Raw genomic sequence first — 72089 nt, 5'->3', positions numbered from 1 at the left:
TTATATCTCACTTGTATTCCTAAAAGATAGCTACAACCAAATTCAGTTTCCTGATACAGTTCCATCTGGCCCTAAGCAATTTGTTTCTTTGTTTGTTTTTGTGTTTATTAAATATTTCCCTTAGAAGCTGAAAAGTTACTTTAGTTGTAGAGTACGCAACTAAATACACATTAGCAGGAAAATCAGGTAACACACAGCTTCTGATAAAATTAACAATGTGGTACCAATAGTTCAGGCATGCTTAATGGTTTTTGACTGCCAGAAATCATATTCAGATCAGTTAAAACCTGGGTGTGTCTAGGGGCTCACCTTAATGAATATTCTTGTTTGAATCAGAAGCATTGTAGAAATGAAGACACAGCTGGTCACTGACTGAGACTGAGCTTACAATGTGCAGAGGCTTGAAACTGCACAAACTGCTTCACACAAACTGCTTCTGGTGAACAGTAGGCATTCCTGTATTCCAGGACATCCAACACAGAACCCAGAAAAATTCTAAAAATTCATAAGGTTTAGATGTCAAGACCGCAGCATCAGTTGCTTCATTCTAAGGTGGTGGTGGAAGACAAATCACAAGTGTCTCTTGTCTGCTTATCACACTTGCAAGAGAAATTTAAAATCATCAGTGAGTCTAACATTCTTAAACTACAAAATCCAGGTTTTTTCTGCCCGTATTGTTCTATGGCAAAAGATATGAAGGGCTTAAGGTTGAAGACCCTTGGTCAGAGCCCTAAACAAAAGTTGAAGAGCTGAAAAAATCCTTCAGACTTCCACTTTTTAACCAATATCCAGAGGTCAGGAAGAAGACAATATATATTTCTTGGCCCTACCTTGCTGTTCTCTTTAGTATCCTAAACACCACCACCTTCTCTTTATGAACAACATCTGACAAAGCATCTCTGCAAAGTTTGAAGTCTAAAGGGATACAATGAAATCTGAGGGAATTATAAATTATTTTCATGGTTCTTAATTATTGATAAAAGAAATAGATGTCTTAGCAGCTAGACATGTGCTAACCCAGTATTTTTATATATTTTTCCTCCCAGAACCACAAAATTATGACCACCACTTCACCACTACACTACACTACACTACACTACACTATACTACACTACACTACACTACCACCAATTACTGTAGAAAATGTATCACAGCCTCATCTCTCTAATTATAATCCATTCTCATTTATGTAGCCTGTGTAATTTCATTAAAAAGCATGTTTGTGGAGATGAGTGGTTATTATTTTTATTCCTCTCTTAATGAATACTGATTTCTTCCATGAACTTTACTATATATGCATAAATAATACTAACTGATTATTGAGTAAATCCTTAAATGGTATGGTGAATTCTGAACTGATATTCATTTCACTACCTGCAAAATTAATACAAAAATAAACTGCTAAGTGATGAAGACTTTAAAACAGAATTGCATATCACAAAAATAAAGTATTTTGGTCAGTGAAACTGTGTAACATGTATTGAATAGAGTTTCATTGATTAGTTAAATTCCAGTTAGGAAAAACACATATGATCACTTTTTTCCTAGAAGTAAACCACCATTCCTGTGGGTAAACTGCTTTTTTGATGGAATACAGCAAGAGAATATCACTGAGACACAACAGAGGAAAGGACACTGTCAGATAAACCAATACAACTTTCTATCATGCAGACCTGACACAGGAGTGGAGGGGTAAGTGAAATTCCCAACAGTCTTCAGATAATATTCCATTTACTGGGTGGTTTTTGTGATTATTTAATGTAGCTTCTATTCTTGCCTGTAAATTCCTGTTATATGAAAAGATTTTTTCACAGGTGTAAGTGAGAAGGAAAATAAGACTTTATATCCAATTACCTCATATATGCATCTTTTTAAATATACCCATTGATTAAATAAATAAATAAAACAAAAAAACACTATAAACTCAGCAAAATTCTTATTCAGATTGTGTTTAGGATTACCTCAATTTCAATCTTGTGAGATTGGACCAAAGATAATTATGCCTTAACATGAAAAAGAAAAAAAAAAATTAAATTAATATCTTTAGAACAAAGAAAGTCTTCACTCTCTCACTTGGTACATATTTACATTTAATTTTCATGCTTAAAGGACTTGTATTCCAATCTTCAAACTGAACTTTAATGCAAACAGAGGGTAAAGATCATCATCTTCATTAAGCATCAACCAGCAATCAAACAAATAAGAACATTTCAAAGTAGATTTCCCACCCTGCAGGGTTCCAGTGAAGGAAATAATAAAGTGAAATATGAAAAATAAAACTGTTCTTCAAGAAGAACAGATCTAATTAAAAGGAAGACCTAACAACTTCATGGATTAATTGGGAACCAACTGAGATAATTAGACCTCTGGGAATAAGATTACACCCATCATAAACCGCTTTTTTCACAACTACAGGTTAAGTGCTTAAAGCTTTAATTGGGGGCAGCACTAAGAGGAAAGTGGAACTTGCACAGAAGAATTAATATTTGGAGAAGCAATATCCTGAAGTGCTTTGGCATCGTTAAAAACCACATTATTATTTTTCCCCAAGTGCATGGGATTCTGGAGCCAAGTGGACAACAGTGGTTAGAATTTGTACCAATCAAAAAAATGCTCACACCATTATACTTTGACCTATAAACCACATGTAGCTACTCTGTACATTAGTAGTTCAAATACAGTCTCACCCTCTGAGATTAGTTTAAATGAGGTATTATTTTAACATATTGTTTCTGCAGTCAAACCATGTCTTTCAAGAGAAATATACCCTGAGAACACAACAATAAATTAGGAAAAAAAATAATAAAAAAAAATTCTAAAGAATGGGTAGACTGCTTCAAAGAACTGCTTCTCAGAATTGCTCCAAGCACTAATTTCAATTAAACCATTTGAAACTGAAACAATTTAATACCATAATACAAAAGTCATGGAAACTTTGGCATCCAGCTGACTAATTGTTTGTCCATTAAACCACTTTGAAAGCACACTGGGAAAATGCATGGGATTCTGGAGCCAAGTGGACAGAACACCACACAAAAAGGTGCTAGATCTCTGCTTTAATCCCCCTTCAGGGGTAGGAAAATACCTGCAGAAGAAAGAAATTCTGTATTTTCTAAAAGCTCCATATGTTACTTCCCTAATGATAATATTCAAGAAAAGGACAAGTTCTTTTCAATTACAAATTTTATTTGCTTGCAAAATAAATATTTCAACACTAAGTCATCATCTTTATTTTCTGATTAATATAAACTGATGAGAAGTTGAATTCTCTGACTGTTTTAATATAGGCCACAGCTATTTTTTCAATGTACTCCTATTTTTTCAGGACGTCTCAAGCCATTCACATTCACTTCCCTTTTTCAATCTTTGTCAAACTGTCTAGCTCCTGCTGTTAGGTTCTACCTGCATATTCAACCTGCAGTTATTCATTTAAGAATGATGAGTTTTTTGATGACTAGGAACTACCCTACAAGCCTAATACAGTTACAAGTTAACTCAGATAATAGGTATCTCAGGGAATTTCACCCACTACTATCTGTTTGAGGCAGTGCTTAGATGTGCCTTAGTTCTTGTTTCTTTTACCCTACCTCCTCTCTGTTGCTGCTACAGCTCAGGATCCTCTTTTTCTTCATTTTAAACTCCATCAAGTAATATGAATCTATGAGGTAGATGAATCAGGGGAGGAAGAAATTGTCCAATAACATTCCAGCATCAGATATGTGCAGATATGGGAAGATCTTTTGATCCCCTAGTTCTCCGATGAATCTTTTTGTGTCTGACCATGTCTATGCTTTGCGCTTTCAGCTGGTACACTTTGCAACTTTTCTTGTTCAAGATTTTTTCCTAGTTCCAAAAAAAGTCTCTCACTTCATCTTACTCAAACTATACCATGGAGTGATACATTAATTGTTGTAACTACAGATGTCAGTTTTAGTCAATGAAATTGTGTGTTAAGTTTAGTGTTACACCACAACTTCATAAGAACACAATAAACTCATTGCTTGAAAGTGTAATCTAATTTGTAACTTGGTGTGAGAAATAAACATACAATAATAAAATAAATCTCCTAGCAACCTTATCAAACACCATGTAATCTTGATCACTCAAAACACAGGAAAAAATCTCTAAAAAAAATTAAAATATTTATAAGTGCATTGCATTCAAAGCCAAGATTGTCAGTTGGTTCTATTTCTATATGCCTTCTGGATTCAGGCCCTAATGAACCAATAGCTATCAGCATGACTTTTGCTGAAATACTGTTACATTAATGAGTTTGGATCAGCTGCTCAAACAGTTTGGCTGAAAAAGATGTCTGGTCAGGAAATATATCGGGGGAGGTAAACATAAGTGTTAAGCTTCAGTCCCTTGAATTTGTTGATTGCAAACACAACGCCCAAAACCTTTTACCACATTCAGTTTGATTTGATACTATGCTGCATAAATAAGACTGTATAAAAATGTCTTATCTTTCATGTCAAAATAGTGAGAGAAATTCTTCTCTTTATTATAGAATTTATAACCCAAATGACATTCTATGTTACACCAGTGTAAACCACTGGTGAATTTGTCACTATCATATTGAAGTCAGCATTATTCAAATCTAAAAGTTACTCCCTCAGTTGTACTATGCCTCTACATTATCCTATCTGAGACTGACACAAACTCCAGTGGGGTCATATCCCTAGAATTAACATTATGGTGTGAAAAGGCAACAGGGATTTACATATGACATTGCTTAAATTAATTCTTTCTGTTGTTTTCAGTACAGTACTTCCCTGGAGCACCTTTAGTCATTCAATCCACATGGAATGAGAAAGCTTTCTGCTGTTAACCTATTAAAGAAACCAGAATATGAGTCACCAGGCATGTACCTTGACTTTAACGAAAATCTCCTCAAATAATGTTAATTATTAGGTTGTACCTGAATGAATTGCCCTTTGCACCTGTGAGAACAGAAAGAAACACCTAAAGCTGATGGCTCAGCACTATGTAGACTAAAAACTGTTTGGAAAAGGAGAGGAAAACCATGTCTATTATCTTTTCACCTGCACATTAATAAATGATGCCTTGAGAGAAAAAAAAATAAATAAAATTAAAAAAAATCAAAAAGTGCATTCAAGCCAATTTAATTGGATAACGTGAAACTGAAATTTCAAACATAGTATTTTGAAAATATTTTAGTGACACTTGTCCTATATAGGAAGCAGCTGTATTTCTCTAGTTTAGGTCAGACACCAGCATGTGGGATTTATTCAGCTCCTGGGTTGTATCATAAATTCCTTGAGGGAATTCACAATTCACCAAATGACGTATTGTTATTATCACCAAAAGTGAACCGTATTCAACAAAACAGTACTCAGTGGGCAGCAATTCTGCAGTGTATAATTGTAGTTGTCATTTCCTATCCTAAGATGAAATGTGCTTTCACTTTTCAACTTCAACAACAGCAACAAAAAAAAAAATCCCCAAAAAAACCACACTTCCCTCCACCTAAGAAACACCTTAGGAAAGACCTAAGGAGATCAGTTTTAAGATTTAAACAATTATTTATTTTGATGATTTGAGTAAACCCTACTTATATTCTTTCATTAGAACGTCTGAATTTTTCCTCCTTTCTAGAATTCCTCTGGGATCTGAGATTTTGCTTTTTCATTTGGTTGGGTTTTTTTTGTTTTGTTTGTTTATTTTCTTTTTGGTTTTGTTTTTGAGTATATGAAACTGCTACCAAATATAATTAACAGCTGCATCTACAATATAATTAAGGTCCTGTTTCTCTGTTAATTACTGTAACTACCTTGAGAAGAGCAAAAGAAAACCCCTACTCCTACTTTCTTCTTTATTTTTTTAGCAGTATAAAAGAGTGTGTAGACCTAGTTTATGAGTTATGTCATTTGATGCAGTATTTTCAGTATCTTTAGCTAGCTAAAATCCTCCATATTTCTCATCTAAAAACGTAAGGTTATGTTCTAGTTTAAGGTGTAACTTCAGAAAAAAATGTCTCACTTTGCAGACTTTGGAAGTCCTTGTAGATAGCTGGAATAGAGTCCTATACTTATGTCAGAACGAAGGGCAACAACCCTCATTCATAGCTAAGGAAGTTTAGATGTGTTTTCATATATGATACAACACTTTTACCGGTGTGACACAATTAGAGGGTCTCGCAGGAGACATTGAACAGGCAGTGATGAATCCTATTTTATTGCTGTATTATATATTCTGTATATTTAGAAAGCATTGATGATCCTGTAATTTTGAAAGCATTGATGATCGTGCCCATAAAACACCAGTGAACACAACATACATCTTTTTGAAAGCATTTATGCAGTGCTGAGGAAATAGGTGCTTGGCATTGCACCAGTAAAATGTGACCTAGTACATTTGTGTGGTGCTGTGCCATCTGACTTATTTTCTTGCATTAATATCAGCTCACAGATCCACATATCAGAATCCATTTCATTATTTTATTTATGTATATAATAGCTCAGTATGGAAGGAATTCTGCTACATTTCTCTTGATAGCAAAAAGTAGATGTACATTTCTGTGCTAGACGAGAAAGATGTGTGATAACAATCGTCCTGAGGATACAAAAAACACCCACAAGACAAAGATTCCCATTCTATCTCTTAAACTCCCTTCTTTTTTTCTTTACCATATGCCCATGAGATTTGTGAGAGGATAATTTACTCCTTGTACATGTCTTCTCACATGAAATTTTAAGCAACCTACTGAACTGTGTGGGGTTTTGTTGTTTCTTTTTGTTTTTCTAAAGAAGAGATGTTCCTTAAAACCTTTTGAAGGTACAGCTTTTTGCCCATAAAACTTTCAGCAGTGGCAGTTAGATTATGCATAGAAATATGAGAGATGGTATCTCTGACTACAAAATATGGATGTAAATCAAGTAGTCAGGTGCAGTTATCCCACTGACCTAGTTTGTAGGTAAGGAGCTCTGCATCTGTTCCTCCACCTTTCTAACAACATGCAACACAAACTGAGTACCATAGCAATGAAAAACACATATATGCAGTCTCAGAATAAATTTGTGTGTTTGTAGAAGAGTAAGTAGAGAACATCAAGTTGCTATTTGCTTGGATTCACTTTGTGTTAACACATACTCAAAATGACAGTAATTCTGGAGTTCCTTCCTGCATCTAACTGCAGATTTGAACTCTGAAGCCTTTCTAATTGGTCTTGCTTGTCACACTTAATTTGTTCTGATTTTATTTTAAACAATTATTAAATACAAATGAAAACACTAAAAGCTATTTTACTCCATTAGCCTTGTGCATTCCACTCTGGTATTCAGACCCTATATCAACAACTGCTGCAGCAATACTGTTTCTTTCAGGATAAAGACAAAACATGGCCTACATCCAACTTTTAATCAGCTGTACAGATGGGTTTATTTCACAAATGCACTAGGCTGCACAGATGGAAGTTCCTGAATGCCTGACAAGGTGTTAAAATGGTTACTGAGACTACAAAGGAACAAAAAAAAAAAAAAAAAAAGCAGCACTGGAAATTATAATTAGTAGAGTAGTAGAGTCCCTACTCTATCTCTTAAGGGCTTATTAGTTCAGAACTTAACTTTTGTCCTTCGTGTGTGGGAAACGGTTTACTGAAGGGAATACTTATCAGATTAGCTATGATAACTGTTTTCTATCCCTTAAGAATACATGCAGTCTTACGAATATCTAACTTAACTGTTATACCTGATATAGTATTCCCTGAAACCAGCCAAAAGCATGACATAACATTTTTCACCAGCCAAAAGCAGAACAAATGGAGCAGCTTTTTGTGCTCAGTGGCATACTGAGCTGCAGGTAAAAAAAAAAAAAAAGCAACAAGAACAGCAATGAACAAACACTAAAAAAACCAAAATAAGCAAATAAACAAAGACACAAATAAACAAAAAACCTGCAGATATCGGTGGAGGAAAATAGGAAAATAGGAAATAGGTGGAGGAAAATACATGCTTCATGGTGTTATACTTTTGAGCAGTGTTATTACAAACTCACAGATTTTATGCCTAAAAAAGTTAACTGAATTATCATACTTGAGTGAATAGGTTACAGCCTTCATCACCTCATGGAATACTATGCCAATTTACTGTCATAATGCCAAATTTTTAAGCTGTTTTGGAAATAAAACAATAATAAAAGAGGTCATGAATAGCTGTGACCATTACAGAGTCCTGTGATCTTGTTCACAAGAGCGGAGAGCTGCAAAGATAATGATATCTTTATGCTAAGGCCACCACCATTTTTTCCATCTTTAATGTGATATGTTTTGGGTCATTCATGGAAAAAATAAGTGCTTCTTAATATCTTCATAGAAACTGAGTTGGGGACAGTTGTGTATGGATGAATAAGGAACAGACTGTCCTAATACACTGGAAGCTGCACTGTAATTTTATGCAGAGCTTTGTGCTGAATATTTTATTCATAATATGCTCTTGGGAAGATCCCTGATATTTCAGTATTATGAATAAGAAATGTTTATTGTCCCTAATTCTAGTTTGTGTTCCATGCTAAAGACTTAGTTCAGTGAAGAGCAGGGTACATAAACATGCAAATGTGACACCATACAGACAGTAGATACCTTTCAATGGATCAGATGCAGATAAGGAAAAAAATGCTTTGCTAGATCCCAAAACATACAATGACTAAGAAAGACTAAGATTAGCGCTCATTTTAAAATGTAGCTTGGAATAGAAGAGAAAACAGCATTTAGATGTGGACATTAAATTCAAAAGAACCATGGTGTGAACAAGCATAATGAAATAAATATAAAACAAACAAAATAGGTTACACAGAGGAAAAAAAAAAAAATAGTTTGGAGAAAGCTGTAAAAGCCAACTTCATTCTAATTGTAAGCAAAGTAATACTTTAAGAATTTTATCTGTAGGAATTTAGATACAAACAAATAAGGCAGACATGAGTCGGAAGAAAATAATGTAACATAGATTCATGGGAAACAAATTCTACCAAACAAATATTAATATTTTTGACAAGATTTTTTTATGTACAACAATACATAACTAAATAAATAAATAAATAGTAGTTATTGACGTAAATAAATAAATAGGAATTGTTAAAATGCAAAGGTAAACACAGATTCATTATCAAGCAAATTTCTTTCTACTGGTGTCCATCAGGTCACAAATCCTGGCACTGTGATGTCAGATTTTTATACTTAACGAACAAATGGAAATGCTCGCAGAGCATGTTTATACAGCTGGGGAAATAGTAACATCCAGGAGGATTAGAGGACTGTTACAGAAAATCAGCTGAACATAAGCTCCAAATACAGGACTGTGTGTTGGTTTTGGCTGGGGTAGAGTTCACTTTCTCCACAGTAGCTAGTAGCGGGCTATGAATAAATGGTGTTTCTAATTCAAGGCAGGCTAGAGAGTTAATTCCTCATTTTGCTGTACATGATCACGTGACAATACTTAGGTTATATTCAAAATACTTATATAGGTATTGCAGATTTCCCTATTGAAATGTAACCATGCATTAGTTTTTTTTATTGCATGTAGGGATGACCATTACTAGAACATGACATTTATATCTACATCAGGAAGAAAAAATTTAGAGTGAGGTAGTTAAGAGAACAGTTTCCAGGTTCAAGAACTGTAGCTCTGAGAATCTCAAAAACCAAACAATAAACTTTGATTGTACTACAAATTTTCTGATAGGAGATGCTTTAGTCTAGCAGACACAAGAACACCGAGATTAAATTACTACAAAATTCAACATATCAAAATAAAAGCTATTAACATTATTTAGACAGTAAGTTTAATTACTAAAAGTTTAAAATGTTCAGAGAGATTCACTTTATTTGATTATTTTTAAAGTAAAAATATTTTCTTCTAAAGAAACATTTAAATTAAGGGGGCAATCAATAAGAGGAAGCCCTCCAGACTTTTTAACAGAGAATTGCACGTTAGTCTATCACATGGCTTCTCCTATCTCTATAAATGAGAAAAACTATGAAATAATATCATTGATATGTTAGCAATTTTATTTGTTGAAACACTGAACTAGATTAAACCTATATAATATCTGTGCACACAGCAGGATCTACATTCTTTAAGAGGTAATATTGACACACAGGTGTCATTCCATTCTTTAAACAAATTGAAGTTAACATTTTAGTCAATATATGTAGTGGCTTAATACTATTCTACAGAGTAATCTAATGAAATGCAATTTGAGTATTTGTTTCCAAGGTAGATTTCAGCATAAAAAAATTTAAATAAATTATATTGTGTAAATAATATGAAAATATTAAATAATTTTATAGAAATGCATTACTTCATTAAGGAGTACAAATGGTAGGTAAGTCTTATCACCAATAGATTCAAGATACAGCATTTCAAGACAAGATATTTTATCTTCATAGGGAATCAGATGTAAAGTTATACACCACGTAGATCAGCAAATACTAGGATGGAAGACTGTCAATGGAAATATCAGCAAACCACAAGTTTATGTTGTATGTCATTAGTATCCACCTCTACATTTAAAAGAAAATCACAAGGTAACGATGTGCTTGGTAAGGAGTAGTGATAGAGACTGGAGTGTAATTCTAATGTGCCATCACAAATAAGAAAGAAAATCAAGATGCAAATCATTGGAATTTGCTTATAATCTCATTAAATATTTCCCTATGTGTAAAAAACTATCCATTAGACTTTGTGACCTTTGCAAACTTCATTTTGAGTAATTAAATTTTGCCCAAGTCAGACATCCCCAAACCTAGATTTGTCTGATAGGACAATCAATTACTCTATAGACTGCCCAATGCCAGGTAGATGGTAATTATTTTTTTAAAAATAATAATAATAATAATAATTTCTAGACAATTCCTACCTTTAATGAAACATTTCTGCTTCTTACAGAAACATTACAAAAAATGGTTCAATGTCTTTAGAATTTAGAATGACAGAAGTCAGTGAAATGGAATTAAATTCAAATATAGTCTTAATTTAATAAAATTTTAGATGTCACATCTTAAGTCACTTAGTGTAAACTACTTACATGTCCTTAGCTGCTAGCATTTGGAGAAAAAACACACAGTTCCAGATGTAAATCACCACCTAACCTTTTAGAATTTATCTTCAGATCCACTTGTATCACTGCCCTGACTACAGAGGAGGTTTAAATGACTGTATCTGATATGAATCCAAGACTCAGTTCTCCAGCTTCACATTCTGTGATGTGAGATGGCTGCCTCGGTGAAAAAAGGGGTACCATTAAGGAAACAGGTCAGAGTGAATTTTATACTTTAAAGTTTATGCACTTTGTTGAAGTCTTAGAAAAGTCCTATAGACAGTATGACTTTTCATGCAGTGCAGGACTTTATATCACCAGAAGTCTGGATGTACAGGGAACAAGTACATGCACTGAAAGCTGGGTCTAGCAAACCAAATTGGGCAAAACACAGGAGACAGATGGAGAATCAGTCCCGTGCTCTTTCACGTCAAATTAAAAACTCACATCTTCCAACGCTGAATTTCCTTCTAGATAGCCATGAAATACCATGAATGGTATGGATGAAAGTCTGCAACTACTGAAAAAGAACTAGCATCACAGAGTACTTCAAATCTGACATTTATCCAAAAGACATCCATATGCACATCACAGTATTAAAGAGATGAAGTCTGAGAAACAAGTCCCTTGTTCCATGTTATTGTTAGTAAAAATTATAAGACATGGAAATTACTTTTTCATGAGCAATGCTATACTTCTGACACTTATTAGCTGGTAAACTATTAAAACATAAATAATCTATCTGAGGATTAGAAGAAGAAGAGCCATCTATCAAACATACCAACACAATATGCACTTAATTAAGAAACAAGCAAGCAAGTCCAAACTAAAAGAACTGTTCTGAGAAGTGCTTCAGTAGTATATGATGCTTAAACACAACTGAAACAGAGTTCTGCAAAACAAAAATGCATAAACAGCAAGAAAAAATAGAAAAAAATAACAATCAGGAGTCATTGGTATTAACAATGGCAGTAAAACCATGTAAATTTCATCATATTTAAACTTCTTACTGTGAAAATAAACCTTTTTCTTAAATAAGCATTCACTTGAATGTCAGTAAGTGAAATCTAGTTATCCAGTTATCCCTACAAAAAATAATTATTTATTTTAAACACAGCTATCAGAAGAATAGGTGGTTATGGTGGCTGACTTTAGCACAATAATTATGTTATTATGATAGTTATTCAAGAAAGAGAAAACCTGATCTTCCTGGTCTGTACTGAAACCCCAACTGACAGGACAGAATATAAATTCCTATAGAAATATCTTGCGAAATCAAGAATGCAGCATTCCTAGATGTGAAAATAAAGCAAATGATGCAGCCTAACAGTACAAACACAGACTGAAGTGAGAGAAGTCTCTGTGTCCAGTACCTACACTTAATGATGTTATCCAATTTTGTTCAAATGGAAAATGAAGAAAGAAATAAAATCTTGAAAGGATATCTCCCTTCTCTGTGACTATCCCAACAGAAGACAAAGGAGCCATGCTTTCTCTGGTACTGGCTTCTTTAGGACACAAAAATGTTTGGGTTTTTTTTATGTTAAATGTCACTTTCCTATCATTAACAGTGGGGAAATGGTCATTCACTGCATGTGTTGTTCTGCACCTGTCACTGAAATAGCTATATCCTCTAATGACAATTTTGTCCAACTCCCCCAGCATACATTGCTGAAGCGTGCTGCAATCAGTTACACATAGTGCTGGACACATGGTTTTCACCAGGACTCTGATAACAAATTATCCAGCTGAAACAAGTCTAGATGTGCAAGAAGACAACTATGCTGAGTAAATGAAGGAAAACAGGGAAACAGGACAAAATAATCTGGCATTAATTCTATTACTATACTATATTGGACATTGTACTGTTGAAAAACAGAAGCAGACTATTTGATACACAAAAGTCTTGTCACACAAATTAAAAGTTTTTAACTCATGGAAGTGAGCCTTTCACTTCATGGGAACAAACAGAAGACACATTTTGCTGTATTTTTTACACGTTTTTTTTCTCCTTTTTTTCCAAGTGGGTTCCACTGCATTTTATTTTGGTGAATACCTGATGTAGTTGTTATTACTTAACAGCTCCCTTTCATCCATAAACATAAATTAGCGTCATAAATTTGAAAGCAGAAAAAGGGATAAAAGCCTAATTTCTCTGAGAAAAAACTGTACTGGAGATTTTACTATCTGGTAATGGTTGATTATTGAAACTTTATTTTCATTGGTTATGAAAAATAATACCACTACATTCAGGAAAGTAGATTAAAAGCTATTAACTTCAATACCTTTTCAAACAAAATAATCTGTTGAAGTGATAATGGATTTTAAAGTATGTATTCTCATTACATTGTGTTTTACATCATTGTGGCTTCCCTGTTGGCCACGTGAATCTCTAAACCTGACATTGTTAATTACAATTATAATATGTGGTACATGAATACTTGATTAACTTCATACCACATTTAAGGCAGACCAAAAGCAATCGAAGAATTCTATCACCAAACTTAAAGGGAAGTCCAAAAATACTGCTTTCCATTTCATTCATTTGAAAATGAGCTGCATGAGATTTCCAGAGAAAAGCTACCATCTATTCAAGCCTTGAAAATTAAAGTTTAATTTGAAAGACGATCAGCTAATTCTACAGGCACAAGACAGGCACTAGAACTCGTCAAAAACTTATTGATGGGAAAGGTCTGAAGCTGTCGTGCTTTCACATGTATAACCCAATTTAGATTTTTAGTTACTTTTACTTGAAAAATTGGCTTCAACTCTCCACATGGCTTGAGGCATAGTTTCAATACTCCTTTTTTTGTGTCAAAAACACCTGTCTTTTTACTTTAGTGCCAGAAGGGCTTAGCATCTTGTCAGTGAAGTAACACAGCCTGCACATTTATAGGTGTCACTCACTTTGCCATCTGTTTTTTAGGATAACAGTCACCACTATCAGCCAGCCCCTTCAGAGGCTCTAACAATCCTTGTGGATTAAGGTTGAGATTTACAGTAAAGAACAGCTAGGGGTATCCCACCTCTTCAACTCATTCTATGTGTTCTTTAACCATAATTCTGTGAGTACCTCATCCTACATTAATGCAGCAATTATCCCTCATGCAACACTTTTTATCAGTAAAATCCTACCACTTTTTAAAAGTGTTACAGCAAATAACTGTGAAACAAATGTCTGCAATCTCTGCACACTGCCTACATATAAACACCAGTCCCTGTACCATGTCAAAAGCTACCCCACAAGCAGCTTACTCCTAATCTCAAGAGACAGAAGTAACCTCTCTAATAACAGTAAATTGCATTTCATTGATAAAGTTGTCAAACAGACAATTTGTCTAGAGAATTATAAATAAGTACATATAGCACAAAAATCAAGGCTTAATTTTTCTCTTAGTGACAAAAAGGGAGTTACTTTAAAGATTTTGGGGTTTAAATTTTCTTTCTCAGGAAGCACAATTTGTTAGTCCATAATTCTTATTAAAATAAATAATTAAAAACAAATAGTGCCTTGTTGTAGTTGCATGTAGTTTTTCTGTGCTAGGAATCCCTAAAGAAATTAAAACAGATAATGGACCAGCATATATTTCCAAAGTGTTTAAGGAATTTTTGCAGGAATGGGGAGTGAGACACAAGACAGGAATCCCCCACTCTCCAACAGGTCAAGCAATAGTAGAGAGAGCACACCAGTCACTCAAAAGAGTTTTGAAAAATCAATGGAAAAACAAAGTAAAGTTAACGCCACAAGAAAGATTATGCAAAGCCCTGTTCACTCTCAATTTTTTAAACTGTTCTATGGAAGATCAAAACCCCCCAGTGGTTAAGCATTTCTCCCCTCATGGCAAACACAAGCTCAAGGAACATCCACCAGTGCTGATGAGAGACCCTGAGAGTGGAAAAATTGAAGGTCCTTACAAATTAGTGACATGGGGAAGAGGATACGCTTGTGTATCAACACCCCTGGGTTTGCGGTGGGTCCCACAGAGGTGGGTAAAACCGTACATTGAAAAACATCCCACAAGACCCCCCGATATTTCAGTAGCAGAAGTTCAAAGAACAAACAGGTATTTGGGTGGAGAAGGAAATCCAGATTCTCCATTCTACCCTGACTTTCCACTGTTGAATTTGTTTATTGATGAATTTAGCTGACGGTTTTTGTTCTTTGTTTACCTGTATTTTAAGAAGAAACCATCCTCAGTATGACAGTTTTGTAGACATTTTCTCAGGATGGGGATTTTCGGGATGGCTGTCTTCTGTTTTCTGGACTGTTTTAGGGTTTTTTGCAATTGTTGTTGTTGTTTTGATTATGTTTTCTGTTTTGCAACGTTGGTGTGTTACCACCACCACCAAGTTAATTTCTCCTGCACCTCAGATAAATGCTGTGGAATTCCCAAATCCCAATACACCCCAAACCCCTTCCCCTTGGTTTGAAGAAGTAAAACCAAATTCCCTTCCTTCTTTTGGAAAAAATTAGGGGGAGATGTTGTAGTTGATAGCCTGAAATGTATCTTTTCCCATCTTTTAGTTGTGATTCTCCCCCCACCCCCAGCTTCTCTTTCTCCTGTTTACCTGGCGTCAAGTTCCCATGGTTACTGAAGTTTCTCTCCTCAGCCCCACGGCGAGAGGCCGGATAGAGTAAAGAGAGGACCCCGCTGGCATTTCCAGTTGCTTGAAGTTTCTTTAGCCCAGGAAAGCACGGGGTTGGGAGAAGAGAACCCTTCTTTCCAACACGGAAGTTTGTAACTTTTTCCTGTCCCAGAATGCCTCTGAGCTATGGAAGCTGAGAGGGCATGCTTACCTTGCCTTCCCTTTCTTTCCCCCCTGTGTTGCCAGGAAACCAAGCCCCCCCTCTCTCCCCCTCTGCCCCTCTGTACAGAATACTCCTACATCTTTGTGGGCATTTGAAGAAGTTAGTGTCTGTTATTTCTTATCTTGGCGTGTGTAACCTTGATTTGTAGAAAGTTTGTAAGATGTACTAACTGAGAAAAATAATTGGTTCCCTCTCTGATGTTCACTCCCTCCGAGAAACCCTGTTAAAAGAGACCCCCCCAGACCCCAAATCCTTTGTCTCTCGTCCTTTGGATTCCCCTTCACAGAAATAAACTGTGGAATGCAAACCAGAGAGAGAGTCCCCCCCTGATTTCTTTACTCGCTCTATAGACTTGGATTCTTGAAGAAAATCAGTGAACCCCACAAACATATGCTGGCTCGAAACTTGAGTGAAGAGAAACCTCATCACTGAGCTAGCCGGGCCACACTCGAGAAGATCGAGTCAGTGCCTCTGATCTACCAGTGCAGCTAAGAATTTTTCTATAGACATAAGGGACCAAAGTCAGAAAAGAGAATGGTTCTGATGCAGTGGTGACATCGCAATACTGCTGTGAGAAAATGTACAAGCTAATGGCTCTTAAGTTGGAGAAGTAGAAAGAAAAAGGTTTTCTCTTGGAATAGCATTTAAAGTGTGTTCAAATGCTTTCCTTAACTGGTAACTGAATAATCCTAAAATATGAGTTTCAAGTCCTCCAACAGGACCAAATGCAGAGGTAACATCAAGCAGGTACACTTGTGTGATCTGAAAGCTACATTCTTCCACAAACTATATGACCTTGATGATTCTTTGGCACATATACACTGTTTTATACTTCCTCTGATGTTAAGATATTAATTAAGAAGTATTTACATCACCTATGGCTTGTCCTTGGCCTGCAAGTAGTTCAATAACAAGGGATGGCCAAATGAATGCTACAAAAACATTTCTATGTTAAAATCCTGGCAAGGGCTTTCTAATTGTACTGTTTTGGTTGTTAAAAGCTTAATGTTTTCAGATCTGAAGGAACACAATGAAAGATTACAGAGGTAAATTTTCTGAATTAGCTGAATATCTTCCTTACAGTTATTTGAATGTACAAACCTGTCCAAATTACCTGGAATAACACACCCTCCTCTTTTTATAACACATGCATCATAATATACCATTCATTCCTTATTATCATTTTCATTACTTTCCTTAGAGTAGGACATGTGTAAGGGTGGACAATGATCAGTGAGACTGCCCTGAACAGCTATAAAGTTTCAGATGATTTCTCCTCCTTTCCTTTTATGAAGCAGGCAGGCAGATGCAGCTGCTAAGCCACATTTCTCCGTAGCTGAGCTGCCTGTCTGCCAAGCCAGTTAGTTAAAGAGTTTGAAAGCAACAGTAAACATGCTCATGTTGACAAAATGAATTTCTAAGCCAGAATGTACTGTATGACTGAGAAAAAAATATTTTATACTAAACCTGAGTGCAGACTAGAGCTATTTAACACCACATTTTAGAAAGTCTGAAGAGATAACTGCTCTCTCCCTTATTACATTGCAGTGATTTGCTTCAGTTTCCCAAATGAAACCTGCCTTCCGATGGGAGACAGCAGATGCTGTCCAATCTTTCCCTTCTACACTGAACTCATTGGGGTGGGTTCTTCCTCTATTCTTCTTCACACTAAATCTGCTGTGTTAGTTATTTATTGGTGAAGTCATGTCTCTGTCATAAAAGTATCATATTTTTAAAAGTAATGTAAACAATCTTGTTAACATGGTAATACCAGGACTCTGCAATTACTGTTGTCTGCATGGAGATATTTTTCTTTTGTCATTAGATGTTGGTTAAGTGGTGGTCTTGGCATTGAGTTGTAGCTGGCCATTGATTTTCCACTAGACCAAATTTTCTTTCCGTTTTTGAATTGAAAAAGAAGCTGCTTGAAATTCCTCAGCCAAGTCAGCTTGTTCACTACATTATGACATTTAAGTTGCGTGGGTGGAGGGGGTTGAGAATGGTACTGCCTTGCCATCCCTGTAAAACATTTAAGCCTCTCACAGAGCAGCACAGCAGTGTCAGCGCAGTGGTCTCATTACTGTGGAAATATTACATGTGGCCATTAGTCTTCTCCCTTCAATTAGTGACAGCCAGTTAAACTGTGCCCTCAGCCAGCTTTAGCTGTTGGCAGCATCGCCAAGTCAAACCTGTCTCCCACTTGAAAAGTAAACTGGGGAGACCTACTGTTCACCAGCCACACTTTTTGGAGGTGAAAAGGGAAACACGACAAGGTTATAGACTTGTTAGAAAATATGCAATTAAGTTACAGGTAAGCAAGTGGCACTGGAAGAGTTCAGAAGATCATCACAGTAGGTAGATGACACAGTGTTAAAATGATACAGCGTCTGGAGTGCCATTTCACAGAGTTCCTCTTGTTTTACGTTTTTTTCTTTTTGGCTAGTTTGTTTTCATAGGTGTGGGAGGAGTTGCATACAATAAGACAGATCTGAATTAAGGAGTATTGTCATGAGAGCTATTTTTTTTCAATTGGACATAGAAGAACATAATTGAAAGGTCAGCTAAAAAAGCAAGTCTCTCTTCTGCTGGAGAAATATTCAAATTGGACAAAAAGAGTATTCTCTAGCATGAGTGATATAGGAAATACAAAGCTGAAGCTCCTGTGATAAATCCTGTGGGGAAAATAGTCTACCAAAATAAATGGGCATAGCCTGACTGATGCTAAACAGAATCTTGTTTTATTGATAAAGAGATTTGGGTGCTATATCTGTAGAAAAGATCCCCATGGCAGCTGATACTGAGATATGATCAGACAGGATCAAAGTTTTCCTATGTGTTAAATCAACATGAGATTCTAGATAAAAAAAACTAAAAAACTTTAGAGTGTTTTAAATAATGGCTCAGAACAGTGTTTCTACCATCTTGAACACAGAATCAAAAAGCTTGAAGTCAGATAACAGTGAAAGCTTAATGTAATCTGTATACTTTGGCTCTGAATACACGGTTTGAATTTGTATTTGTGCTGAAATTATTTTACAGTTTTTCCACATGAAACCAAAAGCTCATGGCTGTTAAACACCTAAGTCCTCATAAACTCCATCACTGATTTTTTTGTTCCTTTTCTGAAAAATTCCTACATTCTTTTGATCAGTTCTCTCTAGATAAACTACTCCTATTAATCATAACTGGAATGCTGGAATGTATACAAGATATTAAGATCTATATTATGTAACAGTTCAAAGAATTAAATTACATTTTCAAAATATCTTTACAAAATGAAAATAAACTACATTTCTTTACAGCTTCAAAAACAACAATCCTAGTTCATCAAATCTGGCAAACCAGTTAACTGCTCTATCATGAAATACCATTTCCAAATAAGAATTCTTCAGGTTATCCTTTCGTGTGAAAATATTGTATGCAGTTTTTACTACTAAAGGTCAGGTAATAGTGTAGTTTAATTGAGTGACAAGCAGGGATCAACATACTGGAAGTAGTCTATCAAAAGACTTCTGCTAAATGACAGATGGCTGGCAAGTTGCAAGGAGCCCATTACTAAGATACTTATTAAAAAAAAAAAAAAAGGGAAAAAAAGAAAAAAAAGGAAAAAAAACAAACCCCTAACCAATAGAAAGAAAACATATGAGCAAGATCCAAGTATTAACATATCCATACTGGTCAGTCACCTGTGAGCATTTGACCTACTTCTGTGATGTCCTCCTACAGTGATACAAGCTTTTCTTCTTCTCAGCAGGTAGTAATCTTCCAGGAAGAACTGCTGAGAACTGCAGGTATCCCTACTTGCTGATCTCCCAAATTGTTTTTTGGTAATATGGACATTTCTGCAGTGTATGTAACTTTTGCTCTCTCTTAATTTTTGATTTTCTCCTGACAATCTAGAAACAATATAGGACAAGAGGAAATGGACTCAAGTTGTGCCAGGGGAAGTTAAGATTAAATATTAGGAAAAAAATTGTCATGGAAAGAGTTATCAAACATTGAAACTGGTTGAGTCATCCACCTTGGAGGTATTTAAAAGATAAGTAGCTGCAGCACTCAGGACTTGTTCTAGTGGTGGACTTGACAGTGCTGGGTTATTGTTTAGACTCAATGATTTTATAGGATTTTGCCAACCTAGATTATTCTATGATTCTATTATGAGGATTGAAAGAAGGTCAGCAGCTGGAATGGCAAGGTACTATGCACCTTTGATATGCAGCATGCTCAGCATTATTTTTGTATATTTTATAATCATATATTACAGGTCGATAGAAGCTTGAGAGAAGGACCCTTTTGAGTTTGATGTTTGATTTATTTTACCTTGCCTTGGGTATTTCCCACCAAACTACCTATGAAAAGTCAAGAAATCCATATTACCACAAACCTCAGGAATTCATTTGCCTACTTTCACTTCCAAAGTGTACTAATTTAAGTCTATTATAAGCAGCTGTTCCCAGCTGCCAATGTGCAGCTCTATTTTCAGCTGTATAGATGTATAAAAAAAATTATCCTACATATTTTAAAACAAAATACATAGGTTTTATATTCACAGTCTAATAAAGATCCCCAAAAATTAGTGACAGATGCTTCTCTGAAAATGTCCCTCTCTAAAAAATAACTTAATTATGTCTTTCTTTCTCTTTTCTCAAGTTTCTAACAGAAATGAGACTGAATTTCCTTCTGAATTTGTAACTCATGTACTAAAAAAGAAAAAAATCAAAGGCATCATAACATAACCCAGTTGCTTCTAACTAGATTTGTGGAGTAGGATGTTAAGAATATTAGAAAACTCATCCTCTGTCAAGATAATAATTTCATATTGCACCACTGTAGGTTGAACATAAAAGAACAATATAAGTTTCAGCCTCAAATACTCTCTGGGACTGATTAATACAATTATACACAGATTTGCGCTGCAACATATTTCCATCTAAAGTAAAAATGAAGTTTACAGTAACCCTAGACTCTGCACATATTAACACTTCATTGAATATTAATGAATTACTCTTTGTGACCAATTGCTATGGAAACAATATTTGTGTCAGAATTTATGATTACATTTACATCAAGGTAATGAATATTAACATAAAAATGTCTATCACAATGAAGTTAGTAAATCAGTTAAGACATATGTTAGTATTACTAATATATGCAGTATTACTAATTTAATGGTTTCATTACTGATTTTTCACAACTAGGTAACACTATTTTTTTCACGCTTATTTCTAACGATCACTAGAACTCAGTAATATTCTAGAATTTTACTTCTATAAACTGTATTTGGATTTGGTTAGGAATCAACACAATTCATATTAGTTACATCATATATGATTCATCTTTCTAATTTATCAGTTAAAAGCAGACTGATACTGAACATTTTTGCTGACTACATTTTTATATTACCAAGACTAAGACTGTGTAATAGTAGGTGGAAGTTTCATCATTGACTTGCTTTCTTCATTTTCCCTGCAATTATAAGCTTTTTATAACTGTTAATGTGATGTTTACTGAAGCAATTTGGAGGTCGAAAAGCTGCTGTCTTTGTACTTCCAATGCAGCCTTGGGAGAACAGATACTGCTATAAAATCTTCTCAGTACTTAATAAGCTGCACTGGTACTAAAAGTGTCATATGAGATTTCAGTTCCCATTGCTTGAATTACAGGATTGCTTAAATATTCTCCTAAAACATAGCCTGTCAAATAAGAGAAATAACAAAGTAAAACTTTAAATACAGTTTTTGGAAGGGGGAGGGGGGAAGGGTGTGTGTGCATGGGGCTAATGCATTTTAGACTTCTCTGTTGCTCTGTGAGGAAACCTGGATTAAATACTTGTGTTTTGTGAAGCCCAGGTAAGGTAAAGAGAGAAAAAATATTTTCTTCTAACTTTCTTTTTGCAAGAATAACACATAGTAGAGGCAAATATAAAAAAAGAGCAAATAGCTAAAAACACAAAGAAAAAATATTACCAGCAATAAAATGAATGACACCCTTTTTAATAATTATCTATTCATACTATAGACTATACCAACAAAGAGCTCTCAAATTTGACAAGAGTCATCAAGTATAGAAGCTTTTGTAAATCTCATGACATACTTAAGTTGTCGAGGTTATTTCAGTCAATTATATAGCTTTTCAAATGGGATCAATTCTGCGTCCACAGTAAAGTCAGGAGTAAATTTCACTACTATGAAGCAAATGGATATAATTAATTATGGTGTCAACCACTCTAGAAGAGGGCAACATGCCAGGAGAAGACTGAACAATGATGTGTTGTTTTTTACCTTTTTGCCGTAATTGCAATTGTTTCCTTGTGGTCAGTTTCGCCTCTTGCTTTCAAACAGATGTGTGATCTCCAGTACAATAAATCATTTTAAAAGCCACCAAATTCAGAAAATGCAATATATATTGCTATCGCTTTGCACTGTTGCTGCTGCAGCAGTGAGTTACTGTGAAACACCTACCACATGGAAAAGCATTCATGAGCTGTATTAACCAAGTATCCTTGTCCGAAACAAATTTACGATAACTATCTCTCTAATTTCACACCACTGCAACTTCATAATATTCTGAAACAGGAAAGCTTCATCTCCCGACTCGACAGAGCTGAGCTATTAGCCATGCATTAGAGGAGGGACTGGAAGTCCCACCAGCAACTTAATGCAGCCACTGTAGCCAGAGTCATGCACTCAATGAAGCAATACTTTTCCTTTTGCTGTCAATCTTCAGTACCAGAGCAGCAGGGTTTTATTTTATCTTTCCTTCTTTCCCATTTCACAAGGGTATTTAAAATTTGATCACAACAATGGTTCAGTTCATATGCATATTACAAACTGCTTTGGGGACTGCTCAGTGCAAAATGGGCGGATAATGTTACAGATTAACTTGACTTTGGAGTGTGAACTGTCAGCTATATCCTTTAGCTAGGGAAAAGATTTTAAACACTACCTGGAAAATTGGGAGGCCTAATCTTTCTGCTGTGCTAGCTTGCAGTATAATCTGAATAATGTGAATTTGCTTTCCATCTGACTGAGGCAGGCGTGCTGTTAAGTGATTTGAGCGATTTGCCTGGTATAATAACCAGTTTTTCTCTGTCTCTCTGGATGCCAGGAACTTCCTGAAAATCTTTGCCTATGGCTTGACACAGACTGCTGAGTAGCCACAAAACTGTTTGATAAAAGCACCAGTTTTATCCAGTATAAATCAATAGAATCCCGCTGCAATAGCTGTATTTGACTACAGCACTCAGCTGTTATCAAGTAGGGGACCTGTTCTGACTATTTTAACTTCAGAGTACATATATTTTTCCCAGCTGGTCTTCAGCACAGCAGGAATGGCTGTGATGTGTGCTCAGTGTTTTAGCCAAAGAACATTCAACATTCACAGTGCTCCACTGGCCTCGAGACAAAGATTAACCGAAAATGCATTTCAATGCAGATATCAAATTGTTTCACCAGAACACAGAATACGAAGTATGATTCTTCAAGTGTGAGCTCTTAAATCTGAACTGGAAAGATCTTCCAGTAATTTCATTTGTCCTTCGATGCAACTCTAGATTTCCAATAAACAAACCCTGGAATAAAAATTCACATCTAACACTAATAATTATACACATTCTTGAAATTAGTAAAATGTCTCCTACCACAAATATTCAAAACACCATTGACTTCACGTCTTCTGTGCCTTTTACTCATGAAACCAGTTTTTAGATAGAAAGTCAAAATACTTTTTTTGAGTAGATTCCTGACACAGTAAGAATAATTAACTTTATGCTGAAATTACTTCTGCAGAATAATCGTACATCTTTTCTAAACATCTACGCCACTTAACCTGTAAAAATTCCCTAGGTTAGATGTTTCTTATTTTGTTATTATATTGCTTTCTGTATCTTTCAATTTTTCACTTTATACCTTGCAATGGATGGAGATTTGCCCAAAGCACATATGATCCCAGTATGCTGGTCTATGGAAAGGACAGAGCATCTGGCAACAACAAGAACTTCTTTTTCTATTAAATTTCACTTGCAACAAGGGTATGATAGTATTTAATGAATTTTTGGTTTCACTGAAACTGATAAAACATTTGACCTTTATGTCAATGAAACCAGTTCTCCAATATAAGACAGTTCTCTACAATACAAGAATATTTATATTTTCCTATGGTATAAATGAGCTATAAGAATAATAATTATAAATATTTTTGAATTTAGTTAGCTATAAAACCATAAATCTTATTTAGTTTGATGGTCAAGAAAATTTATGTTTCCCATGCAACTTGGCATAATGAGGGTGGCTAGTATCCCTTTCCTTCCCAACTGGCCTTGGGAATATTATGAAAAAAACTTAAACATGATTCCAAACCTTGATTGGCACAGTTACTTTTCAAAATACTCCAATACTCTTCTGTATGGGCACCCCAGTGCTACAATTGATTTAATTATGATTCAAAGCTTTCTTTTTTATATATCTGCAAACTGAGGTTCATAGATTTACAACAATTTGTAGCCTGAAATAGCAAAAAAGAACGATAAGAAAATCCTCCAAGGGTTTCTGTCATTTAGTTGGGTGTAAAAAACTAAGAATGTGAGTACTTTGTATGGGGCTGTGCTTAACTAATAATGTCATAGGGATGTTCTTACAATGGGTAGCAGAGTATCACAAATCAGGAACTGGTTGGCAATTCAAGCATTCATCGTAAGTGAAGAAGTGATCAGACTCCAGACACAAATGTGCAGAGAAATCTCAAGTGCTTTTACAAAATATTTCTACTTTCTAAGCTGCTTTTCAGCTGACTTCTGAAATTCAGTTTGTATAATTTGAAACAATTTAATTTTCCATTCTGAACCAGGAAACTCAGAACTAACCAGACCATTAGTTTCTTTGACCTGAGTTCCTGTGAGAGACTTTACAAGTTATCCAAACTATCTTAACATGAAAAGTAAAAAGATAACACTCTTCATATCTGCCATATTTAAAGAAAGAAATAATGAGAGGAAAGGTAGAAGGGAGAGAAGAGGAAGAGAAATGTGCAAGGAAGTCTGCATGTCATTGTGACAGGCTGGAAACACAAGGGAAATCACCAACCAATCTATTGGACTCTTTGATCACTGAAGCTGAAAGACTGGTACATGAACTCTTCTCCCAGATCCTGGTCTGCACTGCACCCTACCTGCAATTTTGAGGACTCTTCTTTCCTTTCACCTCTGTCTACAAGATTAGGATCCCACAGTTGCCACAAGAGGAAAGGTACCATTACTGTTGTCACAGTCAATGCCTCGAGCTATGGAGCGGCTATGAGAGATTGGAAAGTTTTATGTCTCAAGACATTTTGGGGTGCATGTGTGTGGGGAAGGGGGCAGGTCAGACCTTCCTCTGTTGTGATGATGCCATGTCCTGCACTCCCCACCCCTTAGATCCTGTATCCCAGCCCTGTCATCATTGGCCTAGGCTGCCAATCACTGGCACAGCAAGAGGCAATGGTTCACACCCCAGCTCTGGAGCCCTGGTTAAGCCCCAGAGCTGCCAAGTGACCAGAAATCCCAGCTAGAGGAAGGGCCCAGGAAGCCCAAGGAGTATTTAAGGCCAAACATGTGGCAAAAATGTCTTGACTCTATCTCCTCTTGGAATTTCTAACAGCTGAGCACTAGTGACACCCAGGAGCTGGTAGCTATGTGTACCCTATTCTAAATCTTTTCTGTCTTTCTCTCCTTCTGTTCCTCCTAATTCCCTCTTCCTGGGTTTTTTGAGGAACTTAAAATTGAAAGGGCTTAGAGTTTGTGAAGTTGAATGAGCTAAGTTAATGCTCTGGAAGTTCTCTATACCTCTTGCAAAGTTATCTCATATTCTAGAGCTGCCAATAAAGTCTTATTTTGCTGTTCTGGCCTCTTGTTAGTATTTCTCCTCTGCTTCTAACTCAGAGTGCAGGAACAACCATAAGCCCTTTTAAAAGCCTCATCAAGTGAGTTTTTTGGAGCCTTACAGTGCTCAATGCTAAATTGTAAATAAAAGAAAGATAAGAAATGCCAATATAGCCAAACACAGTAAGAGCCAAAAGTGATCTGCTGCTTAGCCGCCTCAAGCGATTTGAAGTTGTCTCCTAAGCACACAAAACTAACTTATGCACACAGTTTTGGGAGATTTTTAAAAATGCTACAGGAGATTCAGCATGTTCAATACCACAAGCTGCTTACATTTAGCAATATTTTCCCTATTTCATCCAATTAGAAGCTCTTTCCAAATACCATTCTCAATTTTTAAAATAAATGACTTGTAGAAAATTGTAACTTATTCATTTAGATGAATAGATGTTAAGAAAAATATAGAAAAAATGTCTCAACAGTTTTCACAGACATATTCAGAACAGTTTTGCCATTGTCAGGATTCCTATGACAGTGAGCAAGGTAAACCCTCATGATTTTAAGCCGTTTTAAACTCAGTGATTGCCATCTAGACTTCATGCTTCAAAGCTGTGAATAAAGTTCATTCCTGCCTAAATTTTAAGAACATATATCTGAGCTTTCTTCTGCAGAAGCGGTTCAGTTTGTGCCTGTTTAGTGCACCACTTAGGTTCTATTGAGGTTCAAGTAATTACAGTAAGACATCTCCTTTAAACATAAATTGAATCTAACTAGAGCTAGACTAGAGATTTAACCTTTTTTTGATGCATGTATGGGACTGAGTTTCAAGCTATGTTAAAATGTCCTTGCTTCCAAACATGATTTGGTTTTACTGTAGTCAAAAATGATGCCTGTTGCATGCAGTAATTAGATGCCTATTAAGAAAGAAAATTAGAATTTATTTTCTTGTAACAGACATAAGCACACTAACATAGAATAAAAAGGTACGGTATATAAGCATATTTTCACGTTGTAAAAACATTAATAACACCTTGCAGTGCAGCTCAGCTTTAATGTATAAATAATAGCCTTAATTGGCAAAGATGCAGATGGAGTTGTGATGCAGTAGCACAAACAGGGTGCATAAAAAATGCACAAGTATTAAACTCTGCGAGATAAGAACTAAGGATGCAGAGTAGGCAAGAATGATGTCTGGTAAAACCAAAATAATCCTGCAGAGAAGGCAGGCAGAGTGTCTGATGGAACCAGAATAATCCTGCAGAATTTGCAAAACCAGAAGAAGCCCTCATCCCAAAAATAAATGCCAAGAGAAGCTGAGATCACCCAATTTTCTTTTGGGGAGGAGGCAGAGGAACACAGAACACTAGTGGTGTTTTACAGGGAGGGATGAAGAGGAATGAAGGTGACAAATTCTGTTATGGTCTTCCCTCTCAAATTGTTCCCTGGACTGATGGATTATAGCTTTCAGTATGAACTAAAATGGTATCACTTCAGTGGCATTGTATACTTGTAACTAATTTAAAATAAGCTTGTCAGGGATGATTGATAGTGATTAAGTGCTAACTACTAGCAATGTGTGCTGTTAACGAATCTAGTCAATACGGTCAAGAATCATTTTGAAGCTCGAAGCTAGCTGGTTTTGGAGTCTCTCCCATTATATTCCAATCAGACTTTTCTTTTAATTTTAAATATTTGGTACATAGAGAGCCACCTAAATTCAGTTGCAATATTAGGTTTATGTTAATAAATTTCCATGAGACTGAAACAAAATTTTCTAGATATTTAAAGATTCATCATTCTAAAGCAAGAAGCAACATGAAACATACAGTTTTTCAACCTGTGCTCTCACAGGGTGAAGTAGCCTTTAGGATGTTTCATGGGTTTGTAGTGTTTTCCTTCTCCTTTCTATACCAAGTGATACTAAACTAATTGCCTTGGAAATACATGAAAAGGGTAATACTAAAATAATAAAAATAGTAAAAACAAGTAAAATAAATAGAGCCTATTGCCCTAGTCTAAATGTGTACAGTACATGTGTGTGCACATGTGTACTTATATATGTCAGATATGGGGGGTATTAGGATTCATTTATTTGTCTGGGCCTGAGATGACTTCTCATTGTATGAAGAATCATGGTGGGATCTTGAAGTCACTGTATCTGCCCTTACACACCCATACACACCTTAAATTATTATCTATTTTGTACATACCCTGATGGTTTTTAATAGGAGAGCAAGACCTCCTCACAGCCCTGGTGTTGTCTTTCTAGATATCTCAGATATCATATACTTCTATGAGACAGACCTGCAATGAATTCTCTACAGAGGAAGAGCCTTAGCACATATTGAAGCATAGAAGAAGAACAAAGAAACCACACTAAACTCACCATATTTAAGGATTTTAGAAGTTTATACTCCACTTGCTCCATCAGCACACTTTTCAGTGTATAAAAAGAAGGAAAGGGAAAAAAAGAGATATAATCTCTGTACTTTCTCCTCATTCAGTGAAATAGTGTCTTATTTAATTCTCTATCATCAGATCAGATTATGGAAGTAGTGATGCTAATGGTGAAGTTATCTATCAGTGGGCTCATTAATTTTTGGTGGCTATTTCTCTTGACCTAATTTCTTTTCCCGCTTGAAATCTGTTTGAAATTTCATCTGACTACAATCAGGTTTACTGGTAATATTAATGACTGTGCTCTACCCATAAGGCACTAGAAGGGTAATTGACTCGAAAGATGAATTACAACATCTGCATTAACAGAATATAGAATTGTAGAGTGCAGTCTGGCTCTTTGTCCTTTGCTGCCCTCCTTTCCTTCTCTTTGAATCTGATCCTGACAATTAAGAGCTTTCTTTTTCGTTTATTTTTTTTGTGTTGTTGTTTTAAGAGAGACAGCCCTCTGAGACCGTTATTAACAACACACATTCCACGCTGTAGTTTATAATAGATGTTTGTTTGGGGAATGTCTCTTGAAACTTACTTAGTCTCTGGAAGAAATCGGAAACTGCTATGAAACAAAGAGCCCTTCGTGATATTCATGGGTGGATGATACAAACGTGATTTTTCAAAATTATTTCCTTTAAAAACAAACCCCCCTGCAAAAAAAAAGTGAGAAAGGAAGGAAAGAGGGAAATATCTACTCTTCTGGATAAAGAATATTTCCAGCTGTTCAGTGAATGAGAAACTATTATGAGAGAAAAAAAAATCATTAAAATTGTGTATGTTAGCCTACATTGAGGTCTGTCCTACTTACAAAAGTGGTTAAGCATGCAAAAATCAAGCACACAAAGAGACACTGAATGCAACTTGGGAACAAGAATGTGGCAAGAATCAGTGGCACTTTCAATGCAATGCTATGATGTTTGTGCCTGACATCTTTAACACAACACCAATAGATATAAATAAAACCTTCTACGACAACATGAAATTTTATTTTAAAAAAAATCAATACAGAAATATAATAACAAAGACATTTCAGCATTTTCTGTTACTGTGTAAAGAACAATTTAATACAAAAATAAGAGAAAATTCAAGAGAAAAATATTTTTGTTTTGAAAGGTTACATCTGTAAATGGTGTAATTTCTTCCTGCAAGATAATTTTCTAATAAATTCTTACTAGTACTTTAGTATTTACCTTCTTAATTGTTCATGCTTTCAGGTAGCATGTGGATATGAGGATTTGGGGGAAGGAGGCAGTGGGAAAGGTAATTTTTTATCCATAGCAGAACTGCTTCAAATATCTGTCTCACCATGTCTATCTTTGTAGAAAAACAGAGGATGAAAGAACTAAAACAGAGGATTTAAAAAAAAAGAAAAAAGAAAATACAGAAGCTACTTTCCTTGCACTGACTGAGGGAACCAGAAAATTGATTAGTCAGATAAATGAACCAAATTAGTCTGAAGGTTATTTAGTTTTTGAGACACAGACAACAGACTAGAAAGTCAGTTGAGCACCAGCATTATTATCCATAATGTCAATAAAAGTGAAACAGTTTTAACAGTCTTCTGTGTTGATTTCTTCACTTCAGCTCCTTCCTACCTTTTTGAATCATTTTCTGATACTTTTCTCAAACTGGTGTGAAAAGAGATCAAGAATTCTTTCTCTGTCTCTCATTTCTAACTCCTGAAGTGCTAACGTAGCTCTTGTTTTCAGCATTTTTTCCTGTTTCTATCTCTGACTTAAATCTTGCTTAAAATTATTAAAACCATCAAAGTTTTTAATAGTTATAAAAGCTTTCTCCTTGAAGACAAACACTTATGACTCAGTTACAATAATTATTATGGAAAGCATGTTTATCCCTATAGACTTAAGCTTTGGAATTACTTCTCTCAGCTCCCCCGCACCAGTAAAACTTTAGGGAATTATTACCACAATACTGCTACCCTGCCAAAAGAAAAAAAAGAAAGTTCTACTGGTCACAAATAAAACCCTTCAGAATACCTGCACTTGGACTTAGACATTCAAGAAACATGAGGATTTATTGTACTTCCGTTGACCTTAATTTCACCTCAGTCAGTATAAGCTCTTGGGTTAATCACTTCTTATGCTCGCCTCCTCAGAAGTCAGTATCACAAAACGTATGTGATAGCATCTGCTTCAGTTAAAGCTGAAAAATAGTTTCCATTATAGCTACCTGTTTTCAGACTCCCTGCTTATTGCTGCTTCAATAGCATTCTGTATAACTAGAAGCACTCAAAACCCCTTCCGTGCTATCCCAATTTTTATTCTGTAACACTATTTTGTTTTCTTGACAAAAGATGGGGAGATCATGGATAAAGCAGATACATTGTAGGTGGTGTCTAAAGTTCTACAATTAGCTCAGCAAGGAACAGCTTCACCCTTTCCTTTCAACGGTCAGCTTTATCAAGAATCACATGCAGTGAATATCCATTTTGCTGATGGCATACTGACAGAATTTCTGTTCTGAAGTTTTCCTCATTTTTTTAGGCATAACTTTGCTTGCTAACAGTGACATATTACTGCTGTGCTGTAGTTGGGTTCTTTACCCTTATATCAGAAAATCCCAGTTCTGTAACTTACTGAAAGGTTTCCAAGCTTCTAAGTCTTAGGAACAATTATGTGGTTTCTCCTCACTTTCAGATGTTTAGTGATGGAGATAATTAACAATTCAACAATTCATTCAAGGGATAACAACATAACATAAAACATTTTTAACTTTTACATCTCATTTTAAGACACTAGAAGAGAGGTAAAAGTGGATTAAAAACACACTCAAATGTAGTGTGAAAAAGTATTTGAGGTCTGGCCTCCATTTTCTCAATGACTCAAAAGTCTGTACTAAAATCGAAGCATGGTTCAATGTACCTATGTTTTCACAGAGATTCATGTGTCCTTCACTCTGGTACCATGCTCTTTCAGGAAGAAATACTTTAAAGCTTAATTAGGCTTCACCAATTACTCATAGACTAAGATGGGATTCTTCCTTTTACCTTCCTTTTAGGAATGTGTCAATTCTTCAAAACAATTATAAAGTCTTTCAAATCTAGAAAGCTTTAGGACATGAATAGAAATTAAAAGATATCCCTAATGGAGTTCAAAACTTCCTAAGTAATATTTTTCTTTCCCTGTTTTGCTTTTTAGTACGTTCCTGCATTCCAAGAGGAAAAGAGGAGAAATATATTTTATACTTGTTACAGCAAGTTATTATTACTCTACCAGTACCACATAATCTCAGTGGTGGAAGGACTGAAAGTTCAGGAATCTCTTTTCTATCTTCATTTGTTTATTTTCTGGTATCTATATGAAGGATCAATACAAGTGGATACTTCCCTAAAGCTGAATAAAATTGAGATTCTCCCCCAGTTTAAAATGCCATTGTAAAACTTTGCTCTGGTCTTAAACAATTTTTTTTTGAGAATTGGAGGTCTTGTTGTGTCTCTCAAGGTGGCAATTAAACTGCATGCAGAAAATAGTAGTTATAATTACTTTTGAAAGAGAAATAGAGGAATATTGAAGGAAAAGGAATTACATGCAAGAAAGAACCCATTTAAACTTTCAACTGCAACATAAATGGGGCATCTTCTTGAAGTCTGCCCCTCCCCTTATCAACCACAGTTAGTAATATTAAACATGAATTAACAACTACACTTCAGCTCAGTCAGATGGAAATGGTATTGAAAACAGCAGAAAAAAATGTATGCTAATACTGACTTCAGTACAACTTTACATTTAAGTCTAAAGCTTCCAAACGTATTAGGGGGAAAAGGTAATTTTCCACTGGCACAAACATACCCTACAGACACAGCATGCCATCCATGGCAACGATAATTCTGATTTCAATTAGAACTTGCTAACTCTCCTGTGCCTCATTTTTACAAGGAAAATACAATTGAGAAAGGCATCACTGTGATTAGCTCCTACAGCCACCTTTTCTGAGTAGTCTGAAGTGACAGCCACAGGGGTAAAAATGATTGTACTAAAATGTCTACTAATGAGGCCCCTGTAGTACTGCTCCAAGAAGGACCATTATATGCTACATTTGTCAATTTCATCTCTTTGGCTTTCTTTTTATCATCTGCAAAAATAGCGATTAAGAGAGGGTTTCTTTTTAAGGCTTTATTCTTGATTAACCTTCATAATAATGCTCATCGCCTTCCTGTACAGCTAAAATGTTTCATACTTCCTACTTTTGAGTTTCTTCAAGCTAATATGTACTCTATGATAACAATCCACAAACTTTCTGCTGGGTTGTAGAAAAGGAGGCATTAAAGATACCTGCAAATAACCTTATAAATGCGAAGCAGTAAGTTGAATGGAAAACATTAAAACTTTTTCTGTTCTAGTGGAGTATGCATTAATGACAGAAGTACTAATATCTGCCACGGACAAACAAAAAAGAAAAAAGAAAATGGGAATTATTAATAATAATAATAAATTAAAATTATAGTAAAATTAATTAAATGTATAAATTACATTTTTATGACATTAATTAAAATATATCAAAATGTAACTAAGAAAGAAAAATATTAAGAAAAAAAGAAAAAAGGAGTCATAGAGGCAGTTGCTACTTGTGTGACCGCTGAGGAGAAATAAAAAAGACTGATTTGTAAACATGAACAAAGACAAAAACTGATAGTGGAATCTCCTACTACTTTCATTCTGTCCTGTATAATTGAAAAATAGGTACACACAAAATAAAATTCATACATATATATATGGCTCTTAAAAAGAAACATGGTAAGTACTTGTGCTCAAGTTAACTAACAGCTACATTCTAAGAAAAGGACAAGGTTCTTCAGGAATACACATCTTATATTTTTTTATGTCTCTAAAATTTCAATATTAAGGAGCAAGTTCTTTACTTTTGCTGAACTCTAAGGTGGTGGTAAAGAGAAAACTGGAACTGAGCAAGGGATGAAATACACAACTTGGATTTAAAAAGACCTATAACACTCAAAAGTGAAATTATTTTCGTTCATGTCCATATTTACAATATTACTTTGTAATATTGTTAAAACTATAATAGATTATTAACATTATAACAGATTTACCAAAAGTATAATAACATCTCCAAAAGTGGAATGAAAAAAAAAAAAAGTGTTTCATTTGGTCATACATATTTATATATTATATGCATAATTTCTAAACTTCAGGAGTCCAAGCATGTGGTCATTATCAATTATAACTTTTTAGAACACTCCCTAAGCTAAATCAACCTCTAGAGAAGTATTTTTGATGGATTATGAGGAACTAGTGGAAATGAGGGCACATCATTCTTTGTTAATTCTGTTTTTCTTTCAACTTTCAAAAGATGCATTCATTTTACAAATGCTCAGGTTGGAATGAGAAGCATGGAGCCTTGATAAAAATAAGAAAGGATGAATTGACTTGAAATTATAGTTTGAGGGTTTATATTTCTACTTTGAATACCCAAAAAATTTCTTAGGATCTGACATCAGTAATGCTGATTAAAGATTAAGTGTCCTGATTTGTTTTTCTTTGGTTTTTACACCCATTCATTCTTTAAATATTCTGAATTCTACAATATATTCTGAATACAAATATTCTGAATTTTACACCCATTCATTCTTTAATTCATTCTGAATTCTTTCTAATAAAAAAAACTTTGTAGACCTAACTCATTTTGTGGATGTATCATGTGATTACTTAGACTTTACATTTTTTACAAGTGGGTTTTTAGTTGTGTTTCAGTTTTTGTTGTTTCTAAACAAGCAGCCATTATGCATGCCAAGTGTAATTTTCCATCACAAGGAAGATTAACCTGCCAGAAATACCACTAGGCTTTGTCTGACAATAAAAATGTTTTAGGATTTATATATACCATTTGTTTTTGAGAAATTTTTAAATTTTTTCAAAGGTTATTTTACAACTTAAACATATATATTTGTAGACTGTATTGATGACTACTGCCCTGAAAATGGAGATTAACTTTCATTTTGAAACCATCAGACAGTTTTATCAAACCACCTTAATGGTGAATTATTTCATTTTGACAAGGTTTTAACAATGTGTTTATCCCAGGGCACATCTTATATTTTCATGAAGGTGGGAATGAGCATGAAATACAGTCTCCATAAACCAAATTTAAAATAATATAGTAACTTAAGACTTTTAATGTTTGTTAAATATTTTGGATTCTGCAGGCATGTGATTAGGGAATTCTTCTTTATTAGGTGAAGCCTGAAAGAGTTCTTTTAACCTGACAGTTTCAAATTATTAAAATTGCAGTGATTTATTTCACCCCCAATATTAAGCTGTTTCTTCTGAAAGTTTAGACCTTCCACTAAAGTCTAAGTTCCATTCATTATGGCTAAAATAAAGATCTAAATCATTAAATCAAGTTCTTTCTCTGTGTTCTCTGGCTCTGAAAATATAAAAGCAGTCACTGGAGATACAGGGTAATCTTTCTTGCATATTACATGTTTAGCTAAAACATTACTTCTTTCCTACCATGTGCCATCCAAACACCTTCTGAATCCTGTCTGGCTCTTTGCCAAGGCAGACACAGCCAAGACTACTCATTTCATCCTTTTGGTCTTAACAAGAGAAAGGAGTCCTTCCATTCACTCCCCATTTTCAGAATAATTTGCTGAGTCCAACAGTTGCTGTGTTGGCAGCTGTAAATGTCTCAACTGTCTGATTCAAAAATAAATCAGAAACAAAGCCAGGTCATCTCTACAATCTTTGGGGTTTTTTTTTAAGCAATCCAAAATGCCCTGTAATGAACGTATCCTACAAAAGTTCTCTGATGTTTCTCTTCTGTCATCAAATTAGCTTTTGTTGATGCTAGCATTACACTAATATTTTGACTTCTCTGTGTAATTTTCAGGCATGCATAACAGCCAGTTTAGTCTACTGTTACCTACAATTAATTAGTGCTACTTTATATCTTATCATAGCATAACCCCAGAATTGAGGACTAGTTTCCTTTTCACCTGCACGACAGAACCCTTGCACAGCTTAAGAAGCATTAAGTAATTCCCTCTAGATCTTTTCATTGATTTGTAAAATAGGGACCTTCTGACCAGTAACTATCCCTCTGTCTCGACTTATGCTAAATACAATCTACCGTCTAGACAAATTAGATTGTCTGGTAATGTCTAGACTTACTAGATATTAGCTAACCTGCATAACTTTTCAACCTTTGATTTTTTTTAATATTAAACAACATGTTAGATATTATTAAGCCAATTCAATCAATTGGATTCAATAACAACAATAACAACTACAATAGAAGGTTTTGCTAGGAGAGTTATTAATTGATCAAAGGGAATGCAATTCAATACATTGCCATTTACACACTTACATACAGCATGCTGAATTCCTCAGTGCCCACATCATTAGCCAAACACTGTTCCTCTTTACTGAATGATTCCTGGTTTGTCTTCATTTAGTTCACAATGTAGCTGTACAATTTCTTTCATTTTATGTAAATTATATTCAAGTACAGATGAGCTAGAATGTTTATACTGGTAAGATGTTAAAAACATTTAGGAAACTATTTGAGTTGTTTTGTTATGAGGTATGACTGCAAAACATGAAGGTGAGCACTGAACAGTAAAAGTCCTGAGAAAGCACTGGTTAATGAATAAGAAAGAGAGAAGAATGACAACACTGAAAGCCAGATTATTATTCTGTTTCTTTCCTTTTAGAATTTTCTGATGATTTTTCTTCACCCATGTTTAAATTTTTTTTCTGTTTTAACAAATTGACCTAGCAATATTACTTTCTCCCAGAATACAGTTGTGTGGGTTTTATTGCTTCACACTGTTGAGTGGAAAAGATTTGCCAGCTTGGGAAAATGCCAGAATTTGCATTTTAATAAAGATATGTCAAACAATAAACTTTCTTAACATCCTGTGATAGATCTGATGAAAGTGTGTCTTGTAAGAGCGTATTACTACATTCACTACACTTTTCTGCAGTTGTTAGAGACAGAGCTAAAACGGAATTCATGCATTAACTTCTTTCTCAACAAGTTTGACCACAAGATGAGAGGGTGCAATATGTGGGTAACTGGTTATAGTTTATAGGACTTTTCCCTTGAAATATTACCTTTGCTGTCTACATGCTTGTCTATGCTTGTGAAAATACAGTACTACTATAGTCACTCAAAAGAGACTTAAAAACAAAAAAAACCCCAAAAAATAAAAAAATCTACAAGCAAAAAAATCAAAGTCACTAATTATTCTTGAAAATATTACTCTATCGACTCTCCACATTGCAAAAAATTTTATGACAACAGTGGAAATTGTCAGAAAGTGACTGAGAAACATATCATAATAATTTGACATAAGCAGAACCAAGCAAGAGTCTTTTGGATTCAGCATATGAAAATGGAAATACTAAGTCACTAGACATATTACTGACTCATCAGTCTTCTGTCTGTAATTTTATTCAGCTACATGTGATAAAACAAAAACAAAAATACCTCCTGTAACTACAAAAAAGGATCACTATGTTTTTGAATACCTTCTTTCAAAGACTGGCTCTGGAATTTAAAACATTGTTTATATGAATTGTTATGTCACATGGAGCAAATACCCTCCACTGCTGTGGAGACAGCCAAAGCAAAAAAAATATCCTACAGCTCATCAACTTTTCAAATGGAGCATAGAGGTGATAAAGAATATTTCTTTGATCTCTGCTTCCATAGGCACAAAAAAATATAACAACCTTAAAAGATCCTGGTTTTCACTGAAGTGCAAAAGAGGAAGTCAGAATCTTTCCCCTATTGAAAACCCCACCTGGCCAGACAACATGCATTTGAATATAGGAATTCATCAAAGCAGAGATCTTCACATTTTTCATATAATTTCTTGGGGTTTTGTTTTTGGTTTTTTTTTGTTGTTGTTATTTTTGATTTTTTAACTTTTTTATTTTTTTAAATTTCTTTGCTTGCTGGCTGATAATGAAGCCAGTCATGCAGGGATAGACTTGCTGGAGCAAAGTACTCTGTAGTCTGTCTCTGCCAACTTTCAGTCATAACTGCAGCTTTAATTTGTGCCAGCTTTAAAGTACTAGCTTTCTTCAAAATTCTGAGTCCTGTTCTCCACCCTAAACAGCACTCCTTGCAAATGGCATGAAGAAAACTGCAATTACTTAGGTACAGTGTGCTTTATGATAAGAAAGTACTGTAGAGAAGGTCTGTTGTAAATCCTTATTCAAATCCAGTCATAATTCAGTGCTGAAATGTCATCATCTTTAAAAAGGAACAGCATCTGGCAATGACAGATACCTAATTACCTTCATGTAATGAGACATTTTTTGTGCAAATAGTGGATGAAGTTTAGGTGTACCATAAGTTAAAATGTAAAAGCACCAAACCTATTTTCTTCCTAATAAAAACCATGTTGTTACATTTGATAGAGATACCACAAAGTTTTTTTTTAATATCTAGTAAATATTCTTTAAGAGTACATATACATTTATTTTATGGTTTTAAACTAACAAAATTTCTTGACACCCATTATTTGCCTGTGTTTTCATTGTCATTTGTATAGCCCTTGAGGCAGAGACAACCATTTTCTATGGGGAATCTGATCTTGCTTAGTATTACAGATTTTTCTATAATGTTATATGAGTACAAATTAATAAGAAAATCTCTCACAAAGCTGAACTTTGTTGTGGGTTTTGGGGTTTTTTTGGTCATGTTCATTACTTTAACTTTGAGATTTAATACACTTCTGCACACTAAAAGTGTTACTCTAAGTTCAGATATGAATTGGTCTTTATTTCCAGAGCCTCCATCCTGAAAAAAAAGTCTATTTCAAATTTTCCATTGAGGGCACAAGTTCTTAGAATAAATCATGATGAACAAGAAAGAGAAGACATAGTAGTAGCCTTGAAGCTGTCCTTTTTTTCTTTGGTACCAGAAAAATATATTTTCTATTAAGTTTCAACTATTTTACAGATATTTTTTAAAGACTTTTCGGTTTTTTTCACTTTCTAGAGCAAGAACTGCAAGCTTCTCCTCAAAGCCTCCAACAGAGATCAGTAAGAAGTAGAGTCAGAATATTTTATAGACAGATGCTCCTGCAAATTTTAGCATGCCAGCTAAGCCTTAGTTGGCATGTTTTAAAATCTCCTGGAACATGAAACTGTCCTTTCTCTAAATACACCACCTTCCAAGAGCTCTGGGGAGATGCAAGGGTATTAAAAAGATACAGGAGGTGCAAGGTTGGGGAAAGAGGAAGGGAGTGGGTGGTAGCCCTGTGAGCTGGCGAAGTCTACTGGAAAAGGACCAGCATGCCATCTGCCAACATAACTGCTTAGAGAGGGAGCTACAGTTTGTATCTATAGTGAGAGAACCAGACAAATATATTTACATGATCTGGTAGGTAATTAGGATGCATGTGCAAGGTTTTCTTATAAGGTGCTGAACACACTACTGCATGGGAGTCATACCACTTCTAGATTCTGCAAGAGTTATTTTCTCTGTATTGTCAAGAAGTACTTTTGGAAGGCTGAAATTGAAAATGAAAATAAATGTATTTTGGCTAAGTACTACATTCCTAGCTGAGATAAGATATTAAGAACAAACAAATAAACAAGCAAACCCCTTCCAAATGCAATTTATCAAATGCCTGACCTATGTTTAATTTTGAAATTATTTATTAATACTGTAATTCAACAGAGTTATATTCATGAGTTTATAACCATTTATCAGGTCAAATAATATTGTATTTGTGTATCATGAAATAAACACTTTTGCTAACTAAATGCAGCCTCCAATGATAGATCCCTGATCATTCACCTTGTTATATTAACTTTTGAGTCTATCCTAAACAGTTTAAACAATCTCTCTTCAAGGAAATCTGACACAAAAGGTTGTGGAATTAAGTTTTATTGACTTGAATGGTGTCAGAGCTGGACAACTGACCATGGCATGTAATCTTTTAAATAACATTACAGGCATGATAAGTATGTTAAAAAAAATACCTCTACACTGAAAGAATACCAAACCAAATAATTTATTTTTACTAAAAAAACTCATTCTTTCCCCTGAAATCATGCAAAAAATGTTATGCATTAATTTGAAGAAAAAATTAGTCATATTGTTGTCCATCTACACGAGATTTATATGTTGGCTTCAAGCTCAGCTACACTCTAAGAATATTCACAGCTTTCATGTGATAGAAAATGTGTGACTCACTTGTTAAGTGGAGGTGGTTACAAGGATCAAACTACACTTAAATCTGGACCAGTGGGAAGAGTAATTGAAGTTGTTTTAATCTTTGAGGTCCTTTATGGCTTAGATCTTCCTTAGGAGGTATGTCCTTATTTTTGCAAAATGTAGCAAGAGTGATCAGAAGAACTCTTGTTAATGGGATCTTGATCCACAGCCAGAAAAGCCAGGATATATAGAGACTCTACAGAGGTAACTTCAGAAAGTTTGTTCTATCATATAAGAAGTGACAGCATGACAACAGTTTCAGAAGTATAGCTACTTCTTTGAAACTTAGTTCAAAGATTACTCCAAAAATCACAGTCAGAAAAAAATATTTAGACGTGGTGTAAGACAAGAATTTGTCTTACAAGCATGTGAATGCAAGCTACATTTAGCCAAACCACAGAAAAGAATACATATGATGACATTTCCCAGTGAGAAAGCACAAAGAGACATTCAACAAATTGCCATTCAATGCCACAGACACTTCCACAAGCAGCGGAAGCAGGGATGAGTACCCTGGGAAAATTAAATGGATGTTGCCCAGCTATGTAGGGAAGGGGATGGAAAGCAAAACTGGAGCTGAACTGGCAAGGGATGCAAAAAATAACAAGGGTTTCTACAGGTGTGTCAGCCAGAAAAAGAATGTCAAAGGAAGCATTTATGCCACCAATGAACACTACTGGCATATTGGAAACTATGGACAAGGAGAAGGCTGAGCTACTTGACAACCATTTTACCTCAGTCATCTTGGTAACCTCTCTTCCCACTGTCCTGGAAACATCTCTTGCCCCTGACTCAAGTGAATGTAAAGCAGGATAGGGACTGGGAAAGGAAAGACTCTCTTAAGAAGTCAGCTTCCTAAGGAACCCAAACACACAAAAGTCTATGGGACGTGATGAGGTGCATCCCAGAGTCCTAAGGGAATTGACTGATGCAGTTGCAAGCCACTCTCCATGATATTAGAAATGTCACGGCAATCAGACTAAGTCCCAAGTACCCAGAAAAAGGGAAACTACAACCACATTTACAAGGGTTAGAAAGGAGAACCCTGAGAACAACCAACCTGTCAGTCTGACCTTTGTACCAGTGAAGGTCACGGAAGAGATCCTCCTAAAACCTCTGCTAAGGCACATGGAGAACAGGGAGGTGATTCAGGACAGCCAGCGTTGCTTCACCAGGGGCAAGTACTGCCTAACAAATCTACTGGCCTCCTGTGATGGAATGACTACATAGTGGACAAAGGAAAAGCCATGGATGTCATTGTAGTTCTGTAAGGCCTTTGACACGGTTCTCCACAACATCTTCCTCTCTAAATTGAAGAGGTATGGATTCAATGGGTCCGTAGGACAACTGTCTTCACAAATGACTATCACACATCATAGAATCCTGCTTTCCTGGAGATGGCTGAACACTTCCCTGCTCCTTTGCTTGCATGTGCAGCTTTTGCTTTACCTATTAAACTGTCTTTATCTCAACCCATGAGTTTTCTCACATTTACTCTTCTGATTCCCTTCTCTATCCCACCACAGGCAAAGTGAGTGAGCAACCAGGTGGGGTTTAGTTGCCAGCTGGGGTTAATGTAAAAAGCATGACAAAGGCAGTGAAGAGGAAATCCATCTTAGTTTCCAAAATGCAGTAGGTGAGAAATTAACCCCAAAGAAGAGTACAAAACCTGAAACCACACCCAATGTTCTTCCATGCTCAGACATCCTCCAGTTTCAAACCTTTAATCCTTTAATTGCTTTTGGTCCAAGATAGATGAGAGATCAAGTACATTTAAAAGATGTCCTTGAACCTTACTCTTTATCCATATGCCAAGGCCCAAACAAATGAATCAAACAGATTCAGCATACATTAAATGAAATCTAAGGATGAAGGAATAATTGAGCCCCTGAATTTATTCATTTTATGTGGCAGGGGTGGCCAAAAACAAACAAAAGGACAGTAAGATTATTGTATTTTGTGGGACCTAAATGGAGATCAGCTTGTTAAATCAGCTTCCAGAACTGTCTGATCCTGACTACTTACTTAATTCATTACCTACCCCTACATTGAAGGGTTAAATCTAATGTGCTTTTTTTCTGTGATACCACCTATGTAGCTCATATAATTTTTACAGATTTTTTTTTCCTTCAAGAACGTAAGGTTGATAGATCTGCTGTAAATTTATTTTGTACAACTGATGTATGAGTTTAAATCCTGCACATGAAAACTTGCATGAAAATCGGTTATTTATTCCCTTTGTTCAAAATTACAGATTTTCACCCAAATGTTTTACTCTCCTAAGTCATCTTCATTCATATAACTACAAAAAAACAAACAAACAAACAAACAAACAAACAAAAAATCTATACCTTTCTACTCTATGGACACTCGTGCATAAGCTTGAAAACCTAATTTCATTATTTTTTAATCTTCTGGTGGAGTTAAAAATTAAATAAAAATCAATCTTAGTGCTCTATTCCAGAATGAAATTTGACCTTGCAATTCATTTGTTCCTACTGTGCTTATGAGTTACAGCTGTCCATCTTTCTTCAGGCATAATTTGACATTTTACAAAATCACGGTAAAGCTTCCATGGATTTCATGCTAGCATTCTGGGGTTCAATATCTTGTTTCAGAGAGCCCAGGCAGCAGTCCATCTTTCAACATATTATGCCAGCATTTGTAAACCTAACATCACTTGCAATGCAGAATTCATGTCATGTTGGGTGCTGAGCTATATTTTGGTTTCACAATAAACTAATTTATATTTTCCTCACAGAAACAAAGGTAACAAAGTCTTTGTGGATTATGCAGCATAACCTGTAAAAATAGAATAAGGAAGAAGCTGGTTCCAAGGGAAAGAATTGTGAACTATCACATATCAAAAAATACTTGTAGAATTGCAGCTGTGTATCCTAAGTCTCACTAAACAAGAGGTGAAAAATTGCCATTGACCTCATGGAACTTGCATATAATCTGCAGCTAGTGATTTCAGGCCTTCTGAATGTTGCAGTAGTAGGATAAAAATTTGAGGCAGGATTATGCATTTTGTAATTTTCAATCAGATCGAGGTCTCAATACAGTCACTACAACAGAAGCATAAAGCAACCTTTATAATTATTATTTGTAATCTTGTCAAATATATTTCAAAATCACTGTGCTTATTACATAAGAACTAAATGTTTGGAGTCTGTTCACTGCAGAGATCTCACTTATTTTAACAATAATAATAAACAAAAATATATGTGTTTCTCATATTTTGGTTTTGTTTTGTTCAAAAATTTAGTGCCATATTTCCACACATTTAAGTAGCATTACAAAGAAATATGTAATCTCACAAATGAGAATTTTGTTTCTAAATATGCCTTAGACCATTGTAAAGACCCATAAAGGGTGTTTAGGTACACACTCCCAACACAGACTTTATGAAGAGGATGAACATCTAAATTCTGCAAAATATTGAGCTTCCTGGAAGGGAATTTGCAAGTGTGTGATGGGACAGGCAGAATGGGACCCCCAGCATGAAGGAAAAGAACCATGGCTAGTCAATAGGACACACCCAGCAGATCTAAGTGTCTCTCCTAGACTCGATCATATTATCAATCTAGAGCTAAACATCTCTATGAAACTACCATTTAAAACGTAATTTCTCTTTTAATTTCTGTGCAAAACATATTTTTTTCTTTTGCTTAGCTTCTCCTTTTCTTTTTTAAACATGTGTTTGAATTCTTGCCCTGGATTCTATGCCCATGTTTCAAATCTGCTGCTTTTGCATTATCTTTGCACAAACAGTATTGGAACTGAAACCAAAAAAAAAAAAAAAAAAGTTCACACACATTGAACACCAGATCGACCTAAAATATTCCACTAAGTCATGATTCCTTATATTTGAATGCTCTCTCTTGTCCTGCATCCCAACTCTTGTGTTCCCTGCCATATAGAAACTACACTAGCTTCAAGGAAAGCCACTACATGTCTGTAATGTCAGTTTATTTTCCAGTACAATTTCACTGAATGAATACAGTATGCTCAATATGTTAATTCTTCATATGCAAAGTAAAAGGATGCACACAATGGTGGTGCTCCTCCCTGGATAGGCCCCTGCTCTGTCCCAAAAGAGTGCTGCACAAGCTGTGTCAGAGCCCTCTATTGCAGGTTGGCTCTTCATCTGTCCACCTCCGGGAAACAAAGGTGTTGGCTGGTGCTTCACACCGTACTCAGCACAGTCAACACATGATATAAATTCCTAAATTCCCCCCTCTGGATGTTGTATCTTCTCAAGGAGATCATTCACAGGGATGAGCTCTTTGTGTCTAAACATATTTGGATATCACTGGTTTGACAGAAAAATGTGTAGTTCAGTCAATTTGGGTGGTGTCCCTGTGCATCCACATTGACAGATTATTAGAAGTATTAACTTTAACTGAAAAAGCTTAGGTACTTCCAGACTCTCTGAAACTGAACCTATAAACTAATTTGGGGGTTTTGCCCTTGAATTGACATATACAACTGTTTAAACATCAATCTATGTCTGGGAATTGGCTCTCCTACAGTTTTGAATTTTAGGTGTACTTCCAACTTTAGACAAAAGACAAATTCTCATCCAAAATATTTCTTATTCTGATAAATACAAATACCTTTCTACCTACATGAATTCTACTGTCATAAAAAAAGTAAAAAAATAGAAGATAACATGGTGATTTAAAAAAATAAATTACTTCATCTAGCTGAAAAAGACACCCCAAAGAATATTGAGGGAAGGAATCCTCTGAGTCAATTTGAGATTTTTTTTATATTAATGAGGAAAAAAGCCCAAAAAATCAACTCCAAAACTCAAAGAAACACTTCTTGCTGATACAGTACTTGATTTCAGTTAACTTCTTTAACAACAATATGGAGCTGTAATCACAGACAATGATGAATAATTTTAATATTAATATAATTTACTTAGCCTCTTGGGGTTTCCTTAGTTAGCCTTGGCATAATTTTTGAAACAGTAGGTCACTAGCAGTTTATAAGCTACCGTTTGAAAATTCTCTGGCCTTATGTTCTGGAATTAATACTGAGGTAGTATTTAAAGTACAGTAAGAGATACAGAAAGATGATCTAATTTACTCCTCCTGACTATTAAACTCCAGCCTTACAGTGAATAATAGTATGTCAAAGCAATCTTCATTTGCCTAACAAGTGGCCAACAAAAAAGTAAGCTAAGGTTAAAAACTGTAAACTCTCAGTTTGTGAATTCCCATTTTACGTTGGGAATATTCTAAATGTGATGGAAGGGCTTAAATGGTTTCTCCCTAGGAACATTACTTGTGCCGCTAAAGTCAAAACTAATTTTGTACTGACTTTGTTCAGAGTAAGATCAAACACCTACTCTTCCTTCAGACCTACTTTCAGCAGGACAGATTTAGCCAACTGGAATAAAATAAAAACATGACATAAGAGGTTACCCAAAAGAGCTTTCAGTGTTACCCATACCTGCAATACAACAGCATTATCAAAAGCTGGTTGCTTTTCCCTCTTCCTAACCCATGTCTGCAATGAGTGACCTCAAGAGACTAAGCAGGCACCTATCACTCTCACCTTCTCTCTGCATCATGGTCTCCAATTTTTTTTCCCTCTAGCTTTTGTTTTGCGTCACTGTAGTACCATTAAAAGCTGTTCTTTTATACACTGTTTACAGAGCCTGGTTTTCAGTACCATGGACATTTGGAGGCTGTATTTATGTGGCAAAATGGCTATAGGCATTATAAGGCTCACAGAAAATATCTATTATTTTATCAAGTCTCTTGGCTTCTCAAGACACTTTGCTCATTTTGTTAACTGACCTTTGCATACTACCTATTACACAAGTAATAATATATAATAATAACAGCTCACACACATAGCTACATGTAAATAACTGTAGCTGAGAACTGTCTTTATTTGGTTTTGTTAAGGAAACACCCCAGTTCAACTATTCAGGAGGCACTGATTCAGTCACACGCCCACCAGCCCCGACTGACCCTGCTGGGACCAAGGTCCCTTTTCAGCTACAGTGACTCAATGGTTCTCTCTTTTAACTCCTCACAGATCCCAGTCACACAGCCAGACCAGGTTTCCTCACTGGCTCAACCCCAGGTTTCCCACAGCAGAGCCTCAGATGTCTCATTCCATAAAACCATTTTTTCACAGTGGAGTAACACAGAAATAGCTGAAGCTGGTGCCTCCCAGGAGGGACCCTGAACAAAGGAACCGCTGGGCTTTCATCCCCTCACTGATCAAGCCTGACAAAGTCTGGCGTCCTTGGTTCCTGCTGCGTCACTGAGTGTCCGGTCACCTGGCTGTCTCCACATGTCCCCATGCCCTTCCTTGTCCAAAGGGTGGGCAATTCACGGCCTCTTGCCTTGGGTTCCCAACCAGACCTCAATCTGCAGCTCCCACTGCAGCTGCACCCCACACCACCTGCACTCAATGTGTTCCTCAGCAGTTTCTGCATCGTGTATGTTTTTATTTATTCTATACATACATTTAAATGTATGTTTAGGTGTTTAAATACATTACTAAGATGGGGGAGGGAAATTCAGATCATATTATTTTATCTGTCCTAATTTCACTGCTATCATTCAGTTTAACAGCCATATTAGTTCATCAAGAACATTTTAAATATTTCAAAACAGAAAAAGGGTAAAGAAATCTTGTGGAAAATGTGAACTGACCCACACTAATTTTGTATGAGGTGAGTATGAATAATATATTTTGTATGTATCCTTTTGTGTTGTATAAATTCATCCTTGGCCTTTTACCTTCAACCAATGATACGATTGAATCAATAGCCTGTTTTAAGTCATCAGCAGTGAAGGGCATCAGATCATCAGGCATAGCAGCTGTAACATTGTCAGAAATTGTGTTAAATATCTATTTCTGCTATATATTTTCTTTAGTTCGATGTTTCTGTCACTGTAAAATTGCAGTATAAGGTAACAAGCAATGCTCTGTTCGGCACATAAATTCTCCCCTACCAGTATCAAAGCTTGATAGGATAATGTCATGTGATATGGCAAAAGGTTGGAGAATGTGAAGTAAAACAGAAAAACTAAACCTAGATGTCAGTTTGGCATGCAATCAAAGCTGTCAACTTCTAACCACTGCAGCTGCCTAGGCTTTGGTTAACTTCTCATTGATTTCCCCAAACAGGATTTCATCTAAAGCACCAAATTAAAAACTGAGGCTGAGGGACGGTTCTATAAATTGAAAAGTGTACAAATGAATTGCTAGCCAATACACTTGGCAGCTTTCATCTTTCTAAAGCCTCTGATTCTGAACCTAACAGAAGCTGGCATAGGTCAGGTTGGATTTTGGGAAGAGGAGAAACAGAAAGAGTATGAAAAAAATGCAATGATTTCTTTTACTATATGTTAGGGAATTATTTAGTGAGGGAGGGGTAGATATTAATGTTTCTGACAATGGAAGGGTATAGTGGAAAAAAAAAAAAGCACAGTGAAGATCATCTAAATAGAAAACAAAAAAAACCAAAAAATAATAAAAAACCCACTCCAAACCAAAATCAACAACCCTCTCTTGTAATAAATCCCTTTGATCTGCAATACATTGCAAAGCTGAAAAACATGCAGTAACAGCCATTTCACTTTGTGCTATTTCCTGATTGCTACATTCATGTACCCAGGCATATATACCCAATCCTCTAAAGGAAGGTCCAGGATGTGAGGGTTTACAGTGCCACAATATATTAGAAATATGACAGCTCAAAACAGCACTGTATTAAACCCAGAAAATTGATTCCAAAGACTCAGCACTGTTGAAACATTTTAGAATAAAATACTTTCCATTTTTTTCCTACAAAGATCAGTGACTGCTTATCCACTTTATCCCTGTCTATGAAGCCTCATTAATCCTAAACCAGAAACAATTAATCTGATACATATTGCATGGGGAAAAAAAAAATGAAACCTCTTTCTTATTCATATTTTTAGTCCTCAGAGGCTATTAAAATCACTACAAATGTTTTATCCCTCTCTGCTCAAATCAGGTGAATTATCTCAAATGAGGAAAACTTTTTAAAGGTCATACGTAATGTCAATGTATCTCACTCTGATGACAGGAAGAGTAACAAAGGTTTTACCCAAAACGGACTAAATTTCTACTGATGAGAAGAATCACTAGCACCTAGTTGGCCAACTTCCAGTTTAGTCACACAGAGTGGGTAAAAATCCAGAAGCATTATGAAGGTCAATGGCAAATGTCTGCTGACTTTAATCAGGATAAAGTTATCCTTATCTGTGCTACTTCAATCATTGACAAAGATGGTGCTGAATTACATTTTCTGTATCACCTCTGTGTATCCTCACAAAACACTCCTGCTAGTCTATACTGACATTTCATGTCCTTATTCAGTTTCTGCATTTGAAAACTTATCAAATTCTGCCCGCAATGTCAACCATGTGGGATGTTTTTTACAGGTCTTGCTGAGGACATAATCTGAATGTCACATGGCATAAAAAGGATGGACAAAAACTCTAGGCATCCATACACCACTTCAGCCTCTGTGAGCAGAGTTTTCCCAAGCTTCTTAACAAATTATTGGATAAGATTTGGAAAAAAAAAACCAAACAGCAACTAAACACCACACAAAAGAAAACCCAAAAGAATAGCCCAACAAGCCAAAAAAACCAGCACAAAAAAACCCAAACAAAAGAAAACCAGTATGCTCTTGAAGGCTGTGTTGCAACTCTAGTCTCAGACACCCAAAGTTAAGTATCCACAATGTTGGTATTTAAACTCCAGTTTCAGGCAACAAAGTCCTAACACTTCAATCCATTGCCTAATCACAGGGTGTGATAATATTTAATATACTATAAAGCATGTTGCATGTTCTCTAATACAGTCAATATTTAGAAGAATTGAAGAAACACCATCTCAGGTGAACGTCAGGGAAAAAACCTGAAACATAATATTCAATCCAAGTTGATGTCCCTTCATACCCCCCACAAAAATATTAATATTGTTAATATTGTGAATCACATTTTAGTCTATTTTTATGCTACTTCACCTTTGCATTTAACACTAGGTCATAAAATCTTTGAATTCTGGAATATAATGTTCTTTTTAATTCTCTCCTCCAAGGAAAAATGCAACTGAAAAAATTTCCTTCAGCATGGAAAGTAATTCTATAGTTTATTAGGCATGGGACAGGTGAAGAAAACTTGTGAAGAACTGTTCTCATGAATACTTCCTCATCTGTCTCAACTACAATGGTAATTATTTGTTTAAGAAAACAAAATAGTATACAGAATGGTATAAACCCAGGAATGTCCAAGAGACTTCTCATATTAATATCAGAAATACCCACTTAGATAACCTCTGTTGCACCCCACTTACAAAACAAGAGAAGACAGACATCTTAGTAATACAAAACAATAGATGTATCTTCCTTAAAATATTAAAATATGTATTTTTTTCTTTTTTCCACCAAGAAAAACAGCTTTTAAAGAAAATAAATCTGTGGGAGTATGTAAAAATGTCTTTTTTGATATCAGAATTCAGTTCTACGTGTCAAATATGTTTAGAATACTACATGCTGATGATCTTTTAAATTTATTTTATATATTATTATAGTTCTAAAATAAAAGAATATGAATATTGAATCTATTTAACTCCTGTGTTTTGAATTCCTATGCAAGACCAGTCTTTCCAAAACATTTCAACACTTTCTTTACAAAGAAGAATAAATCATAACCATCAAATTAGCCAGGCATATGTGTGACTGTTTTCTGTTTCTCATTTCAATGATGTTCAAAAAACCAAAAACACATTGTACCATTTGAAAAATCAGATTGAAAGGAAATACTGCCAGTAAGTCATGTAGGAGATAAAAAGCTGAAGGCAATACTCCAAATCAAAAAGATAATTATTCAGTACTTTAAGAAGTTTCTTACATTCTCCTCTTTCCCCTGCTGTGCACAAAGGCAGAACAATATACACAAAGTGTCTGTTCTCTTCCTGAACTTCCATACAGTATTTAAGGATGGATAGACACAATATGTGCATAGATATTCTGTATCTATGATACTATGCATACATACTTGTTATGTGTATATTATGCATACATACATATATGTAAACATATATGCCAAATATTTCTGTGTCATGATACATTTAATCAAGCGGGCCAAGACTCAGCCTCTAAAAGAGGCTTGCAGAGAAGCTTGCAAATCTAGTGAAAAGCATTTCAGACATCTAGAGATGGCGAGCAAGTGATCTGAGACTTAAAGGAGAGACAGGAGAAAGTGGAAATGTGTCAGGCACAAGCATAACACACGGGGATCATGCTCTTTTAACACAGTGCAGCTCGGGGGCTCACCTCAAGTGCCTGTACACAAGCACATATGGAATTGAAAATAATCACAGGGACTCCATACAGGTGTCATAGGTCAAGTGAAGAGGAAAGGTTGCATTCTACAGGCACAGACAGTTTGAATTCATGGAGACTTGCACTGGAGCAGGTGATTAACTGATGGAGCTGATGTATCAAGATCAGGCTGCAGTGACGAGAGATCTGCTAAAGACTGATCAAGAGGAAATGAAGCCTCCTTTATAAAATTTGGGGAAGCCTCACAATCACAAGGGTGGTTCTCAGAGGAGACAAAAAAAACTTCAAATATCTTCTGAAAGGGCAAAATGGTGGAGAACTAAAATTTCAAGAGATATCTGACCACCATCAAGGATTAGCTTTATTTAAAAGTGTACTGGTGGCTGATAAACTGATCGGAATACACAGAGTTGAAATTATTACTAAAAAAAAAAATAAATTACGAACCTAGACTTTAGAAAAGTAGATTTAAACTTGTTAGGGATCTGCTTGGTGGGGTCTAATGGGGCTGCCCTGGAGGGTAAAGATGCCCAGGAGAGCTGACTGATCATCAGTGACAACTTCTTCAAAGCACAGGAAAAGTCCAGTGCGAGGCCCAGGAAGTCTAACAGGCACAGCATAAGGTCAGTGCAGATAACAGAGAAATCCTAACGGTGCTCAGCTGAATTACAAAAGCCAATACTGCCTTAGAGTTCACACTACTGAGGACTGCAATGCATAAAAAGAAAGTTATGTTATCAGCAAAATGAGGACAAAGGGATATGTGGGCCTGTCACTCAAACAGTAGGAAACCTTGTGGCAAAGAACATGGTAAAACTGAAGTAATAGATGCCTTCTTCAGTTTCTAGTGGTAATGACTGTGTCAAACCTCCCAGCTCCTCTGAGCCTGTGCCAGGGTCTGGGAGACTCAAGAATTATACCCAGTAGAAGATTGAGGCACAAACCAATTAAGTGTATGGGACATCAGTCACTGTTTATGGTCTTACAAATGCCTGGGTTATTAGGGTAGGCTTCTGATGACAGAAAAATTTACCCACTTCTGAGAAAAAGGAGGAACCTGAGCAGGTCAGCAGTCAGCCTAGGCTCACTGCTCAAAAAAGCTCCTCATGGAAACTACATCCAGGCACACAGAGTAGGGGAGATTCTACATTCATTTACCAGCGGCAAATCAACCTGACTGTCTTCTGTGATGAGATCATTGCCTTGGTGAAAAATGCTCTCCTTGATCTTAGTTATGGTTTGTTTGGTTTTCTTTTTTATTTATTTATTTATTTTATCCACAGCAATAAATTGGTGAAAATGTCTTTTGAGTGGGTGGATTACAAGGTGCCTGGAAAGATTGCTTGGACTGCCAGGTTCAAATGGTTCCAATGGCATTTTGTTTATAGGAATGGTTAACGGGGCTAGTGATGCCTTTGCAGCTGATGCTTTCCTTAATCATCTGGATCATGAGGCAGTGGGCATCTTCTGCATATTTGCAGATGACACAGTGGTGGAAAGGGCTCTGCATGCTGGAAGTCTCTGCTCCTATTCAGAGAAAGCTTGACAAGCTGGATAAATTGTTAACAGGTACCTCAAATGCAGTAATGGAGAAAATAGAATCCTTTCAGGATAGGGGCTGATGAAGTTGGAGGAAAACCAATTTGCAAGAAATAACTAATGGCCTCAAGTTAACTTTGTGAAGGGATTACTAAGTCACAGAAAGTTTATGGATTTTTCAAAAAGAGGAAAAAGTTCAGGAAATTTGAGTCAAATCCACATGGGACTCTCCTCACTTCCCTCAGAGTGGAAACCCTTGAGTGAAGGATATTTTCAAAGCACAGATTGGGAAACCACAATAAAATTTGATTGCAAGGATGTTTTTTCTAATTGTGGTTTGACATTTAAATTAACACCAACTGTTTGATTACTCAACTCTCTTCCTCCTCCATGATGAATAAATATTTAATGAGAATAATCTCCACTGTGATTGTGAACAGAGAAAAGAAATTAATTCCTCCTCTATTTTTTCTCAGATCTCTGAGAAACCAGGTATTATCTGAGGAGTTACAGAATAACTAGCTTTCCTCCAAATCTCTTTATAAGTATTCACCAGAAAGCTAATATTTATTTAGATATACCTAGAGGAATTTTGCTACCCCAGGAGTAATCCTGCTAAACTTTACACAGGACAACATCCTTAGGGTCAGAAGCATCACATAATAAGTGCAATTTTTGACTTAAGCTAGGTCTTCAATCTTAGTTACAGATGCAATAGCTCAAAGCTTTACTCTGCTTGACTCAGATGTGCTGATAACAGCTTGTTATCAGTAGTACTGGAAGGAACATGTGAGGCTCCTTTCAAAACCAGATATGAGGCAATCCACAAAGGCGACTATTTCTGCTGAGAAAATATGCATCAAAATATATCAAATCTATCAGCAAACACAGTTATTATTAACCTACAACATCTTTTTAGTTCTATATTTAATTACAGTATGTTGTGTCTTGAAGAGAAGCTAGAGATAGAAAAATGCTATTAAAACTAAATAACCCTCTTAGTGTAGAAACTAGAGTAGATGTCCAACAGGGAGAGAAAAGAAAAAAAAAACAACAAAGAAACCCCACATGTTTTAAAATATTAAGGTGTTATTTAATATAACATTCATGACTCGCTCTCTTTTCCATTATATAGGAGAGAGAAAGAGAGAGAGAGAAAGGGAGATACAGGATAATACTTAGAAAAACCTTATTATTTTATTCACTAAGAATGGAAGTATTATATGACTAAAGAGAGAAAGAAAAACAGGAACATGTCTATTGCTGCTAGATAGCAGCATCCTGCTTCCAATGGCAGATTCTTAGCAAATGGCTTCACCCAGAGACAAAAAGACACATTCCTTACACAAGGTTATGATTTGCACTAGAAGCCAAAACCAGAGTGAGAGAGAAGATCTAGGTCTACATTCCCTTATGAGCCATTAGACCTGTCATGACAACAGTGAGACAGAAACTAGAATACAGCTCAAGAGAAAAGAACAGGTAAAGCAAAATCTTCCAGAGTCTGGAAGTACAGTTCTTCATGAGGACTGAAAGATGAGGTCTAACCATTTCTATTAATACAGCACATATACTCCAAATCTTCTACACATATCTCTTAATTTACTAAAATGTAGGTGAACTATTTGATCAAAGTATTGGAATATTGTTTAACAAAATAAGAATGGATCTATCTTTACCCCAGTAGGGCACTTGCTTATCCATATGCTGCTTCATGTGCTTCTGCTGTGCATCTGTCTCATATAAAACATTAGACTGTTAGATTCACTATCAATTACAGACTGCAACAAGTTTGATTTCAATTACTGCAGGAGTGGAAAACAGCTTGGATCCCTAAGGGGAGGTGCAGACACCAATGGGGTGAATCAAAAATGAGAATCGTACATTGCATGTTACCAATTAGGGAAAGAACTGAAGTCAAGATATATATGTTGATATTTATTTTTATATAAACCTGATTTTTATAAAAACAGATAAATTCAGTTTCACTTCACGTTTGAGACAGAAGAGCAGTGCCTCATTGACCAGCATCTATTTAGATGCATTTGAAAGAGCTGTTTCCCAAGCAATTTTAATGAAAGTTCTAAACTGCAAAGAAGCTTACTTTGAAAACAAAGACATAATAAAATCTAATTACAAAGAAGATTGTTGTTTGTCCAACATTCTTGAATTACATCTAATTTAAGGTACTTCCTTTACCAGTTAATAGGCATAAAAAGTTATGACCAGAACACAATAAAAACTGTGAAAACTTCTGCCAAGATAAATAACAATATCTGTATGCACAGACTCCAAACATTAAAATTAACATTACATTTCTCAGAATCCTGAATGAAATTGTTATTGTCATCTAGCTTGAACAGCACAGAAAAAGTTTGGGGTTTTTCTGTTTTTTTGTTGTTGTTGTTCTTTCTGGTTTTTTAGGTTTTCTTGTTTTGTTTTTGTGGGGTTTTGGTTATTTTTTTCACGAGAAAAAAGTATTCCTCCACAATTTATTGTTTGGAAATCAATATGTGATACATTATCAAGTGAGATATTTGAATAGTCTTGGATTCTTTCCTTTAAACTTAGCCAATATCCTAGAGTCTGCATCTCTTTCCTCTCTCAAAGAAAGATTCTGTTAATTTAGGTCAACCTCAGTCACAAGATTCGTGCTCATATTATATCCTCCACAAATCTTACTTCTGTGTCTGCTTTTTGTTTTTTGGTTTTGTTTTTTGTTGTTGTTGTTTTTGTTGTTTTTATTTTTTGGTTTTGTTTTCTTCCTCCTATACAAGCATATTTCCAGATTTGTGTATTAATGTGTTGGGGTGGGAAGCAGTATTTCCACCCCCAAGGAACAGATGCTAATGTTGTCAATGCCAAAGACAGGATTGTTTTGATCACATGACACAAGAGAGGAATCTACCCAAAAGCACAGCTTAGATAAATGGAACCACAAGTACAGCTGCCCATCTGCAAATAATAAAATTAACATAGCATGAGATGCAAGACAAAGCTGCAGTAGAAGAACTCTGTTACATAATTGTTGCTGACTTCACACATTATAACAAATTTGGGTTGGGAGAACAGAGTGATAATAACCTCAATGAAAACTGCTAGTTGGCCTTACATGTGGATGATATCAAGGACAATGGCCTGAGCACACATGACAAGTGAGGCTGCAGGCTCACTGGCTTGGTTTATAGTGGCTTACACCGACAGTATGATACATAAAGCCACAGACAGTTAAGACACTTAACTCTTCATGAGTGAACACATCCATGGGCACCCAGCATCCCACAAAAGACTAAGCCTTAACCACACACACAAGAGTCCAGTTGACAGCTAGGGCCAGCCAGGATGTGCAGGTGGAGTGTGTCCTGTTGCACTGCACGCTGGTTTGAATTGGGCTGAAGGAAATGCAGCTTTAAGTGGTGTGTGTCTGTGCATGTGTGACTGTGTGCCTGTTGTAGAATAGCCTTATTAAAAGACAAAGTGCTATCCACGTGCTCTCATCTCTCCTACATCCTAAATACATTTTAGATTATTCATCACTGGGTGCAGTGTCTCCATTTCTGCATCCATCCCATCCCAGCCCAGTTCCCCCACAAAATCGTGCTGTCTGCACTGCAGCTTATAACCTACATGAGACATTTATCTAAGCACTTCAGCATCTAGTATTTAGGACCATCTACCACAAATATTAAAGGCTGAAATGACTGAAATTGAACTTCAAGAAATAGAAAATCCATTAGGTCTGAAACCTGTTTTAAGGCTTTTTTATTCTATTAGATACAATGTTAATGGAGATTTGCTTTTCCAAGAATCCTTTTGAAAGAGGCTGTATAATTGCTATTTAGATATGCAAAGTACTCACAGGTATTTGGCTGTTTTTTTAAAAAGCAAGAATAAAAGACAACTTATTCATTCTCAATAATGCACTGAAAAATGTGCATTCCTCATTCACTCTAAAGATCATCAACATTACTTAGATATTCTCAGATTGTGAGCATCTCTCAATACTAAAATTATGAAAAACAGAACATGTAAAGTGCTTTACATAAGTAACAGCTTGGAGGATTTTTTCAAAGCTTAGCATTCACAGGCACAGAAAAGAAGCCTTAATTAAACAGATTAGACAGGCTATCGTTTTCAGCTATCAAAAACAAAACAAAAAACCTAAAGGTTTTCCATGTCCAATATCAGCTAGTAGAGTAAAGAGAACACCTTTTTCAATTTTTTAAAACCTAGAACAAGAGTGAGAAATATTTCATTAATTTTTAAAAATCTCTTGAAGCATTGAACCTAGCTGAAAAACAATTGCCTGACAAAGACAATTCTTAGGGAAAGGCTGAGAGAGTTACTTAAAATGTTCCAGAAATTAGCTTACAAGCTTAGAACTTTCTTCCTGTTTAGTTACTTTAGTACTTACTTTCTGATAATTAACATCTACCTTCCTGAAATACATTTCCCTAACATCTGTAGCTCTTAGGAAACCAGCTTTAGCAAGCTAGTGTGATGTGTAGAATAATATACTTTTCCCTCAATAATTGAACAAGGAGCATTACATATATATTGTTCTTAGATTTAAATAAATTAATACAGTACAACTCTTTATTTTAAAATTAATATACAATTAAATAAAACATTTGGTTTGACAGCTTCTGCTAAAACACTGTACTCAGGACCAATGCAAAAGGGGATATACCAAAGCTGAGCTAAGAACACGTGTGCATGTTTAGTCTCACATGGTGTTCCATTGCCTGAATCCACCTCAGTGATCCCCAACCATTATCTATTCCTGCAAAAAAGAATTTATAAATAGCTATAGGCACATAGATTTCCAGTGTTGGGCAATAAATAGAATGGAATAAAATATTTAAACTGGAAAGGACCTAAAATGACCATCTAGTTCAACGGTGAATTCCACTTATTACTCTGTTCACTTTAAATTAATTGGCTTCAACTGTGTCTAATGTCATTGTTTTACTGAAAATTTCCTTCAAAATTCTTGTGTTAATCAATTAATTTATAATCACTGTATTCTCTATCATTAGAAAGGGGACAGATAGATATCTAGGGGGTTTTAATCTAGACAATTTTATACTACACTAATAGGGATTCAGCAAAGTTTATTCAGAATATTTTACACTAAAAAGATTAAAACAATTGCCTGATCTCTGAACACTACGCTGAAGCTAACGTGTCCTACTATTTAGGCTAAATATTCAAACACGCAGTAGGTAGCTAGAAATGTAGTTTTAAATTTATAATTTCATACGGGAAACTCCAGTTTCCAGGAAATTTTCTTCTGATGTAGCTTAAAGGAAGTGCCAAAAAATGTTTAATTTTGGGGAATGAAGCCTGTATTACAAAGGAAATAAATTGTACTGTAAATTTATTGTTTAAATAGTTGAACAAATGTAATTAAATATATAATAAGATGCATCTACATTTAAATTGCATTTATTGCTTTCAACCTTTAAAACACTAGAAAGTTCTGATCTTCTACATGGATTTTTCTGGTATTAGTTTTGAAGAGACTCCTAAAAAATACATATAGTGGACAGATTCTACAGCCCTTTATTTAGCACAAAAATCCAGTGTGGAAACTGACAGATTAGACTGCATTTCTGGAAAAAAAAAAAAAGTACATATCTGAACAGACCATGACTCTTCCTTAATGCAGGGCTTTAGAAATCAAAGCATTGAACTCTGGTTCTTCTCTGATTCTTGAGTCTGATAGTGGAGGACAGACAGCATCTGCCAGACTCATTTTCTGAAAAGTCCACATAGTGCTCAAAAGGAGGTTGTTATTTTCCCTGGCTTACTGGGTTGGAGTCCAGAAGGAAGTGTCAAACAAGACTTTCAAGAGGATGTGTGGAGAAGGGTACTGTTCAGTAGGTCCAGCAGTGAGCCATTAATTGCTCTGAGAGGCAATAACTAACCACTCACTTGTCTGAGTAAAGATAAGAGAAATGGCCTTATTATAAACTTCAGCTGAAAAATTCTCTCTTCCCCCGTCACAGTTCTAGTTCACTACAGGCATTACTTCAGCTTTGCACCAGTGTGACAATATTGAAAAGAATGGGAACACACTTGCATACATTTTCAGTACTGCACTTCTTATGAGCCTTCAGGAGTTTGGTCCATTGAATTCAGTGACAGCAGGGCCCAAAAATACCTATCTTAAAATTAAATGCTTATTTTATTTATTGCAGTGGATCTGATATCTTACCACCCATGGTTTGTCAGGTACCCAAATCTCCCACAAGTACTTCGGCATATCTCCAAAATTCAGTGCCTAAAAAGCAATAATATTTAAATAAAAAAGATGTGTCATTCTTTCTACAGATCTTCAGATCACCCACCTCCCCAAACGGCCCAATATTGGTACTGTAGAAAGCAAAATGTGAGTAATTTCTACTGAAGACAGATAAATAACTTTTTATGAGGGTTCACAAACTCCAGAGGCCATAGTCTAGTGTTACCAAACATATGAGTGGTAAACATTTAAAATGCTACATCAAACACCATTGTGGTTTCTGAAAGTTGATGAACATTTTGCTGTAGTCAGTCAACAGATTTTCAGATGGGTTTTTATTGTTCTGTTTAGTGATCTACCAAGTTATCTCATAATAAGAAACTTTTCTCCTTTTTTAGTTTAATGCAATATTAAGCTTTTTATTAAGATATTATTAATCAGCCTTGAGACTTGAAAAAGCAAAAACAGCAGATCTTTGAAACTGCAGTTAAAGCTGTGTTTAATGTGTGAGCATTAATGGATGTTCACGCCCTGTTACTAACTACTGAATATAAATAGCACTATGTACTGCTTCAGGTTCCCTCCTGAGTATAATACACACGCACCCCAAAATATCATGTCTCTGAGGACTAGAGTCATAAAGACTGTGTGTATATGACTGTGAGAGAACAGTGAAGGGAAAGTTCAGTAGGTTACTAAGTTTGCAGAACTTTCAAATCTGCCTATTCTGAGAGGAACTGATGTTCTTATTTAACTCAACAACAGAAAACTACCACAATAGTTCTGAATTATCTAAGCCAAAACAACACATGCATTTTGAAGGACAGTCAGAAAGTCGGCAATCAACACAGCACCAGGCCTTTGCACTGTTCTATTTTATTTGAGAAAAAAAAGCTTCCCAGAGAGAGAACATTACATTAAGAGTAATGTTTTCGGAAAGTCGGACAATTTCAAATCCATTCTCTGCAGAGTAATATGCCCAAATTGCAAACAAGCACTCTGTGCCCCATATTCAGAAAGAACATTAGTATTCTGTACAGAATGGTTTATCCACTCTTTTACCACACTATAGTGAGCGAAATCCTCAGAACACTTTACATCAAATAGTACTTTTACTTGCAATGGAAAACACATGTCTCTTCCAAAGTACTCCCAACAGGTACCTTGGATATCTCAAAAAGGTTCTGTGTTCTTGGAGAATTGTATCACAGTTCTGAAAGCTTTTCAAAGAAATCCCCTTGAAAGCAGAAAGTCATCTTAAGAATCTTATCTACCAAAAGTATTCTCCTCTCATATCTGAAGTCACATTTCCAACTAAATTCATGAAGTCCCTTTTTGTCATCTAAAATTTTAACTGGGGAAAAAACCCCACAAAATAACCCAACCCACAAACCTCCAAATTAAAGTGCTTTACGCAACCAGAAATGTTATTTGGTCTTACACAAGCAGAAATGCTACTCAGTCTTACACTCTGCCTGAAAAGGCACTTAAGTAATCCATGGAGATCAACAGGGAGAGTTTAACAATGAAGTAAAGCCACCAGGAATGCCCCATTCTAAAATCTGCCTATATCTTCTGTGATGTTTTACATATGATTGTTTTCCTTATTTTCATGAGTAAAAATGAAGAGCAATTTACCCAAAGACAATGGAATTAAACAGGTTTAAAGGTCGCTGTGGACCAAGCTCTCTTTTAGAATATACATTGACCAGTTTTATCCACTTTGATAAAGAGATGAGTCCTTGAAAGCATACTCATATTACCTAATACCTCCCTACTTGTTAGAAAGTCACCTTTACAGAAATGTCACCTTTGCAGAAATTAATAATAAGTAGCTTCCTGAAAATAATTGGAAAGGAATTACAAGACAAATTTCTATCACAAACAATGAATGTTTCTCCTATCTCCTTAGCTAGTTGAAAGCTTAGGTAGACCATCAAAATAAAACAGGAACGAGTAGGAATAAAATTTCATTCACATAACGATTTGCAGATTGAAAAGACAAATTCATGTTATCGTAAAATACAACTCCTTTTTTCTACAAAAGAAAACAGGCTACAGCTACATCAGAAGTGAAATATGTCTCTCTCACTTTCCCATGCTTTCAGGAATGGTTAAGATCATTACATATTGCAGGGATAGAAAAGAGAACCAGAGAAGCAACAGATTCACAATATCCCCATCCTTTTTTACAGCTTCTTTGTGTGCACCAGCACCTTATGGAAAGCTGTACAGAAAGCAATCCCTGCTCTCAGTTTTCCAGTGGCAATTCCAACCACAATTAAACTTGGACCATACTCTTCATACAAATAAATCACAGCTTGAGGCTGAAGGAAAAAAGGTTTTGATACAGAGGAGAGGAAAAAAGTAGTTGTAAAAAAAGAGTAAAAGAAATCTTATTTTTTAAGAATTAACAAGAATGGAGTTCTAACAGGAGATGAGTCCCTTGTCCCTGAGGTCAGTGTAGAAAGTATTCCCATCAGCTGACAGACTAAATTCATGATTCCTGCAATGGCTCATGACTGCCATACATTTAAAATATAGAGCTGGATTCACAAGATCTTAAGAATATATGGCTTCCCTAAAAGGTGTTAAAAAGTCAACATAACTTAAGGTATTATAAAACATGCAAGATTTGTTTCAGTAAAACTTAGTGCTGTTTTATCGTTTTCTTCCTAACTGTTTCTCTATTTCATGAGCTGACATCAGCAAAATCTTTCAACCAAAATGCACACTTGCTTTTTATTTCATTTATCATCCCACATTTACAAACAAAAATGTAATGGGAATATCTTGAACTAAACAGTGTGGATGAAAGAGGGAAATGACAGTCAGCATCAAAGAAGAGATTGCAATCCAACAACAAGGAAGATAACAGAAAAAACTTGCCAATCACTTTTTCCCAATAAAATGAACAGATAGAAGCAGAGACCTCTAAGAATAATGAAAACAACCTACTGTGTCATCATTTTATGCAAGAAAAGGAGAAAGAAGATTAGCCTAAAACTTCTACAATAATATGGATTTTTTTCAGCTGACAAAAGCACTACTATATAAAATCTTTTCTGTGCTTTATTTCTAATTACCTTCTATCCTTTAATGAACAAGAAAGCACTTGATCTTGAAAGTCCTTGTGCAGTCAAAACTCCCACTAAAATTAATGGGACGTTTTTTCCAGCATAAGAGCTCTGAGATCAGTCCTCATACTTAGCTCTTTCTAAGCCACTTCCATTAATCAAACTTCTTAGGCTTTTTTCCTTTCCTTTTCCACTAGGATCATATATTAAAACATACAGACACTAGAAATCATAACCTTGCCTCAGGAGGAAAGCCTGCTGCACTTTGTTATCCTCAAAAATTAGCTCAATTTCACAAGTAAAACCCTGATTCTGAAGAATCTTGATTACCTGGACACCTAATACTTAATTTTGGTCTCTTTCTCTGACAGATGTTATGACAGTGCCTATGGAAGTTAAGCTGTCTAAATTACACAACTGCCTGTGGAAGTCAAGCTGTCAGAGTTACACAACTGAAATACACACACATGAACTTTATAATCAGACAAACTTCACTGAAAATAATAGAAGAAGCCACAAGGGACTGAGCAGTCCTGTGTCTCACTCCCAGCAAAACAGGAGTTAAGAGACTACGGTTCAATGCCTTTTTCTCCTATTGAGGCTCACACAACCTGCAACATATGTCTGATAAGCCTAAGAGGAATAAAATTAAATCATTACTTGTATGCCTCAAGTAATAAACCACTTAATTTTGTAGACTTCATTTTGCAACAAAATCTAGCAAAAAAATCTGTATTCAAAGGAATTTACTGCTGTTATGGCTTTAATACAGCAGCATCGATACCCCACCCCTCAGTTTTCTCCCACTGAAATAGAACATGAGGGTCCTGCATAAAAATAAAAATAAAAGATACACTATAACCTGTCAAATGATGTGGTACTAACACTGTCCTAAGAAAAAATTATGACACTCATTTATGGCTGATCATTAATAGGTCTTAGCAAGGATAATCTCCTTTGTTGGTTTTTTTTTCTCTTCAACGGCACAGTAATGTGTATATAGATGGGAAAACTGTCATGACACCATGGTGTTTAATTGTTCATTTAGAGAACCTGAAAGTGACTGTATTGCACCAGAATACAGTCTAGGAATGATACAATTCTGTACGGATTCTTACATAGAATTACATCTTCCTATGAGGATGCTGTAATATCTGTGAAGATTCTGTAACATTGCCTTCATTTATGAGAAATTTAAGCATAATGAACTTCTGATCTTATAATTATATTGAAGAAATAAAAGACACAGCAGATGACAAAAAGAAGGAGAAATAAGGATGATGAAGTGATTTGCACTTTGACTTAATAATATACACACATAAAGTACCTCCACATCCACAGTAAACACTTTGTTGAGGAATCAGCACCAGATTAACTCCCTGGGTTCTCTTCTTTGCCAGCTGGCCAGGTTTAAATTTACTTCAGTATTCTTTTGCTTACAGCTCATCTTTATGTTTAAATGCTGTAACTTACAGTACTTGAAAACACACAGAAAAATACTGAATAAACAATACCTGGTGATGGTTGCTCCTCATGGAAGAGGAAAAAAAAAACAGAAAGAAAAAGAAGCAACTACATAATTTAGAAAGATAAGAAATTTTGCATATTTTGAAAAATGAAACTAGCAAAAAAACCTACACAGGAACAGTCACTTCCTAAAGGATGAAGTAAAACTTTAAAAAGTAAACTGTATTTTTTTTTTTTTAACAAATGAAGAATAATTAAAGTAAGAATATGCCACTGTTAGAACTAAAAGGTTCACAAGATGTGCAATTATTTTCCTGTGTGAGCAATTAAGTATGTTTTTAGAAAGACAAATGAACATTTTGTCAGATAAAAAATTGAAGTACGTTTTTCACTGCCTTTTTCCCTTTTTCCTTTTAAACCCAGTCTAGAAACTACCTATGCTATTAGTGTTAGCAATAAATACAAAACACAGAAAATCTAGCAACACCAATGTTTTGGAGATGAGAGAAAAATTCTACCTCATCAGAAGAAAGCAGAAAGAGACTTCATAATTTTGATTCCCAAAGCATGTGTATTCCACAACACATTTCTGTATTTGCAGTACATTACACTACCAAAAATTTTACTGATAAGAATCTTAATCACTGTTGCCTCACAGACCTATAACCCCAGCTTTTATCCCAGGTTCCATGGTTCAGTTCTCTGATACTTCACTAGTAATGGTTAAAATGAGATGTAAGGAGGAATTAACACTGCAAAGACAGTGCAAACGTAAGATCAAGTTCACCTTTCATATTTTACAGTCAATTCATTGCTCTCTTCTGCTTATTGTCTATGTAATGTCTAATTAATGCTGATCTCCTGATGCGAGACCACTTGACAGATGTAAAACTTTATCACATGTAAGATACTGAATATATAATTCCTGCAGAAGTCTTCTTTTATTTTGAACACAGACATCTAGATTCAATCCACACATAAGGGCAACATAATCCAATTATTAACTAAATACCTCTTGGTATTTGTAGTACACTGCAAATCTTTATGGCTGAAATGGCTCTGGACCGACTGTTAATGATGAGAGTTTATAACTGGTTTCAGCCATAGAAGATTATATTATCATCCTACAAATATCAAATTATTGTGGTTTGCTTCTCCAGTGTTCCCTAAATTATCATCGGTGAAGTCTTCCACCCTCATCTCAAAGGCAAAGGAAAGATAGGATAAGTAAGACAAAGAATAATGTGTGGTTCCTGAGAAAGAGATGACCACTATTCAGGCTTATGTGAATTACCCCTACATGAAATAAATTGGTGGTTTAAATTTAGCTCAATGTAGATGTGATTTATCAATGAAAAAACACAAGTAAAGTATTTACTGGTAACTCTAAGGTCAAAAAGGTCTAAGATCCAAACCACTACCTGACCAACAATGATTGGCTCTTTGCACTGTTGTTCATTGCACTGCATCTGTTCTGTGGATACATTTTGGAAAAAGTGGATGATAAGGGCCTATGTATAACCTCTCAAGTCTGTGAAACTTTCTTCAGGTGAACCTGCAAAAAGGTCAGTTGTATGAGCACACCCCCAGCAACATTCAGGGGACAGATTGGTTCAGGACCTGCAGCATTAAGTTAGCAAACAATATGTGATGGGAAAAAAGAAAAAAACAGAAGGAAAAAAAAAAAAAGAGCACACTTTTTGTACTCTCCAGAGATTTCTAAGTGCTAAGTGACAGTATGCTAAAAATAAAAACAGAAAAAAACAACTAACCAAAAAAAAATTTAATACAAAAGCAGAAATTGCTCTTCCTCATTTTCTCTCAGAGGCAGTGTATTCTGATGCAAAAGACAGTCCTTTACATCTCAGTAAAGGACTCTAGTATGGTGGAAAGACTCTTAGTCAAGAAAAGCTGCATTCCACTAAAATCCCAAAAGTGGATGTGATTCAGCTTTGAAATTGGCACTATGATTCAGTATACTCATTTTTTTTTCCCGCAATGTAATGCTTTGATTCCAATCCTATGAAGTCAACAAGCTCAAATCCTTGCTGGGTATAAACACATACATTGAGACTTCCTGGTAAAGATTTGCACAGGTAGCACATCAATTCTCTTTTATGAACAAGGGAGCAGCAGCTCTCTCACTGAGGAAGAATACAGTTAATTACTGCTGCCATTCAAAAGAAATGTAAACTTCTGACAATAGTCAGAAGGAAATCAGGAGATTAACATGATCAGTTTATTTTTCTCACTATAAAGAATAGTGATAAAGTAGTCCTAATGAAGACCACCAGGACATCAAAGAAACAAAGAAATACTTGGAAGAAACTTCAGAAGCTACGCTGATTACAATGTCTAGGATAAGACTGACTGATCCTCCTGTTAGTAATTTTCCCTCTCACAAACTCAAAAAATAAACTTTGTCAAGTTTTACGTGAAGAACCTATATTTTTACAGACATTTCTCTTCATTTCTTCATATACCTCATTTCAATAAAAAAATCTTAATTTTCTGAATACCACAGATTTTATCCCAGTTCTTACACTGATGTTAGTACTGGTTTTCTTGAGTTTTAACCCATTACATATATAATAATATAATTAACAGATTTGCTTGATTAATGAGTTAAAGGCTGATTCATACCCTAAACTGTCTTATCTGTCGTCCATTACCTCCATATGGAGAAAAAAATAAATGACCCCTTCCCTTTTGTGTTTCTTCATAAACATGCCTTACCATTTTAAAAAAAACATATAATCTTCAAGCTCTTCAATTCTACAAAAGCCAGGCCTAAACTGAAAACAGAAGTCAATAAAATAATGCTGTCTTTGCAGTAATTTGCATAGCAAGAATGTTTCACTCACATTAAACAAGATGATGAAAAACATTTTTCAACAAGATAATGCCAAACTGAACTCAAAGGTCTAAAATCTTGGCTTGTTATACCGTCCCACACTAATCCTTTCATTGCCAGCAGTTGATTTATATCAGTGAGTATTACAATATAATGTAATTAGTAATGGTAATATTACCACAAATAGTATAAACAGCTCTGCTCTACTGCCTTTAAATTATTTTTGTAAGCATGTTAATAACATACCATCAAGCATCAATACAAATCCTTGACAGCTTCTTGAAAAAAGATTATGCATGTCTAAGCAATTTTCTCATACACAGGTTTTCTTTAGAAAATGTGTTGTCACTATTCCATTAGCTCAAAAGGAAGGGTATGCATAAAAGAATCTCTGTTAAAGAAGTCTGACTGCTAGCCAAGAAAGCATATGTTCAATAGTCTGTATTTACTACTGGCTGGGTTAGGGTTTTAGGTAGCACAGCACCAAATGAATTTCATTTTTAAAAGATGTCTAGCAGTGCAGTGAACAAAACCTTTGAAAGGCACAAAAACTCATTTTAAAATATTTCAACAGGGACTGCTGGAAAAAAAACAGAATAGATTAACAGATATGTAGAGTAGACATCTTAGGTCTAAGCCAGAGTCTCTGAAGTCCACCAGAATTTGGATGGTGTCCTAAACTAGACACCTTCCTGGAACAATTAAAAAAAAAAATTATCATCATCCAAAAAACCCAAAAAACAACTAAACGAACCAAATCAAATCAAACCAAAAAACCCCCAAGAAAACCAAAATAAAAGCACAAAACAAACCCACAACTACCAAACCTAAATCCAAAATGAAATTTATGTATTTTTGCTGAATATTCTACCATAATTTAAGGGTACTCAACTCCCCATAGTTAAATGCTACATAACTGGCAAAGGTAAAAACACAGTCTGTAACTCAGCATTCCAATCTCTATTATATTGATCTACCCTCTGGAAGTGCCACTACTTTTCCTGTAGATGGAGCCCAGCATAGGCATCTATCATTTTGCTGTCAAAAAGTTCAGCAAGGCTCTTATCATCGTTGTTCAAAGATATTTGCCGTATTGTCAGATTGTTGGCTGATTTGATTCTCCTTCCATTTTGTATGGAACTATTTTCTTAATAAGATATTTAGAATGCCAACAGGTATCCTTATCAATATGATATAATACATATGAGCCTAGAGAAAAGTCCGTTTTGTCAGGTTAAATTATACAGAGATGGAAAACAGATTTTTCTCTAATCTCTTTTTTTTTTTTTTTTAAATGGTATTTTAACTCCTTAGTGGAAATATTTTTAGTTCAGTGTTCTTCACAATTTTCTGTGTCTATAGTCAATATCTTTCATGTATATTTCAGTCCAAATTTTTAAAGTTTGATTATTGCAAGCAAAATTACAATGCAAATGTGGATTTGATTTTAGTTTGTCTAGTTTGTTTTTTTTGAAGGGAATGTTGGATAGTTGTTGTGGTTTCTGGGATTTTCTATGAAAGCATACACAATCATAGCTATAGCTATTGATCAAAATTTACTTTCATACATATACTCACAGTTTATCTGAAGGAAAGTTCTGTTACATGATTGTATTAAATATCTTCTATGATGTTTCCATTTACCCATACCTTTACAATCATTTCACTGAAACCATATTCTTGAGGAACAAAATCCACCTCTTCTGACTTTTAAATTTTGTCTTGCTTGGGAAACCAAGAAAATGGAAAAGATGTCTAAGTCAGCCTGAACATAATCCTTCCTTTGATGCTCAAAGAGAATTTACCATTACATGGTTGGATCAGTCACATGTTTTACTTCTAGGGCTCAAAAATCAAAATTTTACAGCTGCTTCTCCTGTTTTAATTTCACTTAACACTTTTACATTTGAAGTGGATGATGTTTAACAAGTAACAATATTATGCTAAAATAAGAAACAATTTTTATTCTTTAATTAAGGATCATTGTGAAGTCACTCCTGTTGTGAGATACTACTTAAAGAAGAGGAAAGAGTCTTTCAAGACCCCCACCATCTAAGGATTGCTTAGGATGTGAAGATTAGAGATCTATTACATCATTCACTTCTATCAGAGCTGACATGAAAATACAGAGAAACAATGTATAAATCTTCCTTTCCTTAGCTTTGTCTAGAACTCTCATACAGAACCAGGGCTAACCAGGAAGATACAGTTCAGTAACTCAGTTTCAGTTTAAGCAACCAAGATGAGACTCTTCATTAGTCTCAAACTGTTGACAAAAATAATTTACTTCATTAGTCTCTTATATTAACTCTAAAAATCACCAGTTGTACAAATTTTATATTGCATTGACATTCAGTGTCCTATTGCAAATGTAGTATTCCCCAATATTTATACAGAATCCTCTCATAACCAGCTGATAACATAGCAACATATTTGAAGTTTTAAATTCTGAAATCCAGTCCTTACATGATATTCATAAAGTTCAATATTATTCTAAGATGATATAATCATATCAATGATTTTAGAATCCATCTTGCTATGATAATTACTTCTGTCCAATTTTGCAAAAGTAGACAGCAGTTAGTGCTATGATACAATTCCAGTATTTAATTACACAGAATATTTTAAATTCTGAATTTAGGAAAATAAAATAATTTTAAAAGCCCTCAACTTCAAGTACAAATGGGCAGTTTAGCAACAAAAGAAAATAATTTTATGAAGCTTAAAAGAAACTTTGGAAACCATGTAAGAAGTTAAATACAGGGAGGGAAATGTATAAATTAACTTTTTTATGTCAAAAGTTTTGTCTGGTATGTTTTACTAAAAAAGCATTTACTGCAGGAGTATTCCACAAAGTTCTTCAATTTATTATATGTATCTATTAACTAATTGTTTTTACTTGCCAAAAAAGTTCTAATCACCAAGTGTTAATGAAAATCCTTTTTTTTTCTCTACACAGCTTTTATTTGAATGGGTCATAGCAATTTATCCTATGTTCCCTGTCTTTTATATATGTATCTTATTTATTTTTTTATATATGAATCTGGATAAGCAGGAGGAAAAAACTAAATTCCACCACATTATCTTAACCACTACACAGGCCTACATTTGACTGAGTATTGGAGAAAAGCCTCAATGGCAGAAAAATAACTACTTGAAAATTTGAACTGAAGTTCAATATTTAATTGCCTGAGACTTTAAATTCCTCTGTGAAGATGGAGTACTAAAGAGGAAAATCTTCTCACTTCCAAAATTTTCTAGTACAGTTTTCAAGCCAGCATAGCAACACTGTGTAATTTTCTGTGTGCATACCCTATACAGGTCTGGCCATTCTTTCAGAGAGAAAAAAATATAAAAAAGAATAGGCAGTACTTTAGTTCAGAAAACAGACACCAAACCAAGATTTACAACAAACAACTCAAGATGGTTTTAGAAAAATCAAGGGATAAGCAAGCATCCCTCAAGCTTTCTCCCAGCTTCTAATGATTTGAAAATCAGCCTGACAGCTATTTAGAAATCCACAACTGTTCTCATTATTTCATATTTATGCAGGGTAATGCCTTAAACAACAAATAAAAGTGATCATATCAGTAAAAAGAAATTAGCTAAAGCTTAACTGTCCTATAGAAGCAACTGTGACACTTTAGAGAGTTTTTAATTTGTTGTTTTCTAATTCCCTTTTCAATAAAGACTAGTACCTAGTGACTCAAATCACACATATTTTGGACTAATCGGTATTACTACTCTTTAAGTATCCAATAACAGAAAAAAACAAAACAAAACAAAATACACCCAAAACTAAAAAAAAAACCCAATCAAACAAAAAATCCCCATGAGATTAAGAAGTCCAGTTGATACAAATAGCAGCAATGTATTTATTTAGTATTCTGTCCATAGAGTGAGATTCTCACTGTTACATAGTTCAACAGAAGATGCTACAGAATGTCTTTAGCTGAAAACACTACATTTCCCACTGTGTCTCCCATGACAACGAGGCTTCTCTGAAAACAAACTGTACCACCCGAAGGCATCTAGAGTAGTAGAAAGAATTTGCATTCTTCCTTCTGTTGGCTTCACCAGAAAAAAAAATTGAGCTTCAGCACACTGAGAGCTAAAGCAAAGTCTTAGTTTTCCTTTGCTAAATCCTATATACAAATTAACCAAGAATTGCATCAGTATATAAACATATACATATAAAGAAAAACAAACTTGACTATCTAATTCACTTGTTCTGATAGAAATCTTGAGATATCAATAAAACTGAAAGTGCAAGTAACAGAGCAGGATACAAGGGCTTATACCCACAGAATTAGGCAGCTGCCATTTGTTAAATTCCAGAGTTTAATAAATGTTCACAAATTCCAATCAAACCTTTTTATGGTAATTTTTTTATATCTATAAACTTTTATCAACGTTTACAAAATCTCACACTTTGCAGCCCTCACTTTTTACTCTTCTGCTGGGCACATCCTATGTCAGTACTTAAATCACGTAGCTCACCAGTCATGTCAGTTCCTTGAACTGACTAAAAGCTAGACCTGCCTCACCAAATTATTAGTTTTCCCAGAAGAACACAACAATCACTGAGCTGACACAAGAGAGGTGGCAAGAACAGACATCTGGAGGCAGGGAAAAGAGCAGGATTTGCCTTTTTGGCAGCAGTGTGGTCAAAACTGGTGCTGATAGATCAAAGAGAAAGCTAGAATTTTATATGACAGGATCTCATTCCATATTCTTCTCCTGAACTGGAAAAGCATGAGATGAACATGAATTCCCATTAGAACCAGCTTTATTATACAGTCAGCTAACACCAGTACTTTTTCACTATCTGGAACAATGATCTGATGATTTATGGTATTGGAAGCTAGACTATCATTCCACAAGGGACATACTGAGAAGGATCTTGACTTTTTAAAACTTAGGAAAATGAGTTTTTTAAAAGACCAAGTAGCCACAGAACCAGAGGATTTGGTCAGAAGCATCTGTGAAAGCAGTCACTTTATTGTTCCCTTGAGAGCCATTAAAGAAAAGATTCATCAGACATCTACCACAATAGAGCCTATAAAAGGTACCTATATCGCATGTAAAGAGGGAAAACAATCCAAAACAAAGTGCTCATAGTAAACTACAACTGCTTGCTCTTTGGATCTACCAGATGACTTCTGTTTTCACATTAATATAAAAGAAATTACAAAAAGTACAGTGAAAATATGTCTCTGTGAAGAAATAAATTTAATTTAATTAGTACTAATACTGATTAAAACAGAAAAAGGAAAAACAAAAACATAGCAAAGAGCCTTCAGGAGTAAAATGTAATGATTTTAATATCAGTGGTCCACCCCTGACAATTATTGCAAATGTACACCTGTAAAATGTACTTAACTGAAGCAGTACAGATTTAAACTGTTTGCCTTGAATATTTACTGAATTGTATAAAGTAACCTTATAAAGTAGCCACTTCTTCAAATAAGTATCTGGACTTGGAGACATAATGTGGTCTTTCTTTCCAGAAAGATAAATTTGCAACCAAACAATCTCAGAACTGAACTTTACCAGCAAATGAATTTTTATAAATTTTATAAAATTTCAGGTTGCACCTGGAAACAGCAGTCAAAAGTTCTCAGATCTTTCTATAATTTTTTTTAATTAAAATTCAGATTATACAATACTGTTGATTAGTTAGTGGAATATCCAAAAACTATTTCTTTTCCAGATATATTTCAATCTCATTGTTAGTTATTTTCCCTAATTCCTGTCATATACATATAGTTATTAAAATACCCTCATAAATGCCTTAATGACAAACTTTGAATATACCCTAGAAATGTTAATCTATTTGTGTAGTGATTTAGATTCACCAGTTTGAGTTTCCTGGCCAATCTAAGTGTATCTATCACAGTACTCAATAATAAATGTATTTGGAAAATAAACCATTTAAAGAATGCTTCCACATTTCAGAAGTCTGCACAGATCTCAACTAAAATAAGCATTTGACTTTTCTAAAACCATATGTTCAAATAACTTAGAAAATGTAGGTCCTCAGAACAGCGATTAGAAGAGGGGAGCCAGAACATCAGCAGCAGCCTGTAAAGTTAAATTCATTACCTACAAAATCCATACATCAGCAGTTATGCCAAGACATTTGTAAACTATGTATATGTCACTCTTCTCTAAGTAGCTTTCCAACCACTGGAGAAGGCAATATTTTCAATCACTGATAAAGTCAGTATATAAATAGAGTACCTATTTTGCTTTAAAATGCAACATACTGCTTATCTTAAGACATTTCACAATGGCAAGGCACTAAAGCATTCACTTCTTACTCAGCTTTGTTTTACTGTGTGAGATCTGAGCTAACTAAATGCCACTATTTGATGAGCAGCACCAATCTGATCTGAGAGCTTCTGCTGTACAAATGTCCAATTCCCTTGCTCTGATCCCCTCCCTTACTGAAACAGGTCCAGTAATCTCTGTTGTACACTGAAGCTAGCCTCAAAGGAGAAAGTCTTTTCTACAGCAGTTCTAGGGAGACTAACACCATTGATAGACATTGCTAAGCCCTCAGATATTCAATCTCTTCCAAGTCAGTGAATTTTAAAAGAGTTTCTAGTAGCATAGGGTTCACTGTTTGATATTTTGCACTTGAATATGTGCCAACTCACCTTTCAGCCCTATTGGTTGCTGAGGTAAAAACATTTGTATGGGATTTGTCCATTTTTCTGAAATGGGAAGGTTATTTCTCAGAGTCTAACAACCCTGACATATTGATGGGGCTGAAGGGGTTAGCATTCCTTTCAATTAAAATGCTGTGGCTTTCAAACTGAGTGAGAAATTTGATAATGTAGACAGCACATGTAAAGCCTTTAGCTTGCAAATGACTGAGAATGTGCAATCCATCATCTAAAACAAAACCCATAAGAATTGTCCTAGCATGAATGATATCTTTCCCAGAACTATTACCATTGGCATCCTGCACCATTTCACACTGCTACACTGAGAAAATATGAAGTATTCCTGAACCGTTCAGCGAATACAAATGCATTTGGTCTTTGATTAATTGCATTAAAACCACAAATGAGAAGCCTTCACACAGAGAAATGGGTGAATAGGACATTTTTTCCTCTTTTATTTTTGTCTTGTTATAAAAATGCTGCTGTTTTCACTTTTA

The sequence above is a fragment of the Pseudopodoces humilis genome, chromosome 2 (assembly GCF_049639895.1).
Source record: "Pseudopodoces humilis isolate 2021_Gansu_Grassland_sample_001 chromosome 2, ASM4963989v1, whole genome shotgun sequence".
Classification (NCBI taxonomy): Eukaryota; Metazoa; Chordata; class Aves; order Passeriformes; family Paridae; genus Pseudopodoces; species Pseudopodoces humilis.
The sequence above is the reverse complement of the archived record's forward strand: the minus strand, read 5'-3'. Positions refer to the sequence as shown.